Below are 72,089 nucleotides of genomic sequence, written 5' to 3'. Positions count from 1 at the left end.
TTAGAATGGTCTACAGAAAATCCCATTTGCAAGGGAGCTGCTCAGAGCTAATCAATAGAGGAATGAGCACAAGCAGTACCTGACTTCCTGTTTCTCCTTAGCAAAAGCATGAATTGGGTGGGTGTGCTCACTGGATGTTTTCACCCACTTGGTAGTATTTTGTAGCCTGATGGTTGCAGCATTCTTGTGGGGGATATGGCTTTGAAGCTCGCCAAATTAGAGAGGGAATTAAATGCTGGTCTTGCTTTCCTGGATGGTAGCGCTTGGCAGGATCCAACAGTACGAATCACTGCCACCTCTCCATTTGCTGTGAGCCTGAGAGATAACGGCTGTGCCTTTTGCATGAATTGGTGCTGTCAGTGATGAGGGTGTCTCCATGAGATTCAGGTCAGGTGCCAAAGGCAAGAGAACTTTCAGGGCCAAAAGAAAATGCCTGGTGAATTTTAGATTCAGTAGCAGCTCGCTTTGGATCATTTTTTCTTAAATCCTGGATTATGCCTTATGGTCATTTTAAATACTGTCCTGCAAGGGTGAGGTTTTTTGTACCTTATACTTAACCTCTGTGGTTTTGTTACTGCTTTGTCAGATTCTCTTGAATTAATATCTCAAAAATAAAATAGAATTTCAAATATTTTTGTCATATCCAGCCTTTAAGTGGAAACCAGGAGTGTCAGTGCATTTGGATTATATGCGATGCGCTCTGCTTTTCTTTTGATGCCAGTTTCAAACAGCTGGATTCTGCATCTGGGAAGAAACAGAATTATTATTTTTTAACACTACGTGTGGCTGTCACACTCTCTTTGAAATGCTAACGGCAATAGAACTGAGAACTCGTTTTCTATTCTGACAGGCAAATGATTAAATCAGCCTGTCTATCCTTCTTCGGCCTCTGAGCTGTCCAGTGGCTATGATGCTTTGGCAATGAGATCTGATTTTAGAGGAGACATCTGATCATGGGGGAGCTTTTCTTTATACACACACACATGCAAATCCTTATATGGAGAAAAGAATTGGCTCTGGAGTACTGAATGTAGCAAAGTAGGAGGCTGATTAAGTCTTCTGTGACAAGAGTTAAACTTCTGTTAATAAAGTGTTGTTGTTTTTTTTTTGGTCAGGCATGAAAATATCACTCAGTGTCTTTCTTTCTCAGGTCTGTGGACATGTATTTCCCAGCATACAGCAGATACTCAGTCCACTCTGACCCTGTGTTTTGGCTCAAAGGCCGTATTTCCTCAGGATAGTAAACCCTTTCTACTCTAAGGGGCTTTCCTTGCTTTTGTATGCCTGGAGTTCTGGCAAAGGTTCTTGAAAATGTTTCATCTTTTAATGGAGAACTTACGTAGCTGATGCAAAATTTCAAGCAGAATATTGCAAAGTAAACTATTTGCAGGAATATGGGTGAGTTTCACCTATACAATACCATATGAGACTTTAAATTCTGAACATAACTCTAGAACTAGACTTTTTGAATTGTGCTAGAGCAGGGAATTCCCCCTCCTGTGAAGATGCTGCAAAGTGAAAGAGGGAGCTTGTTTGAAAAACTAAATCTCTGGTCCCTATCGATGTTAGAGTAACTGCCCCTTGAAAAAGTAAATTAATTTAAGGCAGTTGCTATAAGTTTAGAAATGACCAGCAACAAGGTGTATGTGTGAGGGTATACGTGTAGGAGGCACCCAGAAAGGGGGCAACAAGATATAATTCATATTTAGAAACTGAGATCTTTAGGGGGGCAATTAAACTAATGAGTTGGAGTTCTGACTCTCACCCACCTTTCTTCTCTCATCTTACCCAGTTCAAGCCCACAAAAAATTCTCCAGCTCTATGGTAAATGTAAGACTTCTAGTATAAAAGACAAAAATTTTGAGTGTGCCAGGCAAGGAGTGCAGAGCAGCACAAATACATTTCCAGCGTCATGTTAACCCCTCATCAACTCAGTTTCCTTCATATATATCTGTTGGAAATATGAATAAGTATTTTTAAATACAAGGGTTTTTTTTCTGTTTAAAAGTATAAATCAGTAAGTATTTCTATGCATTTCTTACAGATTAACAGAATAAGGAGAGCCATGCTTTATTTAGAAGTTTATAGGATTAATCTTTCGGTAGCACAAAGCTCGATATCTCAGCCATGGCACTGATAACTTTCTACAGAAAATTTTTGCAGGAATCCTTTCAGGCTGGTGACTTATTTTGCATTAATTTTTAGCTGCCTGATATTTCACTTCAGTTGTGTCTCCTTATAGCTTGCAAATGTACCAAGTCTTACGTCTGGACTTTTTAGCGACTGATGCATCGTGCTTCCTCTGGCCCATCCATGCCTTCATTTTCTAGTGCATTGGCTAGCTTCATATAACTTTTCACACTAAAAAGAGAACCCACTGAAAATGTTTTTATTGTTTTTAGCAGTCTGTTATCTAATTTTGTCAGCCTTGATTCTTCTGTCTACCTTATTAACCCAATCAGGATGTGGCTAATTGTTTCTCCTGTTTCATGTGAATTCTGAACTGTAAATATCAGTCAGGAGAGTGTATTTACCTAGTTTGGTTTTTCTCTGAAATTCTAAACCTCCAAAAATATTTAAGTAATAAGAGCCTATGTTATAACTCTCTTCTTGATTTCAGATCTTGGCATTTAAAATCGATTTTTTGTTTAATGCTTTTAAAAAGAGCAGTATTGTGAAGCAAGGCAGTATCTTCAAAGCTATTGTGGTAGCATCTGTAATCCTGGGGCAATTTCAGTTTGCTTAGATTGGAAGAATTTCAGTACATTGGAAGTTCTAATAAAACTCTCGCATTTGTGATTAATCATATCTAGAGCTACATGAAGATCTAATGTTTTCTCCAGAGATGAGTAAGTAGTATACACATCTGTGTTTACCCACTGCTATGGGTAAAGCATATACGTGAGGGAGAGACATTTTGAACTATCACGACAATCTGAGAAAGACATCATCATCTTGGTGATATACACTCTCAAAATAAAACAAACAAGCTTGAGAAATAATCTGTTTTTACTTAGGTGCCCAAACCTTAGACTTCTTAGCCTAAACTAGATATCCTAGGTGCCTTAACCATCTACATGGGTAAATACACAAACAGAGCAATTCAGCTTATTCTAAGATACATCTCTAGTATAAGCCTGATAAACCATCAACAGGAAGTGCCTCTTTTTATCCCTCAATTGGAAATGAAGCACATCATCACCTGTGGCTTAGGCCTCTAACTTAGAGATGTCAAAAATAAATGAAATAAACTTTATGCCTACTGAATAGATTTATGAAAACTGTTTTTTACACCCGGGTCTCTGATACACAGTACATCCTCCAAATCTAGATCTTCTGAAGATCAGAGGGGGAATTCATCTTCAGTATCTTAGTCCATGGGTGGTTTAAATTGCCATCTACTAGAGTATAAGCTTTTAAATTTAGAACTGACAACAACATAAATTTTCAAGGTATTAGTGATCTGTCTGACATTCCTATTCTTAGTCTGTTTGTCCTTTGGCTTACTTTTGAGAAAAAATACTGCCAAACTTTTCTTTCAGCTTTTCCAGGAAGTAAGCTTTTCAGCCCAAGAATGTTTTTGTGATATCAGAAGAATTTCATTTCCAAGCTCAAGATAAATAGTTGACATCTTGAAAGTTTTTGGCACAATGATGATCATATTTGTGTTTGTTAGTTTGTTTGTGGCAATCAAAATATAGTGTTTCAATTGACTCTGAATGGTTTTTAGATATTGGTTAATTTTTTAAATCTCTCTTGTCAGCTTAAATTATGAAGCTAAATATAATTTCAAACTGGAAACTGAAATCTGTATTTTTATAAAAGAAATTGGATCAAAAAATGTCAATACTGCGCCTTATCAGTGTTTCAATTTCAATAAATTGTTATTTTTCTGAGAACAAAGCATATCATCCCCAAAATACCCAACCAGTTTTACTGAGTATCTTGTTTTCCAGTAAACAGGTGTGTGACATCCTATTCTGAGCTGGAGATAATAAGAAAGCTCTGTCCTACTCTCCTGTCCTTAATGGTCCAAACAAAGGCTGTGTGATAGTAACGGACATTGACTCTTCATGAGATGCCAGTGTACCCTGCGAGGATGTACTGCCTGCTAATGAAAGATGGAAAGAGCAAGTAGAGTGGAAAACAATAATAAAAAGATCTTACTAGATGCAGAAATGGAATCACACAGCAGAAATGCACAGACAGCAAGGATCTTATTATATGTCAGACACAAACTCATTACTTTTGTAAATGCAGGTTGTTACTTCTCCCATTCTTAAATAGGCAGACACACACAACAGACTTAGAGTGATAAGTAAAGGATAAATCTAAACTAATCTAGCTAGGCTTCATTAGATAGGCAAGGAGACAGATTGTCTTATAACTTCTCTGATTTCCTGAGACTTTTATGGGCAAAACCTACTTGGAAAGTAACACTGGGGTGGTGGTCAGTCACTGGAACAGGCTCCCCAGGGAAGTGGTCATGGTACCAAGCCTGTCAGAGTTCATGGAGAATCTGGATGATACTCTTAGGCATATGGTTTAGTTTTAGGTAGTCCCGTGAGGAGCAGGGAGCTGGACTTGATGATCCTTATGGCTCCCTTCCAATTTGAGATATTCTATGATTCTGTGCATTGGAGTCATTGATAGCTGTGAATTGAACTATGGTCTCATGGATATCCAAGAGAAATCTAAAATGTGTTTTTCATGGCCTGATGCTTGTACCTCACTCTACAACCTTAGGTTATCTAACAGCTTGACCCTGAGGGAGAAATGAATTTGATCCTTTATATACTATTATGTGGGAAGTAGTTCTGAGGAGAAGGATCTGGGCGTCCTGGTAGATAGTAAATTATCCATGACCCAGCAATGTGCCCTTGTCGCCAGAAAGGCCCATTGAATCCTGGGCTGCATAGGGAAGAGTGTGACCAGTAGGTTGAGGGAGGTGATTCTCCACCTCTACTTGGCACTGGTGAGGCCACAACTGGAATACTGTGTCCAGTTTTGGGCTCCCCAGTTCAAGAGGGACAGGGAACTGCTCGAGTGAATCCAGTGAAGGGCATCCAAGATGATTGAGGGATTGGAGCATCTCCCTTATGAGGAAAGGCTGAGAGAGCTGGGACTCTTTAGCCTGGAGAAGAGAAGGCTGAGGTGAGACCTTATTATTGCTTACAAATATCTAAAGGGTGGGTTGAAGGAGGATGGAGCCAGACTCTTTTCAGTGGTTCCCAGTGACAGGACGAGGGGCAATGGGTGCATGTTGGAACATAGGAAGTTCCATTCCAACACATGGAAAAACTTCTTTGCGGTTTGGGTGACAGAGCACTGGCACAGGCTGCCCAGGGAGGTTGTGGAGTCCCCTTCTCTGGAGATTTTCAAGACCCGCCTGGATGCAGTCCTGAGTAATGTGCTCTAGGCAGTCCTGCTTTGGCAGGGGAGTTGGACTAGGTGATCTCTAGAGGTCCCTTCCAACTCTGAAAATTCTGTGATTCTGTGATTCTGTGAAGTCTGCAGGAAAATTAGCAAAACAGTGATAAAGGTTTTATAAATCAAGTTGGAGATATGAAGATGAGATAGACCAGGTTTAACTTCAGCACATGCAATAAGACATTTTCAAGGGCAAAAGTAATAGCGTTTAAGCAATAACTGTGATTACATACACTGAGAGAAAAAGGATAAAGACCTGACAGGGAAAATATTCTGTGAAGAGTCTTATCATCAATTGACTCCTAACAGTCAAAGTGCAGTTATGCACAGTGTCTTTGCAGGGATGAGTAAGTGACATAAGCCTTGCAAATATCAACCCTTACCCTAGAGCTAGCTTGGTATATTAGGCTCAGATCTTATTTCAGGATGAGTATCATTCAGGGGAAAAAAAAAGATCTTCAGAACACAAATATCACTTGCTAATATTTCACAGGGGAACAACACCTTCTTTAGTTCAGTAATCTGGGTAATTTCCTCCCTCTTGTCTCCTTACAAATTTTGGAAGAGCAAGAACTGTAAGCAACCTGGAAAACTCCCAAAACAAAAGAACGTCTGCAAAACTCCTTTGCTATTTGTTTCCTGGCTTATGCAAATTTTGAGGTTTGTTAATCATTAGCAAAGGTTAAGTATGTTTTTGTTACTTAGCAACCATGATAGGTTTTTAAAAGTTTTCTTTCAAATTTTACCATGTGTTTATCCATGTTTTTCTCTGCTCCTTTTCTCCTCACTGGAATTCAAACTCAAGAAAGTTTGAATGCAGTGAGACATCTGAACTCACAATCTTTGCACATACCCGCTTGCAATAAACATGGAAAATAAGAAGTAAAATACAAATCGGAGCAAGAGAACCATTGCTATCTCATCTACATGAGGATCTATTCTTAGCTGGTTTTCAATTTGCACTGTGATGGCTTAGACAGAGAAAATAACCTAGAGCAAATCACAAAAGTATTTTTGGTCTTTGTTTTATTTATTTTCCTTTTCATTGCTTCGGTTGTGGTGGAGCTTTGTTCTTTATCAGTTTCAACTGAAAAATGGAAGCCTGAAATGAGTCTTATTTTCAAAATTAATTCTGAAAAGTGTGATTAATTTGGGGATTAGTTAAAATAATCATCCTGCTGTGTTCAGCTTGTGCTTATGTGTATTTTAACTTCAGACGAATATTTAATGTAGTGCAATATGAACTGTAAAACTTGTTCACCAAAAAGTTTACCTGTTTCTTCCAACTGTGTCAGTTACAGTAATAAAAGATGTTACTTGTCCCTAAAACCCTTGCTTTGCTTTCCCATTTTACAATATTAAGTTGACAACCTAGCTTAGCTGAAATCAATGGGAACTTTGCTAACGAGATTCCTGGGGTCAAGATTTTATTCTATGTGAAAAAAACAAAGGCAAAGGTAAAAATAAATCATACCCTGAAGATATGAAATGCTAAAGTAGTCAGCTCTCACAGCTGCTAAGCTCTTGTTTCTCCCTGAAAGCTGTGGAGCACAGCACGCACGTGAAACACAACATGCACGTGAACTGTCGAGGCCTCCGGCTGCCCCGGAGCTCCGCTTTTGGGAGCAGAAGTTACCTGGAAGTCGGCAGTTCTCATTGTTTGTCCTTTTTAACACCAATGGTTTTCAGCAATCACTGTGAAAGCCGTATAGTACAAACCGTTGCAAATGTATGCATGTAGTGAAATGGATGCTTATTGTGGAATTTTTGCTGTGCTTGTAACACCTATTTCTGCTCATAGCAATAAGGTGAGCCTGAACAAACACTGAAAGCCAAGAAATACAATTGCTTGGCTGCTTTGATATATGCCCTGAGAGTTGGTCCATGCTGGAACGTATTTGTTGTGGTTTGGGCCAGACCAGCCACTGAGGCAAATGACAGATGCTCTCCCCCACTTCTCTATTGAAGGGGAGGAAGAGAAGACAGAAAGAGACTTATGAGTTTAGAAGGAACTAAACTACTTTAATGAAATATTAATAATCAAATAATAAAAAGAAAATCATTAAATATATACAAAACCATATCAAGCTCCCAGGACGACAATCACTGGGGAAGTCCCAGAGTGGACTCAGTGATGGATGGGAACTGGAGGCAGATCTGGATTCTGGATCAGGATCAAAGGCAGATGAACAGACAGAGTCCTCCTCAGACACCGGCTATTGAAGAAAGAGAGCTGACCCTTCGATCCCTCAGCTTTTATACTGAGCATGAGGCGGATGGGATGAAATACACTGTTGGTCAGTTTTGGGTCACCTGTCCTGTCCGCTCCTCCCCGCAGATGGGACCCACTGCGCTTTTCTGCTTCTGACCCTCCAACGGGGCAAATAACCAAGTTATCTGGCCTTGGGTGTTATAGCAATAAGGATATGCAAGAGCCTCTCTGCATACCATGTCTGGGCATCAGCTATAAACATTGGTCTTACCACTGTGAGAGCGAACAGTGTCTGTACAATGTGCTGTTACTTTCAATAGTTAGAAGACGCTTAGTTAAAAGATAAAATTACTGAACAGAAAATTGGTTCTGTTTTACCTCAAACCAGGACAATATTGTCCTTATCAGAGCTAAGATGGAATTTCAGACTCTCAGACAGCATAGAGATGGAGTCCACTTACCATGGCAAAAAAACTCAGCCTGTTTCAAACCCTTGTAGATATCTGAAAAGCTTTGGAAGTGTGAGTTTATATTCACAGGATGAGGAATATAAAGAAAAGTAGAAGTGGAAGGACAGGAGGAACTTTTGCCAAACACCTTTTATTTCCCACTCTTTGGGAAAAGATTTCTGTTCCTCCTCAGTATCCTATAAGCAGCAAAGGCAGCTGCCCGAGCCTGACATCACAGGAATCAATGGTGAAAATCAACAAATGTTGGTGTAGGCAGAGAAGAGTGGATGTCTTGGACTCTATGTGAGGCATTCAAGAGCCTAATTCTGGCCCTAATGATTGTGTTTTCAAGCTTCCCACTCTAGAAATGGTTTCTAACTCTCCACCCCACCTTGGTTCAGAGCAAAGGCAGCGTGATTGTTTTCCAAAGGGAAAAGTCCTACATGAAGCTCAGCGCACAGGCACGGAGAATAAGAAGCAGCCGCCTCCAGAAGAGTGGTAGCATGGGGCAGCCAGCCTCCTGCTGCTTCCCATCCACGGCACTTTTGGCAATAGCCCAGAGAAGGACCGCTAGCGTGCAAGCCTGCTTGCTTTGCAGAGACGCGGACACCTCACCTGTGTGTTCTTGAAGACCAAATGCCGCCCTGCGTCTCCTCTCAAAGCCTGGGAAGCTTCAGGCAGGTGTCCACACTTCTCATTCTTCCCTGGGTAGGACTTTACCTCCAGGAAAACAGAGAACTATCTAGGGGGTGGGACATGAACATGGGAGGTTCTTGCTTAATTCTAGGAGTTTTCCACAGATACATCCCCAGATGGGTACCAACCTGCAGCATAAGCCACTCTGGTTTGTCCGTCAGTGTTTTTATCCCGGTGTTCATTTGCATGGTCTTCGGGTTAGTCAGACCCAGAAAACTGACTTTAGAATTTTGACATGCTCGTGTTTTTCTTCTGCACAAAAAATAGTGACATTTTCTAGACTTAATCACCAGATTAAGTGCATTTTCCAGAGTTTCCCAAATTTACTTTCAGAAACAGCGACTGACATTTCCCTAAAAAAAAAAATAATAATAAGGGGGGAGGAGAAAGAAAACCATCCCTGAGCTGACAGAATGCAACAGTAGGAGGCAAGCATTCAGCTGGCACTTACTTACTTCCTGGCATGCAATTTTAATTAAGGAGTCAGCATGTCTGCTACACAAGCCCACAGGAGGCAGTAACTAAAAATGACTGGGAAAATGTCCATGGATAAAAAGGTAGGAGAAAGAAACAATGACACTGTATTTCAGGACGCTAATTGACTATGTTCATCCCTACTTTTCTCTAGATAAGACCTATTACCAAAGGAAAAGCAAGCACAAATTGCTGTATCGCAGAATCCACAGGGATATCTATTTTGCAGTGTATAGCCAGAGATTCACTACTGATCCAAGATAATTCAAAGACAGCGTCATTTCTGTTTTTTTGTCTTTTTTTTTTTTTTCTAGGTAGGTCTGCATTTGCACCAGTTTTCAGATCTGTGCAATAAGGTTTTGTCATTCTTTTTATGGTAGGGACATTGCATTCACAGTAATTATGCCTTTCACTTAGCGGTTAAACGGCCCAGTGCATAAGAAGCAGAAATGACCTGATCAGGAGTCATGTTCTGAGATATCAATCCATATTTTTAAACTGAAGCCAGGCCAGAAATCTTTTTTTCCTTGGATCATAGCTGTAGTGATTACCTAGCTAAGTCAGTCAGCAAGTAGATTGCTTTAAATATTTTTCAGTAATTTTTCATAAATACTTTTTTTCCCCCTGATACAATGATTTTTTCTTCTTCTTACAGAGCCAATCATCAGGACATAGAGGCTGATTCATATCCTGTACTTTCAACAACCATTATTAATCATACAAATATCCTTCCAAACAGGTACTGTGAAATCCTGCATTGAAACCTCGTTGTTGGCTCTTACTTTCTCCGCTGGTAAATATTCAAATGTAATGCTGTGGAATAAAAAGGAGGAACTCAGGCACCTGCCTTGTTTCATATCTGTACACAACAATCTGAAAGGGCTGGGACTAAAAATAATTTGTGAAAGAAAAGCAAATTAATATGATATGACTTAAAATTAGAGCTATGGGTTCTGTGGAGAAAAGAACTGGTCAGCTAATCTCAGTCTTTCTGTCTTTCTGTCACTTTCACTTATTAAGAGCTCTGCGGCTAGCAGGTACATAATTTATGGTCATGGTTAAATAAATTGCTGGGTGAATGTTGGAGAGCTACAATGAAGTCAGATGACAGAATAAAAAAATCTTTCAAACTTTTTTTTTTTGTTTTTTATAAGTGCCATTTTATGGGCTCATTATGGGTCGAAAAATTATTTCTGAGAGAATGTAACTTGGGATGAAACGCTGAATAACGAGGAATGACTTTCTCCCTCCTTCTGTTGAACTGCCTTTATGAATGGGGATTGATGGGATAGTGTTTGGAGCAAGCTGGGACCACGGCGTGAGTTGTGTGAGGCTGTACACATCTCCGTCTGTTCTGTTTCTCCGCAGCCCTGGAGACCATATCAAAAAGATTCTAGTGTCATTACTTAAGATTTTGATGTCTTGTTCATATGAACAAAATTAATGAGAAAGCATCATGTTGGGTTTTTTTTTCCCTTTCTTTTTGTCTTAAGCTAACCTACAGTGAGAAATTTTCTTTTCCTTTTACTGAGCAGAGGAGAAAATATCCTTGATTTTTTTTTTCCTCATAACCCTGAGAAATCCAGACACTGATAGAATAGCCTGAAGATTTCTGTAATTTAAACCAACTGACAATGACCATTTCAGGAGCCATAGGCTCCCAGAAAATTGCCATAGTTTACTGACTGTCAGTTGCTTTTCCTACCTGTCTTAAACTACAAAATGCCCTAAAGGAATTACAGAAAGGGATGAATAAAGACCCAGTAATAAGCTCTGTATCACTGCAGCATTGCCGGGAGAGTATTTGTAGACAAAAAATGGGGAAGGCAATAAGCAGTAGCTCTAGGGCTACTAAGTTTTGCTCCCAGATGACAGCCATGCCTGTTAGTATTGACGGGTCAGGGTCTGTGCAGCCTGGCCATCCTTTGCAACCTGTCAGCATCCGTGGGGAACTTGGAGTAGATGACATTTGCCACCAGGCTTAACCAGCTGGTGTTTCTTGGCTCTTTGTGATAAATAGCTTGAGGCACTATTTCGAAGCAGGCTAAAGTTTTAGCCATTTTACTGTTAAACATCTTAGTTGAAGCATCCCCTCGCCAGTCTCTCCCTTGCCTCTGGATGGAACCATTTCTGAGGGCTGTGGCTGTGCTCTCCAGGGTAGCCACTAAATCAGATGAATTTTCTTCTGGGGGCATCTTTCTCTCCCTTGCAACTGGATAAAGACTCCAGGCAAGTGGATTAATTGAAACACCTATACTGTAGTTGGCTAAAACACAGTGAGAAGAATTTCATGCAGAGAAAAACATTGCTCCGTTTCAATACCAGACTTTTGAATATCTCAGCTCCTACTTCAGCCCATACTTTTCCTTAGTGAACCTCATATTTTTATTCCCTTTGAACAGCAACCATGGCTTTAAAGGTGAATTATTTAGCTTGTACATGTAAAGAAAGGGACAACGACCAAAAAAGGCTACAAAACTGCTTTTAATAAACTCAGTTCAAAGCAATAGCATGCCTATAGTCTCCCTCTATCATTTTATATGAGAACATGAATAAGTTTTTTAAAGGAAACAAAGCTGCCTTCGGGCAGTTTTAATTTGCAACGAATGAACTGATCCAAGTGATCACGATATTGCAGACAGCATGGTTCTTGGCTGCATGGCAGGGATAATATTTTTATATGGATGAGCTGTTCTTGATTAACTCATTTGTGATAGAATACTCAGGTAGGCCTCTGTAGGCGTCAGAGCATGGTTGCACTGCAATTGTCTAGACACATGCTCATGTACACGCTCATTTATTGCATTTAATTGACAGCAGCTCACACACAATTCTTCCTCCTGCCGAGGGCTGTGGGAAGAAACCCAGGCCTTCTCAGGCCACGATGGGGACAGAGAAGAGGTCCTGTCACCTCTCAGCTCCCCAGCGTTCCCCCCACACTCTGCACAGAGCGTGTGCATGGGGGAAAAAAGCTGGGAAAGGGAAAAGGGTACAGGTCTCATGATACCAGGAGTGGGAAGAGGTGGATGAGAAAGAGAAGAAAATTTCGGGAGTAGGAAGTGCAGGAAACAAAAGCCGAGCGCTCTCTCCGAGGTGATGTTAGGGGCCTGTGGGAGCCTGGAAGTTGGAAGAGCACATGATTAAATGCATCACTGGTGATGGACGCCCAGCAGGGCTTGGAGAAGAGTTCCCAATAGTCTGTATATATTGATTTTTTCTTTAAGGCATATCCACAGTATTCATGAAATTGTAAGGGAAATACTCCTTGGCAAGCACTAACATCCTTTTCGGCTTGTCTAATGGAAAAGCAATTTGGACTTTTAAATTTACAAGATTTAAAGTGAATGTGCAAGAGCTATTTGTTCCTCTTCCAAAACTAGTGTCACCCTTGTCTCTAATTTGACTCTTCTAAAATCTGTTTTCAAGGATATTCCATGATTTTACACGAACTCCCCTGCTTATTTCAAATTGCTTTCCCAAACTCCCTACCATGAAACATACTCTTTTTTTGGGTATATATGGAACGTGGTCATTAAATATTTAAATACTAATTCAGGTTATTTTTGCTTTAGTGTATTATTTGTACAAAGCGTGTAAACAACCCAGGGGCTGACCAAGAACAGAAACAAAATCAAAATAGACATGAGAGATAGGGAGTCAAAGAAATGGGAAAATGGGAGAATCATTGTCTCTGGCCATCATCTTACAGTTTTTAGATAAATTTTGAAAAATATGAACTCATTTCCCCCCTGTGACTGTGAGGAAAGCAGAAACAGCTGAGTGAGATGGTATTGGAGCTTAAAAACATCATCACTGCTACCGAAAGAGAATATCTCTTATTAAGGTACTTGGGCTTGTTTTTTTTAAAGCATTCATCCTGTCAGGCAGCTGGATCCCCTACAGAACAGGTGGAATTTAAAGAAGCAAATATGGTCTTCAGAGTAAATCTATTCATAACAAACAGAAAGGAAAACACTTGAGTGGGTTCCCAAATATGATGAACAGATTAAGATACTCGTGGGTATATCCAATTTATGTTATCTGTAAATTTTAACTGTACAACTGCAGCATTAAAAGCTCAATGGACTTTATCTTGCCTGGTATCATTGGCTGCTATCCAGTAAAGCACTTACACATTGCTTCATTTTAAGGACATGATGCCCTGGTTTGAAGCCAGTGTACCCAGCAGCATATTGGAACAAACCAGTGATAAGCAGTTTGACAAGCCCTGCAACAAATACTGTCCTGCTGCTTCTTAAAGACACCTATACGCAGTTGATGCAAAAATATTATTTTACCAAAATGTATTGAAGATACACCTAGATTATTCTTTTTTCCCCCCATTTTTTTCAGTGCTAAACACAGTTAGTGGAATCATTGCTCTCTCTGCAGTCTAACACCCAGATAAATAATAATTCACTGTTGAATCTGTATTTGATAAAGACAACAGAATAAAAAGGAGTGTTAATGTGCATTTCTGTGATGTCAATATTCTGTTGCTGCTGTTGCTGAAATATAGCCCTAGCTTGTCAGATTAGGATTCCTGGAGATTCTGCCTGTGAATATATGCTTTGTTCTTCCAGCTTGTTATGAACATGTTATTAGATTTTCACATCTGTCATTTGCTTACCATAAATGCCAGCAGTTGGTTTTTCTTCCCCCCACCTTTTTTTGAAGTAAAAAGATACTTTTCTCATCCAGCTTCAACCCAGATGACTAGAATAACAACAAAAATGAACCCTACCACAGCATTTTAATTTATTTCCAGCAAAACTCATGATTTAGAATGTCTTCCTTTAGGTGAGGACAGAACAATGAAAGAGCCATGCTCTTTCCAACCACCATCCAACCCACAGATGATAAGGGTTGTTAGTGTTACGTGTATTAAAGGATAAACTCCTATCTGCAGAATTTTTAAGGGCAGACAAGACAGATTGTTTGATCAGAAGTCACCTTTTGACTTTAAGTTGTATAAGTCACATTAACAGTATTTGCATTCTGTGGCTGTACACATAAGGCAATCTTAAATTCTTGGAGAGCAGTAATTCTTCCTATAGTACAAAAACACTGATTTGCCATAAAATGTGCATAACCTGTAAATATTCACAAAACTTTGTCTTAGTTGGCCACCTGTGACAGATGCCTTCAGATGGTTTTTTTACAATGGCCAAATTCTCTTGGTACTACATCTTCAAGGGATGTTTCAAGAAGCTGGTGTCTTAAATAAGTCATAACTCTTTGTTTTGATCTCCACATCCTAGCACTTCTGTGTGTGTGGAGGATTTGCCCTGATACCAGTCGGAGTGGTTGTGGGTCACATCAAAGAAAAAGCAATGACGACCGAACAAACAGTTATTAGGGCTGTTGAAAATCTGGGATTTACTGACTGTGTGGCATTTTTGTACAACAAAGCACTCCTACTGTTTTTTGGGCATTTGAACAAGATCAGCCAAACCCTAATCCAGTCGCCTGAGGGATCTCCAGACAATTGCCTCCTCTTTTATTCACGTGCTTGAGCATTTCTTATGGGATAAAAGGAGTGTGACAATACAGAGGAGAGGATTGTTTTTATAAAACGTAGCTGGAAACTGAACTGGCTAGGAAAGCCAGCCAGCCAGTAGGGAAGCTTACAACATCCTTTGGTTTAGGTGCTGAAAGGGATTTGTGGTTTTCTTTATCTTTTAGCTTCAAAACGTGAGGTCTAGGGATCATGCCTGGTCCTACTGGGCTCTACCATCCCAAGAGGAGGCTGTCTCACCTACAGGTAGTTCTCAGTCTGGGGAACAGTAAACCTTACTTGACTTTGCTGTTGCTGGACCTGGATAATATACAATACTACCACATCATCTTCAACATGAGTCTCATCTGAGTTGCTTTTAGACAACGCAACCACCACTTTCCTTCCTTTTTTTTTTTTTTTTTAGAGTAGAATGATAATCGATACAATACGCAGTTATCAGCAGGTGTATACTATATTTCTTTACAGCCACCTTCATATTAGAGTGTGCATATGGGTTGGATAAGCAACTTCATATAAATCAGTCTTATGATTAGCTCATTTAAAGACCATTTAAATGACTTCATCCTGAAGTTGGCTGCATTTCGCTAAAGCTGGAAAGTGGTATGATGTACTGAATTGTATTATCCTGACAGGGGAAAATTCTTATTTTATGTATAAATTTGGCAAAAGAATACAGTGAAAGTTTCAGCACACCATGTACCTTCATATGACCTTCATAAATCTCATTTTTTTCTGTTTTTTCTCCTTGTTCCAATGAAAATATTAATTCTAACTCTAATACTATTGAGAAATTTCTTTTGAATATCAGCAATCTCCTGGAAGAAAGTGAGAGAGGTTTTTTCCCCATCATCTTCAACAGTGTTGGTACAGCCAGGAAAAAATAAAAAGGCACAGGAAGGTTGAGCTACTGGTTAACATTACGCAATAGCAAAACAGTGAAGAAAACCCCATATCTCCTACTTCAGGGTCCTCTCTTAGCCACTACACTGAACTTCTGTACATGAACTCTTTTCCAGTGAGAGTTGAAAGGCGAATACCATGTTGTTACATTAATATAATTTATTATTTGGTCACAGATCCATTAAACAGCTTCTCATGCAAATATATTTATAGCTGAGTATGTAATGTTGCATATTCACTTCACTCAACTGTGATTAGCTGAGGCAATACCAATTAAAACTGAAACAAAAAAAAAGTGTGTGGATGATTATTTAGTTTCATCTTCCTTGTGTTTTTCTAACTGCTACCTGCAGTACAATTAGTGGCATGGGCCATTAATAAATTCAAGGTCAAATTATATTACCTGTCTTAAAGATAAGAGGTAAATGAGCTAGAGGAACTGGAAATATCAGGAAGGCAAAGCTCAAGGACCCTAATAGATTTATTGACCTTTATTCCTGAGATAGGTTAGTAGTCATTATAGTGCTGTGAATTTTTCCTTAAATAATTTAGATGTCATTGCTTGCTTCATGGAGGCACTTCATCAAGGTTCTGTGAAGGCAGAAAAGCATGGATAAATATGGACACTACTCAGGAATAAAATAGACAAAATTGCTGCTCCACTATGTCCTCGGTAGATACCTTTAAGTTTCTGCTCAGCTGTTTAAAGAACTTCCAACATACTCCTGATTAATTAGTTCACTAATGATGAGTATCCTGAAGCAGAAAAACAAAAGGCCCGTTTATGTGTCTCTTCACACTGAGAATGTTTATTCCGTGTTTATTTTAGCAAAATTCCTTTAGCATGGGTAACCTAATGAGAAAGAAATCAGGCTAAAAAAAAGCCCGAGTTTAAACCACAGGATTGCCATATGTGAAATAAAAACAAAACCATAGAACTTAAGGTAAAATATTGAACTTCTAATTAAACTTCAGAGAGTAATTTCTTTTTTCACAGATAAAATGAATGTAAGTACTTCTCATCTCCCTAAAAAAAAAAATAGTGATGAATGACATCCATTCTGCTTTTGTGTACCTTTGAGGAACAGACTCCTAAAGGGTACGTTTGAGTACAACACCTGGGTTCCCATGGCTTTTGCAATGACAGGGCCCTGAAGTCTATGTATCTGATAATGCCCACATTTCTGCTTGCCTGACATGCACAAAGACACCAAGCTGAGCAGCAGCCATGAGCTAGGACTGCTTACTGGTAGCTGCTTACAGGTTCCCGCCTTTTCCGAATCCTCCTCAGCCAATATTCAAAATGCATTCAAATGCAAGTAGTAGAGAACATAAAAGATAAGACAAAAAATTGTTTAAAAAATGAATTAGAAGGAATATAAAGTGTAAGCCATAACTTACAGGGAAGAGGAGCAATTAATGATGTCACTGAGAAGACAAAAACTTCAGTATTTTACTTTTGGTTTAATTTTCATACAAAAGGTCAATCGTGACCAGATGCTCAATACATGGAAACCAATAAGGGTATATAGGAAGCAAGCCAGAATAGCAAAAGAATAAGTGAAAGAGCATTTGGGTATGTATGATGTATGCAGACCAGGGTTAAATGATCAAAGAGCCCTCTTGAGTACTTAAAGGAATTTGCATGAAACAATTTCTGAATAATTAGCACTTGTTTGTAAGACCTCATGGCAGATGATGAGGTCTGCCAGGAGTAAAGAAAGATCAACTAAATGTGTCAAACTCACCCTGATGTCCAGAAAGCTACTGAAACAAGTAATTAAATAATCAATTTTAAATATTTAGAGGATAATAATTTGATGAGAAACAGCCAACACTAATTTAGCAAGAGCAAGTCATGTCAAAGAGACCAATTCCTTCTCTCACTACCCAGTACTTTGACTGGTCTAGTAGATGGAGAGGCAATAAAAGTAGTGTATCTTGGCTGTAGAAAGGCTTTTGATCCATTACATTCTCCTAAGTAAAATTACCTACAAGATTAGGGTGTTAATTACCTACAAGAAAAATACATACTATGGGTATATATGTGTTCAAAATCTGCACTCAAAAAACAGGGCCCACTTGCCAAGAAAGCAGAGGCATATATCCAATAGGTTACCTTGGAGAATATTGTGGTTCCAGGGTTCCAGTAGCGTTAGTTTAATCTGTGATTTAGATCACATGTAAGGGAATGGTGTAATAAAATCTGCAGTTAACAGAAATGTTTTATGGGTTGTGAGCTCTTTGGAGACAGGTTCAGAATCCAAAACTGTATTGGTAAATTGGGTAAATGATCTGAAATTTAAAAAAATATTAATTTAGTTAAGATGAGTGCGGAGAGCTGTATTTAGCAAGGCAACACCAACTGTACAAATAAAAAATGGGGACTTAGAATCACAGAATGGTTTGAGTTGGAAGGCACCTTAAAGATCATCTAGTCCAACCCCCCTGCTATTTGCAGGGACACCTCCCACTGGACCAGGTTGCTCATTGCCCCACCCAGCCTGGCCTTGAACACTTCCAGGGATGGGGCATCCACAACTTCTCTGGGCAACCTGTGCCAGTGTCTCACCACCCTCACCGTAAAGAATTTCTTCCTTAAATCCAATCTAAATCTCCCTTCTTTCAGTTTAAAATCATTACTTCTCATCCTATCAATACACTTCCTGATGAAGAGTCTCTCTCCATCTTTCCTGTAGGCTTCCTTTAAGTACTGGAAGGCTGCAATGAGGTCTCCCTGGAGCCTTCTCTTCTCCAGGCTGAACAACCCCGACTATCTCAGCCTGTCCTCATAAGAGAGCTGCTCCAGCACTCTTATATTTTTTGTGACCCTCCTCTGGAACCTCTCCAACAGGTCCTTGTCTGTCTTATACTGAGGACACCAGAGCTGGATGCAGTACTCCAGGCACTTCTCCAGAAGGGATTAAAAAAAAAAAAAATATCTTCATTTTGAGATGTATGAACAGAGGTGTGAGGTTTAAAATGATTATTGCGTTGCACTCAGAACTGATGGGGCCTTTTCTAGATTTATCAGGTATATCTTCCTATATTACTGGTTCCATAGGGATCCCCATGTCTGTGGGCACCCTTGTGTTCAGGAGTGATGTGACTATAGTGCAAAGTGTCCAGAAGAGGACAAAAAAAAGGATAAAATGTTTAGAAGATAATTATTATAAAGTGGAAAAGAACTGAGGTGATTTAGCAATGCAAAATGGTCAAATGTTGAGAAACCCACAAGTCAGACATCTTACTGAAAGATTTCCTCTATTAGTTAAATACTTACACTTTTCTTAAAACATACATGGCTTTTCCCACATTTCTGTGTCACTTTTTCTAGCTACAGAGGACCTTAGGTTACTGAATTTCAAAAAGGAGCTGCTGCTGCCATACACAGGTAATGACATGAGCAGTACAGCTAATCAGACTCACACACTGAGTAAGGTAGAACTTGTCTCTTTGCACATGCTTGATTTCTCTACCCGTGACTGGCCATTGGCATCATGCCCAGGAACCTACAGAAACATCTCAGTTGTTAAGTCTAGAAAGCAGAAGTCTGAGTAAGGGACAGAATGGCAGCTCTAAGCATTAAAAACACACAAAAAAAGAATCCTTCATGGAGAACAATGGTCACCACGTTGGTCACCACGTCCTCTGGTGCTTGCTAAAATGTGACTAATTTATGTGGAAAAAAAACTACATTACATATCAGGGATTAGAGTCTGTATTATACAACTTCCTGTAATGTACTTTGTTGAATGATTCAGTAGATGAGCTTGACATTTATCTGAATGTACATCTCTTTTCTCATTAGCTATTAATTTCTAGCTGGAGCAGTACCACCTGAAGTTAATAGCAGCATTATCACCTGCAAATGCTAATATGTTAACCAAATTTAAACCATTTCATTATTTTACCACACTTTTTGCATTTACATGTATTGTTAATACATTTTCATTACTGTCTTGGCTATAATCAAAATTACAAAAAAATATTTCCCCTTTGAATTTGTAGTAATAAGTAGCTACGAAAACATTTTGCTATTTCTATGCTTTGAGGTCTTAGTAGCCACAGGAAAAAAAACATTAAAAAAGCCCAAATCAATTCCTCATTCCAATCAATCTTTAGCTATTTTCACAATTAAGAAAGAAGCCAATATAATGCTCGCAATGAATTGCTTGGTCCTGCTGAGATGCATCATTTTATCCTAGGGGAGCATGTATCTTGGGAAACAGTTCTATTTAATTTGCAACCATAATCAAGTGATGTGATTTTATTTATGTAGGAAAAGTGTATGAATTTTATTTACAAATGGATGTCAGCAGGATGTAGCTCACAACCTTGGGTAATCACACTGAAAGGGTTTACAACGATTCTTATGAATAAAATGAGTGGGATTTTCTATAGCTCTGATCCACTGCTAAATAGCTCCAAAATTCCATTAATGTTGTCTGTCACCAGTTTCTCAAATGGTTTTATACTTCATTTGCTTTGCTAACCTAAAAGACACAATTTTGCTAAGGTCTTACACAGTACAGTAACTAGCAGTAATTAGGACTATTGTTTCTTTTACTGTTTTTTACTTTTCTGCTAACACTACCTACTAGTCAGGAAAACACCCCAGTGATTTCAAATCAGACATAGCTTGACATTTCTCAGATGTGGACAAGGAAGAAGACCCAGGATGTGCTTAGGGGACACTCATTCTGAAGGTTTTTGCAGAAGCTGAATCAGGTTGAGGACACGTCCCTGGACTGCAAGCTGCTTGTTGTGATATCCACTGTCAGAAGACCATCTCCAGAGCTCTCCCCAGGGCTGTGCTCCTAGGTGACAGAAGAAGGTAAAGTCCATGGGGAGGGGCTGGGCTAGGGTCCAGCTAACATTTAGCTAACTTGGGTTGTGACACAGTTTGAGGGAGCATTATAAACAAGACACATATTTGGCTGGACCAACATCAGCTGTCCACTCCTGTGGTCTGCTACCTTTGAAGGGAAATCTAAGCAGAGAGGAGTTTCCATCTCCCATTGGCTAGGAGGATGTTTAGATGTTGTGTGATTTTGTCCCATCATGGCTGTGTAGCAGAAGCAGAAAATTCCCATGCTCATGGCAACTTCATATAATTGTCTTCATTGATCTTGTCAGCATCATGCGTAACACAATCTACTTTTCCCATGTGGTCTGTAAAATCATCCTGGAAGTGCAATACAACTTGAGGGTGGGGGGGGTAAGTGGCTGCAGGAAGGCACTGGAAGTTTGACTCCAATTATAAGTCTTTAGTCATAATCCGCTATCATATGAAGAATGCTCTACACCTAAGAATTTCAACAGTGGTGTTCAAAAATACCACTTCTGAGATATTGCCTAAGCCATGAATTCTAGAATTGCTGCACTGAAAATATGCAGTGCAACCAGGAAAGGGTTAATGGCTTATTGGAATTGAAGAATTGTTCTTAATGGGTGCAAAACTCCATCTGCTTTCACAGTGTGAACAGGGAAAATTATGGTACTATCTATGCCATCCATTTCCTTCTCCTCTGATGCATTATAATAGCATCTAAAGAAAGAACTAGCCAGCACATGGTTTTCTATATTATGCAAACTGAACTTTTCAAATCCATGAAGGTTGTCAGCAAAAGTTGTCAGTCTTGTACATGGATCATTACCAGTTTTGAAAGGTGAGACTCAGAACTGCAGATTGGAGGTTAGCTTCTTTTTCTCTCTCTCCCCCTCCATCCCTTCCTTTCCTTCTTTCCTGCTCCCTTGCCCTTCTCATTGCTTTATTTCTTTTCTTCCTTTTTTTTTTCCTTTACAATAAGAAGCAGAGTTTTGCAAGAAAACATAAAAGTCTGATAAAGGACATTTGTTCAGAGAAATCATCTAGGAGAGCAGAAAATGTTTTTGCCATTTGTTATGCACTCAAGTGAGTGCTACAATAAACAAGAGTCTTTTATTCTGTTTACTTCGGCTGAGCCAAATAGTAAAAAATATCAAATGTTTGTGGCTTAGTTACACATGCCTGGAATGCTTATGTTGTGTAGCTTTAGTGCATACTCTTGCCACTTTATGTTTGCTTTGCTAGCTCCACTCACGACGTGCACAGATGAAGATGGACATCATATAGCATGAATTACAATGTTTGGGGTGAAAAACAGCTTATCTCAGTGATGCTCTGTGTACTGTAAAGGCTGAACCTCTTAGCCTGATAAATGTCCATGAATCCTGTGTTAAAACTCACTTATAATAAAAAGATTTTGGTTTATTTTTAGTTAAAGAAAATCACCTGTCCTGAAGGTCCAACTTTTGTACTTTAGCATAGATTTTGAACTTCTTTGTCCATGCTTACTTACCCAAAGACCTGTATTCAAAGGAAAATCCACGAATTTGACTGCCTGCTTAGTCCTGGAAACATTAAATTACTGTCTGAGACTGTTCGGATTGATTCCTACTTTAGGCATCTCTGAATGTCACTGTGCCTATGTGTCTCTGTGGGGTGTGGGACCACGATCCAGCTACAGCAGGACATTCTTACCCTCAGCTGCCCACGGTGAAGGTCTCTCCCCGTGCCTTGGAGGGGTACCAGTGGGAGAGAGCACAAGTGTGATTGTTGTCCCAGTTGCCAGACCCAGACCTTCCCCTCACAGCTGATTGCCCATGCCAGGGGCTTGTAGCTGTCCTTTTGGGGCTCATGAATTTGTCTGTTGGCAACACATCAGGAGAATCAGTCTTACAGCCTGGTAACATTGGGGTATCTTTTGGGATATAAAAGCTGTGGGTTCAAATCTGTCAGCATTTGAGGAGGAATCATGAAAGAAGTTTTCTTGCTTTCTATGTTGACAGAGGATGTTGGAGGATGGAAACAGAAATCTTGTAAGTGAAGGAAGCAGGTTGCACAAAAACGCCCTGTAGCACTCTTGGATCGATTCCGAGAACAGAGTTTGAGGCACATGCTTTTCATTAGCATTTTATTTTGGATGGTTTGGGTGTACCAGCTTGCTGGTTCTTCAGCCCTCGTGTGGCAACTAGTTTTTCCCCATACCTTGTATAGCAGTTTTGAGAACTTAGGGCAGCAATCTGAAGCCCACTCTGGAAGCCCGACACCCAAGTTTCCACATTTGCCACAACTGAATGCAGCGAAACCTGAGACCCTTCATCAAACGATGGCCAAATGAAATGCTTAGAAGTGACTCTTCCAGCCATCCTTGTGTGTCTGCTTTAGCACCCTGACCTAAAATGATTTTTCCTGTCTTCAAGGGGCACTGACTCAAGTACCAGTCACTCAGGAACTGTTTTGAACAGGTATATGCATTGCTTTCTGATTTTCTAATGAAGCACCAGGCAGTTAGAGAATGATGTTTATTTATTCTGTTTGTAGAGGAACTTAGCAGAGAGCGGAATTGTTACTTTGACTGTTTTATAAAACAGTTAAAGACCTTTCTCCTCTTTGAATTCTTTTAGAAGTGGACTTTTGATATCTAGTAAGTTTAAATTATTCTCAGCAGGTACTCTTGTCTGCCATGTATATCAGGTGTTGAGATCAGGGGTTGTTCAGCCTGGAGAAGAGAAAGCCCAGGGACACCTTATTGCAGCCTTCCAGTACCTAAAGGGGGACTACAGGAAAGATGGGGAAGGACTTTTTACAAGGGCATGTAGTAATAGGACGAGGGGGAATGACTTCAAAGTGGAAGATGGTCGATTTAGATTAGGTATTAGGAAGAAATTGTTCACTCTGAGGGTGGTAAGGCACTGGAACAGGTTGCCCAGTTATGGAAGCTCCATCCCTGGAGGTGTTCAAGGCCAGGCTGGATGGGGCTTTGAGTAACCTCGCCGAGTGGGAGGTTTCCCTGCCCATGGCAGGGGGGTTGGAACTTGATGATCTTTAAGGTCCTTTCCAACCCAAACCATTCTATGATTCTATGATGATTCTATATTATAAAAATAAAAAACTTTTAAGAAATCTAAGGCACTTTTATTGAAAGATAACGTTTCTTCACAGACCACAATTTTAGCTCTTATTAATTTATCACTACATACATGTTGGACTGTAGAATATTTTGGAAATATTTATTTTGAAAATAGTAGATCAGTATTGTAAAGGAAAGTTGTACAGAAATTGAACATTGTGCAGGTAAAGTAACATACAACAGCTTCCAAACACACAAGGCAAAAGTATTAAGGAGTAACACTGACAAAGAATTCAGTAATTGTTAAAAGCCGTAAACCGTTGAATCAGCTTTGCAGAGACAAAGAACTAACCTGGTAACTGAAGTTATCATTTTGCACAGGCAGCTGCAAAGCAAACTGAAATCTGTTCAGACCTGACCCCTGGGGAATATCCTTAGCCTTGGGAGCCCTGGAGAAGCAGGGTGTCACCATCAGGGCAGCTGGCATCCTACTGTGGGCTGCCAATGGCAGGGCAGGATAGAGGGGCAGCAACAGACATCTAATATGTATATATAAAATATGTATATAATAGTGCATCTAAGGGGTCACTAGAAGCCTTTTGGTCCTGCCAGCAACTGCACATAACATACAACAGTCTTTTGATTGTTGCAATTAATCTGCGTCCTGGCTTGGTGTCTACACCTAGACAAAAAGTTATAAGATCCAGGGTATAAGGCTTTTTTTTTTTTTCGCTACACCCTTCCTAAGCTGCTGTGCTGCGTTGCTCCTCAGTGAGCCCTCGGGCTACAGGCTGGTTGACTTTAAACAAGCCAGAGTCTTGCAGTAAACAAACACAGATATTTCATTTTAAAAGTACATAAGGGGATTTACACTGCAAGATTGATCCGACTATCTGGTTGTGGTAATACAACAGTCAAGAAGCTTTTTCCAGGGTTCACTTCTTTTGTGGTTTTTGGTAATCTAAAACCACATCTTCCAAAAGCAAAGTGAAAGTATATTAAATATAGCACGGCCATAGAAAAGGAGAACAATGACCTGGCTCATCTCCACTAATGAAGTACATGGCAAAGGCTCCATTTAATCCAGCAGGATTTTTTTTTTAAATAGTAAGTCATAAATATTACTTATGTACTAATACAGTAGACTAATTAGACTCAGATGAGACAAAGAAAAACACACAATTTTATACGAATATTATGCACAAAGCAATTTACAAACAGTTGATGTAGCCATCATATATTAATCAATTCTTACAATAATTATAGACGCATTTCCACCATTCGTCGCAATACTCACAAACTCTGGACGAAGCAATGAATATAACATCGACACATGAAGAGCACATTTTCTGCTGACAGTCAGCGTGGTGCTCTGTGCCTGCAGACAGAGCCGAGTCCACCCACTGGTTACCCAGAAGACCAACCATTTTAAAATTCTCTTTTTTCTCCATTTCAGCGCTCTCAGGTGAGGAAGTTCTAGCAATATCAATCTCTGCACTGCAGAGTTGTTCATTTTGACTTAAAAGGCTCCTAAAAGCTTTAAAAATAAGTAAGCAATAATAATAACTCAGCTCAAAGCTTTTGTCTGACCCGTTCCTTAAACTTTTAGCAAAACAAAAGAAAAAAAATTCTGGTGAAACCCAACATTCCCACTGCTACCAACTCGTTTATTCATGACTGGTTTACTTACAGGATACGGTCCCTCAAAAATCTCATGCTTGATTGTTTCATTTTTTGTCACTAATTTGTGATAGTTAAGATGCTGGTCACTGAAAGTCAGTTTATTTATAATTCGGCATTTCTTTCTGATGACTTATAAATACACGTGGCCCAAGAGAAGATTAACTAGCTTTCTTTACAAATCCCTCCCTTCTCTCTTCATATATTATTCACTACATACACAGATTGTAGTGAAAATAGTTTTTTAAAGTGCATCCTTAATTAAACAATTTGAATCTTCTTTCTTATTTACAAAGATACTTTATCAGGCTCTCTGTCCTGAAAAAGTAGTCTCGGGAAATTCTGCGGTCTGCATTATGTGGGGGTTCAGACACAATGGGCCCTTCTTATCATGTTATCTACAATCCTATGAATAAGCCAAAAAGTAGAGCAAATGAACCCCTGAAAATCATCCAGCACAAACTGATCTTCAGCTTACACTGAAAACAGTACCACTTACTACAGTTGGCAACTTCTGAAGAGTTCTCTTAAATGTTGCAAAATGATTATTTTCTTCCATGAAGGTATGCAACTTGAAGAGAGAATATAGGTGTCAAAGCATGATTTTGCAGAGCAATGCATTCACGGACCTCTGCAGACCTCAATGTCATGTTCAAGCCTGAGGTTACAACAGCTAATTCTGTATTGTGAACATTAATAAAACTGGGGTACAGCTCATAAACAGGTAACAAATTTCCTCAGGTTGAACAACAGTTACCACATGGTTATAATACCGGTGATTCTTTGCAGGGCAGACCACTGGAGACTGAAAATATCACGCCCACTGGGAGTCGTGAATGTAAGGCCGCAAAGAGGATTGGACCCCTTTTTCATGTTTCACTAAAAAAAAGAAACCCAACAGTTTTACACATAGGGAAAAATCTATCCCAAATTAAAGGAAGAATAATGAGTCTATTCCACTAAAATGAATATATGTTTGTTCATTTGTTTAAAGACTAAACAATACACCACAAGGGCAGTAAAGCACTGGAGAACATTACCCAGGGAAGATGTGCAGTCTATGTCTTGGAGATTTTCAAGATGTGACTAGGCAAATCCCTGAGCAACCTGGTCTGAACACAGTGCTAACCTTGCTTTGAGCAAGAGGTTAGATGAGATCCCTTCCACTTGAAATATCATATGATTCACTGTTTTCACTGCTCTTGAATAATCTGGAAATTACTGACAGAACTGGAATGGTGATATCTGGAACTTTAAACTAACAGCACTCTCAGCTGATTCTCCTCTCTATGCCTGCAGGACCAAAGGCCTCCATAAACCGTGAGCTACTTGTTTCTGTGTTGCACATCCTTCTGGGAAGACACCATATGATACAGTCCAAGACCCATGTCTTGGATTAGCTACTTGCATAAGCATTTCCCTCCAGTACCTGATGGGTTAGAGGCATCATTTAGCCAGGTGTTGCATTTCTGTAATCATAATCATTACTGCAGGGGATCAGTTAACATTATTTATATAGCGGCAGCTCCTGATTGCCCTATTCTGCCGAGCATTGTATAAAAAATACAGAAAAAGATAAAGAAAAGGGAGGTAACCAGCCTAAAGACATAGCAGCCTGAGTGAGGCTGAAAAGTGCGGTGGCACATACAGACAGCTATTACCTACACAAAAACATCATCATTGAGAAAAAGTGTTTCTTTAATAACTCATTGCAGCTGAATCTGCAAACAGTACCTAATGAAAGCAAACTGCATAGGCAACAATCCTATACACTGTGTTCTGGCATTATAGAGGTCATGACTGACATCTCTAAATACGCACTATTAAAAATAGATATAAACCATCTAATGAAAAGAAAAAAAGCACTTTTTTGTTGTTGTTAGGAAAAATGGATAATTTACAGTAAAAGACAGATTAAGGTTTACAACCATCACAGAGGTGCCCCAGGGGATGACAAAAGCTAAATACGTGCAGCTTTGATTCCAACTACTAACTAAACACTCTTTACAAATTGTCACTGGTCTTCCCAACAGATGAAAAGAACAACGCTGTAGTCCTTACAGTGAAAAACATGTAACAACCATATAAAACATCATTATTTGAAGATATCTTTGAACTCTGAACTTCCATTCTGACTACATTGCACTGTTTTCTGTTCCCAACATTAACAAAGTCTAGAAACATTAAACTGCCACCTTTCCTGTAGAGAACATGAGCCTCCTGCCGAAGATGCACTGTAGTCTTGATTGATGGATTGATCGTCACCTCTTCAGCATTCTATCTTGTGCTTTCATTCATCAAGGAGATACATCTCTACTTTTGGCAGAGAGGTATGATGATAATTTAGTCTCCATTCACTTAGATCAACTCAGATCTATCAATACATGTCTATCCAGAAAAATACTGAATGACAGCAACAGCATGTTTCAGTGAGGTCCCGGAAGGAGGTAGACTAAACATATGCTTAAGTATATTTTCTCCTTCCAAATTACAAGGTGCTTAACAGATAAAGTGCTGTGTAAGTGGTCATGCTGCTCTTCTCCATTTTCTGTGCATTTCTGACAGGTCTGTAAACTCTGTGTTCAAGACAATCCCCTGCCTGATCTTTTGTTTGTGATCAACACCAAACAGAGTTTGAATCTAGAAAGTGGAAAACCAGTATGTTCTTGGACAAACCCTGAATATCACCATAGTAATAGCAAGAAAAGGTGTTCGAAATAATACCATCTAAATGTCATTATTCCACTACCCTGAGAATGGGGGCAAACTGCCAGTGATAATGGCTATGCACATTTATTTTTTCCTTCATGAAGTGAAGAGATAAAAATTCAGACTGGCTGAACTAGATTAGAAACTTGATCTAACCTTATGATACCTGTAAAGTCTAGCACTCTTCCTGATTAGACTCTCAGAGTGGATCATCAGTCTCTGGGACTGTGAAATACGACATTTATAGCAATGTGGATCCCTGTTGTTGTGGCGACAAAAGAGCATTTTAAGTGACTCACCACATGCCAGTGGAAAAGAAAAGAAACTAAACCAATCCTAACCAATCCCCAGGATTATTATTTTTTTTTTTAGAGGCCAGTGCTATTTGTAGAAGGAATGATTGGTGCCCAACTTGGGTAAGTATAGAGGTCGAATATAGGCACTATCCATGTCATAATTGCAAGCATAACTACAGCAACTCCAATGATGTTAATGCCCAAACCAGCTTTCACCTAAAGGAGAGAAAAAAGAAAGCAGAAACTCACATCAAGACATTGAAGAAAGTTTTTGAAATGCTAAAAACTCCCCTTTAGGGAGTTTTGCTTAAAACTCACCATGTCCATAACAGTTAAATGACCATATGAAAATACAATGGCATTGGCTGGGTTTGCTACAGGAAGCAGGAAAGCAAAGGAAGTACACAAGGTAGCGGGTATCAAAATGAAAAGTGGGTTCACATGAATGGCTTCAGCCTGTCGTAAAATATCAGAGAGAGAACAGCCGTCAAGGGACACGTTTGCCAAATGAAATGCGTAAATACAAACTGATTATATTAATACAAGTGAACTGTGAACAGAACTGCCAGTTTAAAGAGTGAGAAATAACCTTTTCTGATAACTCATTTTTAAGATTATACCTGGGAATGCTTCAGAGGAGAAAAGGTGATTCTAATACAGAATAGCTACCAAACTTTAAATTCACGCCTGATATTTTCTAATTGTAGTTGAGTCCAAAAAGTAAGCCTATTGCAAAGAGTCTGGGCACAGCACAAGACCTAAAAGCAAAACACTGCAAGAAGGTAATAAAGTTGAATTTGTATGTAATACATAAGAGGGATTCAATGAAGTGAGGACTGAGGTTTCTTTGTAAGAGAGGGAAAGGGCACTGGTATGTGTCTAGGCTGGCCAAGAGGAAAACCTACGGACTGGAAGGTGATCAGTAAGTTTTGAAGAAGACAGAACTGGGTGTTTTGATAAAGGTGGTGAGAAGAAAGGACACCATTGTGCCAGGGAGAGAAGAAATGGGAATTACATATAAAGCACATCTATTAGCCTGCTCTTCTCTTTGGTGACAGCTTGAAAATTGCGGTGTTAATCATTTCACTAAGATCTGGTCCTGAAGAAACACTAAGAGACTTGTCCTTTTTAAGTGCTTCAACTACTCACAAATAGGAATAACAGCATCAATTTTTGTGTGTTGAACTTTTACCTAATTTTACTAAATTTTCAGCGTCTCTTGTAAGAAAGCCCCAAAACAACCAAGTATCCAATGCACAACACAGCACAGCAGGAATTATTTTATGGATATTTCTAAAAACTGCTTCTTTGAGCAGCTGTATTGTTACATGGATGATAAAGCAGATTCCGATTAAAAACTACCTGTGTTATACTCACCAAAGGAGCTAGTATGGGCAAAAATATCGTAAATACTCACCAAAGGAGCTAGTATGGGCAAAAATATCGTAATGGTAGCTGGATTGCTGGCCACTTCTGTTACTGAAGTGACAATAAGGCATGATATCAGGATAACCAGCCACAAGGGTAATGATCCTAGAGGGGTCAGTTTACTTGCTACCCACTCAGAAAGTTTTGAAACCTGCATAAGGAATATAACAACATGATTACATTTTACACATCACTGAAAAGAAAATTTAGTAAACAGTATAAAACAGTAACTTACTTATCTGCTATTTGTGAAGCATTTGTTCAAAAGAGAAAAAATCTGAAATATTTTTCATGTTACTGCCACATGTTTTTAAGCACATTTTTCTAATTCAGTGGTGTCCTATAGGAACCCATGCAAACTATATTCCATTTATTTATATTTGCACCTCTGAGATGTTTAGAGGAGTCATAATTAGAAAATCGAAATATGCATATGTCAGGCTTCACAACCAGAGTTTGGGCCCAAACCTGCTTGATTTACTGGAGTAGGCAGCAGGGCTCCACACAGGAGGTACTTCAGTGACATGGGACATTAACCCTAAGGCTTTGGAAACTGCATCTGCACAACTCTTACCACCATGAGGTTTAAATTAAATAACAAACAGTAGTCATCGTGCATAGTCTTTGAAGACAACGTACAGTCCTTTTTCTTTAATGCTGCTTTCTGAACATCTTGAATATTTGTCACATTTATCGTTTTCAATATTGCTACAGAATAACTTGCTAAAACAAGAGATTAACTGAATTCACTGCTTGTCTAATTGCTCCTGGTGTGGGTCATGCTAATTGTTCAGTATCTTCTATAAATTGTATTACCTCGCAGCCGTCTGCCAGTGCAAACCCGCCACCAACAAGAATAGCTATTTCCCAGGGCATGCATGACTGAAATTCCTTCCAAGTAATCAGTGGAGTGTAACCAAAAACAGCTAGAGAAAAAAAAATTAAAAAAAAAAAACAAACCAAACCAAAACCCCCGCCAACATTTAAAAACATATTGAAAACCACCTCGAAACAATCTCCCTGTGGAAGTACTTGGGAAATATTGGAAATATTCAAAAGCAAAATCTCATAACATAAAGGAAGTCTTTGATGTGAACAACTCGCTCTTCCTGGGACAGATCCTTAGCTGGTGAAAACTGTCACAACCTGAAGACACCAGAGCTACAACAGTTTCCACCAGCAGAGCACTGGCCCCTCTCCCCTCCTTCCCTATGTGGAAGATAGCTATGGGACATCAATGCGTTTCATTTACTCAATAAAACCGCGGTATTCAGACAGATCGCTGAGCAAACGCTGTTTCACTTTGACTCATTTACATTCTGATCTTGTGTTCTCTGTGAACCCCCAGATATCATTGATTTCAGCAGCAGAATCGAATGCATAAAGAGGACAAGCCGGAGGTATACTTTAATCAGGGTAAACGCCATTTTGAAGCAGAAAAATGAAATGTGAATAAACTCATTTACCATGACAAATTTTATAGAGTACCTTGAATAAGCAGTAACATTTTCAAATAATAAACCCCACCCTACCCCATGCAGTCCCATTCAAAACCCACTGCAGTTAATGGAAAGGTGGTTTCCATCGGCAGCAGTGGGTTGCAGGTAGCAGGTTCCTGCACAGCTCTAGCTACTGCTGCTCACACTGCTTAAGTGTTGGCACTGACTTCTAGGCCAGGGATGCTTTATATCCCAGTAAGATATTACCCTGGATTAAGATTGTAACATTAGTATTTAACCATATTGTTCTAACAAGTGCAATAAGTTATATTTATGGTTGCATCTTAGATATCTTATTGTAGTAAAATCCACACCCAAATATACTCAACTGTTTTCTCCATTGGAAGTCCTAGACAATGTTTTTGCTGGAATAATAAAGAACAGGACGCCTATCACTAAGGCAGTTGTTGAATCCGTAGCATAACCTTTGTACCTAAGGAGAAGTTAACAAGAAAAAAACACATAAATATATATGTTCAGGAGGAGCAGGGGAAAAGAGTGAGGAGGAAGAGGATGGAGTGGCAGAAAGGAGTTGTTATGGAGTGACCACAAACCCCCATTCCCCACCGTATGTGCTGCTTGGGGCAGTGGAAAGAGGTAGAGGAGTCAGGAACGAAGAAGTTGAGCCTAGAATGAAAGGAGGTGGAGGAAAAGCGTTTTATTTTTTGTGTCTGTTTCTCACCTTCCAACTCTAGTTTTAATTGGCAATTAAATGAAATTAATTTTCCCCAAATCAAGTCTGTTTTGCCCATGATGGTAACTGGTAAGGGATCTCCCTGCCTTCATTTCGACCCACAAGCTTTTTGACCTAATTTTCTCCCCTGTCCTGTTGAGGAGTGGGAGTGAGAAAGCAACTGGGTGGGCATCTCACAGCCAGCCAAGGCCAGTTCACCACATCTGTAGAAACAGTAGATGTAAGCCCTCTAAATTCAGCAATAAGCATCTTGAGTAAGCATGTGTTATTTTGTCACCCAGAAATAAGCAGGGGGAGGGGAATGTTTGGGAATAGCTGATGCTTAAACAACTAATTTTCACAGTTCAGTGATAAATTTAATCACTTTAATATGCTCTATAATAGATTCAGACCAAAAGGCCTTAAAAGCACTGTGCACGCCCACAAAGGATGATGCTTTTGTAGCTAAGAAAAGGCAGCAGAGCTTTATTACCATCCTCCTGTGGCTGTCACTACTAGGCTGTCACTACAAGGGCTGTGTTTATTTTGGTCATTTCCAGTGCCTGATAACTGCTTGCACTAGTGTTTCTTAATCTGACCCAATACCCTCCTAACTTGTACAGAGTAGCCCCAAGATCAGGTAAACTGCAAAGCTGAGCTCTAAGGCCACTTTAACACCTCTGTCTGATTCTGCTACACACTTAAGTGGTGACATATCCCAGTCTGTCTTATTTCAGTCAAGATAGTCATTCAAATGAATAAGAATTTTGCTGAAGAAAGCTAAACCCAACTTTTTCTTAAGCTTTGTTATTTTTTTTTCTATTTTCTGTAAGTTCTTCTTTAAGTTTTCCTGAACCAATATACCAATATATTTCTCTCAACCTCATACCACATGCTTTTCTGCGTATGCAGCTACAGTAGGTCCAAGCATAACTTCCCAGCTGGTCTTCCCAGCAGCTTAAAGTTTTATATTAAACCAGGGCTTTTCACTGAAAGGGAAAAATCTTCTCCCAGTTATATATTACAAATGTGCAATCTGGTAGATCCCTTTGCTTTAACAGCAGTGTTAGGTGAGATTCAAAAAACCTTAATAAGCATAGCACACTGACACCACAACCAGCTTAGTTTTAGCTAACACTGTCACAAAATGAAGCGGTCATAGAAGTTGGAGTGGTGCCCTACTATATTCTGTCCCCTGCTTCCTATTGTCTGCTAGCACAGGACATGCTTTTAAAAATCAAGTTGTTATTTTGTTATGGTTTCTTAAGGCAGAGGTTTCTGCCGATATGTCACCTTTAGCCTAGGACCAGATGCACTGGGTCTAAAGAGCAGAAAATCTCTTCCTCTAGGACCTTGTCCAGCATTTTCTTAAGATTTGCTAGGAGTTTTGAAGGAAGCAAGATTTAGATACAGAAACAATTCATGCTGCCACTTTATTCTATGCAGCTGCTTCTTCACAGAATGGTTGAGGTTAGAGGGACCTCTGGAGGTCACCTGGTCCAACCCCCCTGCTCAAGCAGAGTCACCCAGAGCCAGTTGCCCAGGTCCATGTCCCCACGGCCTTTGAATATCTCCAAGGATAAAGACTCCACAACCTCTCTGGCAACCTGTGCCAGTGCTTGGTCACTGTCATAAGTAAAAAGTGTTTCCTGATGTTCAGGAGGACCCCCCTATGTTTCAGTTTCTGCCCATTGCCTCTTTTACTGTCACTGGGCACCACTGAGAAGAGCTTGGCTCTGTCCTCTTTGCACCCTCCCACATATTTTTAAACATTGACCAGATGCCTCTGCAGCCTTCTCTTCTCCAGGCTGAACAGTCCCAGCTCTCTCAGCCCTTCCTCATAAGGAGATGCTGCGGTCCCTTAATCATCTTTGTGGCCCCTTGTGGGACACTCTCTAGTATATCCTTGTACTTGGGAGCCCAGAACTGGATGCAGCACTCCAGGTGTGGCCTTACCCCATGAGCAGAGGGGAAGGATCACCTCCCTCCACCTGCTGGCAACACTCCTCCTAACACAGCCCAGAGTACCATTTGCCCTCTTTGCAGCAAGGGCCCATTGCCAGCTCATGTTCAACCTGGTGTCCACCAGGACTTCCAGGTCCTTTCCCACCAAGCTGCGTTCCAGCTGGGTGGCCCCCAGTGTGTACTGGTGCCTGAGGCTTTTCCTCTCCAGATGCAGGACTTTGCACTTCCCCTCGTTGAACTAGGGAGGTGCAATTTTTTTTTCTCACAAAAACTTAGTATTCCTGATGCAAAACATAATTCTTAGAAAACCTGCTCAGGACACACACAACATCCTGCTATTATGAAGACACACATGGCACCATTCCAAACAGAAGCTTTTCAATCGTCATCAAATTTTGAGATAAACATTTTTCAAAGTCCATTTATCCAAGCTGTAATACAATTGCATGTACAACATCTACCTGCTCATAACACTGCACATCTGATTGTCCTATGAGGAAGCAAAAAAGCTGTTAAGGAGATCTCATGATGACTCCAACTGAGATCATTGTAGAGAAAAGGGCTGTGGGCAGAAGTACGTAGTGGCCTCGTGTTGGAGGTAAAGAAAGGAATAAACAATGCAGAAAAAAAGAAAGAATACACTCAGGCAATAATCTGAGGAAGTGTTAGGGAAGCCCACCTTGCATACATCAGCAGTAATCAGCTGCAGCCCAGTGCTGAACTTTCTGTATTTTATGAGGTTCATAAAGTCCTGGCCAAAGGCCAAGCTGAAACTCGTCTAATTGAAGTTAACACCCTACAGCCTGGAATCAGGCCAGGACATGGAAGGAAACTGCTGTAACAGAAATGATGTGTGATCCTGTGCTGTCAACAGATGGGGAGGAAACAGGCGGTTTTACCCTGTGCCGCTCTCTGTAGTGTTATACAACATTATTAAAATATCCTGCTGTCTTCCTCCAGAGGGATGTAACAGGGGCTCAGGGCAGGACAGTAAAGGATTAGTCTTTAATAGATTAAAAACTTTTTCTTCAGAAAAATTTACTGGTAAAGGTTTTGTATGTTTGAAACACATCTGATAATGCTGCTTAAAAATGAACTCTATTCAAAACCGATACAGCACAAATGTGGATTGAAAATTGGCTAACATTTCAAAAAGTAACCCTTAAAAAGTGGGGAGGTATCATCATTAAACACCAATATTTCTGCTGGGATCTAAAAAAAAATAAAAAATCAGTGTCTGGATTTTAAGGTGATATTCAGTAACTTGTGAGAATGCACACAAGGGGCTGAGAACATGAACATGGGTGGTGAGAATTTCTTTCTGGAAGGAAAACTTTGAGCGTTCCATGCTGTTTGTCAAAACAAAGCTTATAATGTGATATAATTAAACCAGATAAGTATATCCTTAAAGCATCTATCACAGAAAAGTTTTAATCCAGCGGGAAAGACAAAAACAGATGGCTGGAAGGTATATTCGGACAGAAAACAAGGTGCAAGTTTGTGTTTAGTTTGGCAACAGAGATGATAATTCACCAGGACAGATTATCAAGGAAAGGGGTAAATTCCAACCTGTGCTTTGTCACCCTGAAATCAAGCCTGGTTGCTTTCTAGGTATTCATGTTCTTCAGCATGTTAGAATAAATGAAGTGACGGTCCTGTCTGGTTTTAGACCCTGGGAGTGGTGTGAACCATACCTACTAGGACCCACTCACCGGCCATGGAAGGTCTCAACTTTATTTATAGCTTTGACATTGCAGCTTTTCCTAAGGACAAAGCTCATCTGTGCAGGTGACAGAACTTGCCTCAGGTTGGCTTGAGAATATGGGATAAGGTCCTGTGCAAAATAAGTGCTATCAGGTTTCTGATAAGAAGTCAGATTTCTAAAGACAGAGATTTTTTCCTTTCAGTTGTTTCCTGTAGCATAAACATAAGGAAGTTGTGCACATGCCTGTTAGTATACGTAAGTCTGAAACACTGAACAATGTTGTACACAGAGGCATAAGGGAACACGTGCATAAAAGATGCAGTTCATGCACTGCTAGAAGCTGCTTGGACATCACGGAGATGAGGGAATGTAACCATTGACAGAACCACAGTTCTTGGATTTTGAGTTCTTTTTCCTGTTTGCGTCTCTGTTTTCTTTAAAGAAGATGGCTCACTACCAGCTGTACCTGCGCTGGCTCCTTGCCCCACTCATGTATCTTGTCAGAGAAGTTTTCTGTTGTTCAGAAAAGTAAAAACCCAGTTGCCTGGTCTTATGCCAATTAATGCAATTGACTGACAAATTAAAGCTGTCTAGAAACAGGCAAGGCCTGAATAATAAGAAATGTTTTCTTTCCCCTTAAAGGTTTTGTTAGGCAGTAACATAAGCTTTGTTTCTCTTCAGGTTACCTCACCCAAATTATAACATGATTCAGCCTAATGTGACATGACACGTGCTTGCGTTCCCGTTAGAGGGCATCCACAAAGTCACATCCCTGTGCAGAACCTGTAACCACCCTTATTATGAGAATATTCTGCTTTTCCCTGACAGTGAACAAAATCCTCAGACAACAGCAAACAGACAACAACAAATAAAAAAATGGGGATCTCTGGACTGAAATAATCCATTTGAGCCATAAGTTCCAGATTTGAAAGGTTGTTTACAATGTCTGTTTTTCAGTATCACATGTATCTCGTTAAACGGTGCTCGATGAGCACTGAACATTAATATGAAGCAGAAAGAGAAACAAAGCCAGCCTGATTGCTTAGCTGGATGATCGCTTGATTAGGTCAACACTCCAAAACCCCTTCAAGAACACAGTGTTTCGTATGAGACAATGATCATCATTTCTGCTGTTATAAGGAGAAAAAAATGTTCTTTGGCAATTTTTTGGATAATGAAAAAAATAAATATGACAACAACCTTAGTTTTTATTGCACTTTTTAATGCTAGTTTTTACACAAAATAATTTTGCTTTGCACTTTAAATCTTTGAAGGGCTACAATTATTTCTTGTTGTATACCCTACCAGACTTTCTGGAGAGCACTGGGGGGTGACAGACACAAAGGAAAAAAAAAAAGGAAAATTACCATCAAATTACCATCAGCACTGGCCTTTGACCCATCCAGTAATAAATGTTAAATCCAGAAGGGCCTAAACAGCACAAAGTCCTGCTCCTCCCAATCCTGCAACTACTTCCCAGTACTTGAGAGCAAAACTCAGACCTTTATCACAGAACAGAACTGAGATTACAGTAATTACAGCAAAAGAACAGGAAACATCACAGTATTATAAGTTCTTGAAGAGCAACCGATTTCTTAGGGAAAAAAAGTGTAGGTGATCCTGGGGAAGGGACTGAAAGCCAAGCTGCAGCAGAAGGCAAAAAAATGTAATAGTTCCTGAATAGATCCTGTTTTTTTTCATGGTTAGTTGAACTGTGGCACTGAGAGAGTTATGTATGAACAGATAGTAATTTAGATCATTAATTAGAGCTGTCAAAGCAGGGGATGTATGCATACGAGTGTGGCTGTCACTGAGAGCAGTAGATCAAAAAGTTCTAACCAAATTCTTGAAACTGTAGATTTGATGTGGAAGTAGGATACTGTAACATCAATCATTATGCATCCTCCCTCATTGGATCAAGTCCAAAAACTATGCATAATCCCTCTTAGGAGGCACTTTGTTTTATCCTGTAATGGGTTTAGCACATTTCAGATATTGCACACATACATCTATGACGTTGCTGGAGTTTACCTATTCTGTATACACTACAAAGGTTTTCAGCCTGGAATATTTTGGAAGTATTGAAAATATTTTGGGTGGGTGTTGTTGCTTTTTTGGTGGTTTTTTTTTTGGTTTTTTTTTTAAATTGAGAAGAAAAGAAGGTATGTAGTTAAGACACAGTACAGTTCTTGGTGTATCAAAAAGATTACTTACTTTGGGAAAAGTGAAGACCATCCTGGGATGAAGCCAGGCTCTCTGGTGAACCACAGCAGGGTCATTAGAATGAATAGGACAAGTGTGACAATTTCTGGGTAGCTATAGCAGAAACAGAATGGGTTATACATTTTCCTGCATTTGCACTTGGATGCACTCACTCTTGTTCGCAGATTTATGGTTTGATGTACCTTATTGGTCCAAGCTTCTTGTACTCATCCTGAATCACCTGTGCTGAGGCCTCTTCTCTAGCTGTTTTCTTCTTGCCACATTTGAACATGTTTTTAAAACTGGAATGTAAATCAGCAATATTGAACAATGAATTAACAGTCTATGCAGGGAAAAAAAAAAAAAAAGTCCAACCTTTCCAGATACCAATAACACTTTACAGAAGTAAAATTTTCACTTTACAATGCAGTATCTCCCATTTAATTATCACACACCAAACTGAGCATATTGGAATTAAGTGAAAAAGCTCAATAGGAGATTGACAGAGGGAGCAACAAAATGTGTGCTCTTATTGTCTAGCTCATTTGCCCAGGAAGGCTGGAACTTTAATCATGGGAACTAATTGAAACAATCAAATACATAACCTGGCTATTTAATGAAAGTCATCTATGACTTTGCTTTACTTTGTTTTGTAATGAAAAAGTTTGTGTCTCATGAGTAGGCTGCATCCTGATCAGCAGGATATTTGGTACGAGTTAGGTTTTTGTTTTGGGAGTAAGACCCTTACATGGTGTTAAAAAGAACATTATTGAAACAATCAAGAAAAATGAAACAGTAAATGTTCACGTATGGAGTGGTAAGTGTGGGATGATTTAAAGTCTGCTTAAGAGTAGGCAGTCTCACTCTTCATCTCTTGCGCCATACATAGCCAGGTAATTGTGGAAGACAAGTGTCTGCAGATGTTACTGAACTCATGGAGAACAAGGTTTTGAAGAATCAGCCCAAAATAAGTATTATCCTCTCCAAAACCTTAAAAGCACAAGCTGTAAGGGGAAAAAAAAAAACCCTACCATACCACCACAAATGAATTTTGTAAAAGTGGAATTTTTTTACTTCACATTTACAAATATAGTCTTCCAGTTTATAAAACAGATATTGCTCAAGTATTCAAGCCAATCCTTGACTCCAGTGAAGGGCAACATCCTGATTATAAATCTTCCAGTGTTAGATGAAAATGTATAAAATGTCAGTAGTATTCTGTCTTGCACACATGCACTGTTTAATGATTATGTCTGTGTATGGGTATCAACATTTGTAATATGGACTCTTCATTTTGTGCTGAGTAGTCAAGGCTCCTTACTTTAGAAAATTCTTGTCCCATCCAGAAACTCATCCATATTAATCAAGGGCACGAAATCACTGTTGCTGCATTATCTTCCTATTGAGCCTGTTAAACTTAGATGGGATATTTATTCCTGTTGCAAAATCTCTCTTACATCATCAACCTTTAGTTTTATTGATTACAACATTTACTTACTCAAACCCAAGGAAAAGCCACTGGAGCCAGACCCAGGAGAGCACCAGAATAATAACTGTGATGGGGATGGAAAGGATAAACCAGGATCCAAAATTGATGCACTGGCAAGCTGGGTAACGTCTGGATGAAAGTAAAAAACTGTTCAGTTGAGCTTTGCAAAGGAATGAAGACTTGTAAGAAGTGCCAGAAAGCCCTGCGGCAAGAGAGTGCTTCTGGCTGGCAGCTGACTTGAGCATGAGGTGGCTGCTGGTGTCCTCTTCCCTCACCCTCCCACCCTGTTCCTGATCATCATGACCACTACAGGAACTAGCTTTGCCAGTTATTTGGGCACTGGATCAGCAACAGGTCTGTGGAATCTGGCACTGATCTTGGTGTGTCTAACCTGAGTTCAGGAGGTAAGTTAGGGCTACTCACGGCCTGAAGGACCATTAGGATTACAAAGAAACAGAACCTGAAGAAAAGCAGTTCTTTGAGAGGACACTTGAGCACAAGAAAATATACTCAAATGAACAAGTTCCAATGAACTTAGAAGACAACAGTGGAGACAACATTCAGGCTTGTACTGTTTAAGGTTCCATAAGGCATTCAGAACTGACTTGAAACAAAATTATTACTAATTTCCAGGAAAGGCAGGACTGTTCATTTGTTAGGTGGATTGTCTCTCTGGTCAACTTGTCTCTTTGAGGCTGTCTTAATCTACTGTTTAGAGATGTGGTTCATTCAACCAGAATGCTCCCTGCCATGTACATTTAAGAAAAGGAGCAATGGGCTTGTTTTTTCTGAAATAAATTAATTTAATGTTGAATGAGATAGATGCCAGACAGGCAAAAAGGCCAGGTAAATGAATCCTGTTTTTCAATTTGCTTTATGAACAGAAGTTATTCTTCCTTTGAGCTCCTCCAGCTCTACTAAGAGAGCTTTTAATGCTAAAAGTGAGAAAATTCTAGTCTCCTTGAACAGCCTTCCTCCTTGATGCAAAAATCAGATGGAAGGGAAATGGTAATGTCCAGAGAGAGGCTGTAATGACCATTTCCAATTATTAGCCAATCTTTTGTATCTCAGGCCTTGCTAGAAGAAAAGGAATTCAGATAGTCACACAAGTCTTTGAGGCAGTAAATGCTTGTTATAAATCTTTTCTCAAGCATTGTGCATATTTTAGGATTGATCTATATTTATTACGATGCTTATATATATTGCAATTAAAGTGTCAGCTAGGACTGAACCAAAATTCCTACCCACTTCCTGAGGTGATGCTCTAAATTGCAACTGTACATAGTGACGAGACAGTGAAACTGGAACAAGAACAGGCATTGTGCTATTATATATAATTTACTAATTACATGGCTATTTAGCTTTTACCCCATGATCAACTACATCACTTTTTGAATGTATGAATTCCAAGATAGGAAAAAACCCAACATCAGCATAGCAATGACTTAGCATTTCATCACTTGCTAAAGTGTTTATAATCTGCTTTCCTGAATTATGTGCAATAATTCCTTATTGAGCAACAAAACAAGGTCTTTAAAACAACTTCATACTAAAGAGTCAATTCCATTATAAAATGTTAATTTATTGTAGTCAGATTTCACAGTAATTTTGTGCAGGGCTGAATATATATGTAAGTATTTCTAGTAATCTTAATATTGAATTCAGCTATTCTTCATCTCCAAAGCAAACATTCCTCACGTAGACTGAATGGTAAATTCAAATGATTTTAAAAATGATCTATTAAATAGTGCTGGTTGGATTATCTGCTGTTGTTGGATTATCTCTTACAGATCTTGTCTGAGACAAGGATGGACAGGACACACTGAACTGCTTATTTTCTAGACCTATTTCCTTCAGGAAATGAAAAAGTGTGATTGATTTCAATAATCCTTATTTTACAGTGATTCGGCACCAAGAACAATGAACTCTTTCCAGGCAAACACTCCAAATGCCAACAAATTTGGTTCATAGAACAAATCCAGATAAGATTATTCCTTTTATGACTTTTATAAAATTGCTTAGGTTGGAAATAATGTTATGTTGGCAATGTTTTATTCTGGAAGGTCAAAGTAGGCAACCAGAACAGGGTTCCGGGAATTGAGTAACCTGTCAGTGAGCCTGACTGGAGAACCAAAGGTTTCATTGCAGGATTTAGTCTTCCTCAAGCATAGGAGAACTCCGTTTTCTGCCTGACCCAGTGTTGTCTCGCAAACCTTTCTCTCTCTAACCTCCCCACAGCCTTCCCCTCACCCTGGGGTGCAGCTGCCTGTGCTCCCAGGATCCATGGCCCTGCTGTGAACCTTGTCTTGCAGTGCTGAAGAAACTGCTTCATGTGGGAAAGAGCTGTGAGAAAGTCTCCACAGCTATGTGAGATTAGGTAGGTAAAACTACAGATGTGAGATAACTGACATGGGGATCTGCAGCAGCCTGAAGGATTCAAGATGAAAAACACCACTATGAAAATGGATAAAATACAAAAGGAAAATAAATATGGAGTGAGATGAAAGGGACTCAGCATCACCAAGGATCTGTTCCAGGGAGCAGTGGGGACCAACCCAACTCATCCTCGTTGATGCCTCTGTGGCCAGTAAAGGCTTCTGGGTATCTTATGGGCAGTGTGAGCAGAGTAGCTTTTAGCCTACCAGCTGGCTACGCGTCTCCTTAATGTCTTGGTCAAAACTTTTTTTTTTTTTACTTTTTTTTTCTTTCTTTTTTTTTCCCAGTTATCTATATTCTAGACACTATATTGTAATGTCCCTTTGCAGACAATTACAGAATGAATAGAAAGTCCCTGTGCAAGTCAGTAACAAATCCATCTTGAAAAGGAGCCCTTGTGGAAGTTGGTCTCACTGGTAGGGATGCTTCTGCCCTGTGGATCACAGCATAACTGCTTGTCCTAAATCAACAGCAGGCTGAGGATTCCCAGCAACACACAGGCTCCAATGCTAACATGGATATCCTGCCTTCCTCTTCATGCAACAAATGAAAAGGAGGGAAGGACAGAATAGTAAACACTAATTCCAGCTTATTTAATATTTAAATATTTCTTTAATACTAAAATCAGTAATATATAAGGAATATGGAATATGTACAGCTCTTTTGCTGAATTACTCTCCCTTCAACGCTTATGATAAATGAAGGCAGACTGCAAATGGGTGCAAGTGATGCTAACAGGTCAGTTCCCACTTCAGACAGAGCATAAATACAAACGAAGCCTCTAAGGAGAAGGGGACCAAGACAGTTAAAGATAAAAATATTTGCACAGTTAGGAGTTAGATTCAGCTTAAGTTAAGGATTAGGCTCAGTGGTTGTGTAAAGATTAAACAAAATCCTGGTGGGGTATAAAACTAGATTACATGCAGCACTCCATGCACAGCCCATGCTCCTAGCAGAGGCTGAAGGCCCAGGGAGAGAACAACAATCTGCCTATGCATTCTTGAAGAGATTGTTAACAGCTAAGACAAACTGAAAAACCAGCTGCAAGCCAGTTTTTTTCAAGTTTCCGACAACTGCAGGGAAATGAACAACAACAGTTCTTACCCCTGGTAATCAATCTTGGATTATTCCAGGTTCCTGAGCATGAAGCCTGCCTGAACCAGAAATGCTTACATGACTGAAGGTTTAAGTCTGAAGGACTTATGCCATTTTCTGCCCTGCGTAGTTCTTTGGCCCCAGTAACAGGCACTCTGTTATAATTTCCATTGTTACTACTCTCTTAACACAGGCTGATTTACAGACTGTATCACTTCAGTTCCTTTCAGCAGCATGCTGAAGCCAAATTTCATCCATTCATGGAACACAGGATGGAAGAAAATCTATCAATAACTGGTCTTTCACCATTTTGCTATCAGCAATACAGAATAGTGGGCAGAGGGTAATAAAAGGATTGTACTTTACTTTATTCCATTTTAAAATTAGAGTAGGAATATTTCTGGCAATGAGTAGTTTGGGGAAGAAAAAAAAGTTCAGCAAGAACTATTGGGTTTCCAAAAGCTTTGGAATGAAATCTGCCAATTTTCTTTTCAAAGGAGTTCTACTTAGAAAAGAAAAGGAATATTAAAGAATGTTTTTAATAACCTCAAACCAAAATGTTCCATTGAATGCAAAGTTTCAGACTGGTTGGAAATTATTTGCTTTTTCTTTGACTAACGGACCTAAATTTGTCATTTCAATAACGCACCAGCCTCCTGAAAGTCCCTGATGCACTTTGCTAAGCAGACCTGAACTTAGCTCCTGCTGTACTCAGAAATGAATAACCATCCTTTAAGGCCAGATACTGTCTGTCATACTTATACTAAGTAATGTCTTACTCCTCAGATAAGCCCATCTTTTTCCATGCAGCAACGTAAACAGTAAAGTATTATTTAGCCAAAGAATGGTCCTTTTTGCATGTGTTGGGTGATCACTTATAGCCTTTCTCAGTGTAAGACAAATACAAGCATGCAATTTCATTTTATCTCTTTAACAGAAAATAACAAAAAGAAAGTAATAGAAACAAACAGTATCAAATCAAAGTGTAAGGTTTCTAAAGCATTTTAGAGGAGCTATGTGAGAGCTCAAGAAAGAACGGTTAAAATTCTGGATTAAGAAGAATACAAATAATTTAATATAGTCTCTTACGTATTGAAGTGCTCAGCAAAAATCAGATTAGTTGATGTTCCTGTGATTGTGGTCAGCCCTCCAATGGTAGCAGAATAAGCAACACATAAGCACATCACTTTAAAAATCCCACTGTATTTGTCCTCTTTGCTTTTTGTCCCTGTTTCAGCAGGTGGTAGGTTCTCCTTAGAAAGAATATACACCAATTAATATATAAGAAGGGCTCATCATCAAGCACAAAAATAGGATTCAAGGAGGTCCCAGAACAGCCAGACAATTTGCCGGCAATATAGCCCGAAGCTGCATAGTTTGGTTTGCTGTTGCAGTGGTACTACAATTATTCATGCAAAGGAAAAGAAGGGAGAGTCAGATCCTGAAGTCCTTTGCCTGAGCTGTCTCAGTGTCCACACAGGAAATTCCTTCATACGTGCTGAGATACATATACTCCTGATACATAGAGTTTGCTCTCTGGTGAGGTTGGTTTAACTTGCATAAAATACATGAGGGGCTCAAAACCACTAATGAAATAACTAAATAAGTGTATGTGTATTTGTATCTACACATATATATCTTATTCACATGAAACTAGATTACTTGTTAGCTGTGCCATGTTAGGTGTTATATAGGAGTGAGACTTAGGTTAAGTTATACACATTAGCTGCATTAAAGAAAAGAAAGTCACCTTAAGTACCTGTTCCTTTTCTTTTTCATTTTCCTTTTCAATTGTGCACACAGTACTACCCACATTGTTGTCATATCTGGAAAAACAAAGGTATGTATTTTAATAAACGCATTCTATTTAGATGAATTCTTAGAACAGAATTTAGTAAATGAATAACTATTACCCATTAACTTGTTTTTCTTTCTCTTTCCAGTCACTGCTTTGACATTCTCCTACATTTTCTGTAAGACATTGATGGAAAGACAGATAAGCATTTAAGGGAGCAAAGCTGGAAAGGCTCCATCAACATGTCCTGTTCCATGCAACCGCTTCGCCTCATCCCATGAATACATTTACAAGTGCCAGTCTTAAAACCAGCTAAGTTGTGCCCTACTCCTTCACGACTGCGATTCCCCAAAGTCTTAATCTTCTAATGATGAGAAATCTTTTCCTAATTTACAATCCAGCTGTGTACGTAACCAGTTTAGATTCATTTATACTCCCAACATAACCCTAGAGCTTAAAGAACGCTTTTCTCTTGATAACTTTTAACTCCCAGTGTATTTGTAGCTTGTAGCCATATTTCTTTTCAGGCTTCATTTTACCAGGCTTAACAAGCCAGGCTCTTCTCTTCTCCTCTCCTCTCATATAACTGCCACACTCTGCACCCGTTTGGTTTTAATTAGTCTTTGTGAATGTGAGAGGCCTCATACACAGTAATCCAAGAGAGGTCTCACCATGAAGCACGTAATGATGCCAGCACTTCCCTAGCTGTTCCACTTTATTTCACGTGGTGTTTACCCTGCTGTAGGGTGGGGGTGGGCAAAGACAAAAACTGTACTCCACACCTACCGTCCAGCTCCAGTGCCGGGTTGGTGGAGCCGTTCGAGCAAGACATCTCCAGCGCATCAGCTTCTGCTTCAGCTCTGATGATCTGCTGAGCTACAGCCTCTACAATTGGCATCACCATGGCAGCAGCAGAGGTGTTGCTGAGCCACATCGACAAGAAAGCGCAGCTAACCATGAAACCCAACGTAAGCCTGGAACAGGAGAGAAGAGTCTGTGGCTGTTACAGCAACACCTCCTATCATCACTCTGTTTAATATAAATGGAAAGCTTTTTCAAGAGAAAGCTTGAATGGAGGAAACACTGAAAATTTAAAGGTTGCGCTAAAAATTTAAAGCTTGTGATTGACCTCTGAGGAAGTTTATGAATTAAAATTACCTTGATCAAAGACACTGATATTATGATATTTTAGAGTTAAAGGAACAAATATGTTAGAGATCGAAAAAGAAGCAATTATAATGTCTTTCAGTTTGTGGCCTGCCCAGCCAAAACCTCGACAGATAATTTACAGATTGATACTGTAGTTGAATCATCTTTGAAGAAAGAACACAGTGCACGTCAGAAGTTCAAATGAAAATTAAAGTCTATACTGCTAATGCTACTAATCTCATACTGTACAAGCTAGGTCAAAACCCCGGACTTATCACTTAGACTGTAAGTCCTCTAGGTACCAGTGCAGGCATTATAGGAAGAAATATTAGCAACTCAGTAGGTGGTGCTTAACTTAGTTCTTACTCAGTGCCCCAAACAGGCATAGGGATTATTTGTGCTTCAATAAACATCATATTTGATATTAAATTGGAAAGTGAAGGTCATTACAAAGTCTTAGTCTGGTCTTGACACATCTTATGCTAAGTTTCCTGCCAAATAGGAACTACATCTGTGCAATTCCTGGTTGCACTGATACAATGCAATGATTGCATCAGTGACTGGAGACACTCTAGTTTTACACTAAAAACCTCAAATATTCCATGTCACATTTGGTGAAGTTGGACAGTAATTTTAGAATACAGACCACATTGTCATTTTTAATGCATCTCTTGGAGCTGTAAATGAGAGTAGTTCTCTTGAGTTCCTGTCCCAAGGTGTTGGCAGTGTCATTAAGCACCTGCCATGCACCACCACAGCGAGAGCACACCTGTGACTGGGGGGACTGTAGTGTTACAGCATTTTTGAGAAGTCATTTGTGCAATGTGTAAAGGTCTTTGCCCAGCCTTGATCAAAAGCTTCACAAAAACTGTAAGGATTACTCAGCACATGAAAAGAAGATTTTATACAAAAATAATGTAAGCAATATTTTATGAGATAAAAATACCATTCAAAATGCCTCTCATAAACTTTCATTTCAGCTAATAATAACACTTCAAACTTCATTTTTTCTAAATTGGGGCACCTTGTATTTTCTCTGTGTACTTTTAATTGCACAATGGTGAAATGATCTGCAGACCTGCGTATGGTGAACCTGATTCAACACGAATTGCCATCAATAGTATAAAACCCATTAACTTTACATAGTTTTTGATCAGGTCCTCAGATGGAAGTTGGGGAAGAATTGTGTTTTCAGGAGAAATTTTTATGCAGAAGATATTGGTCAGACTAAGCACACTGAATATGAATGTTCACATTATAGAGAAATATAATTTTAGCACAACTTGCAAGGGGATTTAAAACCAAAGCAAATTAAGACATTCATTAATATGTTTCTAAACTGTTCTTCATAAATTTCCAGCATGTGATAGACTGACTGCCAGGTGACCATTTAGTACAATGTAGTATACTCTAATGAGTGATTCTAAAATTGATTTAAAAAATAATAAAATATATCCTAAGCTGTTCAGCCCCATTTTTTCTCCGTTATTCTCCCTGTTAAAAAATATTCTGCATGAAACCTTGGATGGTAACTTCTTTTACATTCAACTATAAAGTCACTCTTTGCTACGTAATGCAAAATCAATGTTTTATTACTCATTCTAGTCCTTGCACATCTCATAGATGTATTCACCTTTCCATGCTAGTCTGCAGACCAGACCACATAGCTCAAATGACAGGACACCTTTAGGGACTCATAGAATCATACAATCATTGAGGCTGGAAAAGACCCTTAAGACCATCGAGTCCAACTGTTAACACTACCAAGTCCACCACTAAACCATGTCCCTAAGCAGCACATCTACATGTCTTTTAAATACCTCCAGGGATGGTGACTCAACCACTTCCCTGGGCAGTCTGTTCCAATGCTTGATAAGCCTTTCAGTGAAGAGATTTTTCCTAATATCCAGTCTAACTCGAGGCCGTTTCCTCTTGTCCTATCACTTTTTACTTGGGAGAAGAGACTGACCCCCACCTCTCTACAACCTCCTTTCAGGTAGTTGTAGAGAGTGATAAGGTGTCCCCTGAGCCTCCTTTTCTCCAGGTTGAACAACCCCAGTTCCCTGAGCTGCTCCTCATAAGACTTGTGCTCGAGACCTTTCACCAGCTTCATTGTACCTCTCTGGACATGGTCCAGCACCACAATGTCTTTCTTGTAGTGAGGAGCCCAAAACTGAGCACAGTATTTGAGGTGCAGCTTCACCAGTGCAAAGTACACGGCGATGATCACTTCCCCAGTCCTGCTATACAAGTCAGTTTCCCCAGAAGAATGCAGAATCCAGAAGACTCCTGCTCTTCTATTTCCACTGCTGCATCCCCCATGTCCTCTAATGCGGAAACCTCCTACAATGGGCTGGATGAGTCCCCAATGTGCACAAGCTGTCTGGGGACTCCTGCTAGCGGAGGAGGAGGGCTGTGCACAGAGAACAGCATGCATCACTTTGCAGTGGGCACAACTAAAAAGCAGCAGATGCTGAGAGGTGGGAGGATCCTCTCCCTCACAGAACATCTTATCATAAACTTATCAGCCTTTTGTCATGATCAGGAAACGTGGCAGAGCTGAAAATTATGAGGGATACTGCTTCCTCATGGTTACAAAGCTGTCTGTGGAGTTGCCCTAGATATCCTCAGCAGCTGGCTGTGGGTTTCTGTGTCCGCAGCAAGTTCCCCAGCAGTGTTCAGCTTAGCACACAATCCACATTTTCTCCCTTTCAAGGTTTCAGCCAAAAGTTGAGGATTTAGGAGCGATCAAAAAGAGAGAAGTTGAAATAACTAAAACCGTGTAGCTCAAGAATATAGCTAAAGATAACGGGAGGCAGTTGAACAAGCATGTAAGGAACATTTTGTCAAAAAAGAAAGCTACCTGCTTTCAAAAAATGCTATTTAAAATTAGGACAGACAAATCACTGAGGAATAAAAATAATCCAGCATATCCATGAGGTGTTATTAATTAGATCACTTAAGAGGCATCTCATTTTTAGACCTGGGGTTTCTATTTTTCTGACTTTTTACTTCCCGTCACTGTCTGCTTCCTGACAAGGAGTCATAAGCATCATGTATACTGAGAAACTAAACTCACTCTACAGATCTTATCTGCAGCCTTACTGGTCTGCTGACAGATGAATCTGTGGGCCTAAAGCTTTTCTGCAAGTTTGTGAAGCAAGCAAAGAACAGAGTTTTCACTTCATAAGATATATGCTGATAGTGAGCCGACAGTGTGTGATTTGATTTCCCTCATCACCTCATCCAACTGGCGAAGTTCCTATTCCTTTGGTATTTTCTTCATAGGTAGACAAAGAAAAAACATAAATAAAGACATAGGCTTAATGTGTTTTTTCTTCCCCATCACATCTTGAATTTTATAACTTTTTTCCTCACTGTGTATTTGAACTCTTTTTGTGTTTTTGGGAAGTGTCCAGAATTTCGCAAACAGTATTGAAACACAAATTAATAATAAGCATAGCACAGATTTTCGGTTGTAGGCATCAGGTATGTAATATACTACAACCATTAAGAAACAAGATCCTTACATTATTCACAAATTCATCCAATTTTTTTGTTCAGAAGGATCCTTATTATGAACAGAATCACTACAGGGAAATTTCAATCAGGATTTCAGCAAAATAATAAAGTGTCACCAACAGATCAATCGTATCATTTCAAATATCTACTTTGTTTCAGTAGAAGAGAAAGGCTGGATTTCTCCTACAGAAAAAGCAGGAGGCAATTATTTCTGGAATACAGAGCTTTCTACAAGTACTATTGTCCTTCAAGACATTGTTTAGCACATACCATGCAGGGTTGACACCCACCAGCATCACCATTCTTAAAGCCACTCTTTTGTGGAAATTCCATTTTTCTATTGATGTTGCCAAACAAATTACTCCAATCAGCAGCAGATGAAAATCTTTAAAATAAGCAGATGCCACCTGAATTAAAAACAGAAAATATTTTGTTAACTTAATGGTGACGTTCTGTTAGTATTTAATATTATTACTCTAATGAAAAAAAAAAAAACAGTGAAAATATATATTGAAATAAATATCAAGAAATGTTTGGGGCTTAAATTTAGACTGTTAATTTCATTGAAACTGTTAATTTCATTTAACCCAATGATACAAGACTAACCGCACTAAAGCCTATAGTGTTAAAACGAAATGAAAAATAGGGCTTACGATATGAACAACCTAAGATCATTGGTCACATCTCACATGGAAACTAAATCACTGATGAAATTCTGCTTTCATTGATTCATGCATCTATCCACAGACAAAAGAAGGACTTTAAACATAGACTTAGAGTATGATCATCTGTGGTGTTCTCTCTTTGACATGAAGATGTATATGCAGCATTTTGCATATGGGGTCTTTAGTGTGTCATCTGGCTTTTGTAACATTAAGGATATTTTATATCTATCTAGCATTTTCCTGTTGACTGGAATCTAAGCACCGAATCACAATCTAGAAAAAAAATATTAAAGAAATATGAACAAGTCCTGAGGACAAAGCATATAAGCAAGTCTTGAGGCAGACCTACTGTGATTGCCACTCAGCAAATCCATGGATTAGCCCATCACGTTTCAACATTATGTGGTTCTTTCTTTGGAGATTTTATCAATGAAATCCATAATATGATAGAGAGGAAAAAAAAAGGGTTACCTCCTTGGATTCCATTATACCAAACAATGGGAACATAAAGGCAGGAAGCAAAGCTGAAACAGCCAGCGGCAAAGCTTCTGTGAGCCAAAAGATGGCAACTACAAACAACGTGTATGCACATTCTGCTTCCTAGAACACAAAAGGCACCAACAAAAATATGAGTCGATCATCCAGGAAAAGAATCACAATTACAAAAAGTCCAGCTATGTCGGTAAAGAGATTCCCCCCACGTGGAACAAGTATGAGTCAAGGGACATGAACTGAGGGTGCTTATTGTCTGCTATTGGTAATCCTGGTAAGATATGAAACATAGTATGTAAAATACTTTAAAAGATTTTTTTTCTAAGAGGTAGTAGAATTACTTACATTCTAGCACTTATGAAAGGTGGAAAAAAAGTCAGCTGCCTTTTCCTTCAAACACAATTAATCATATAGGTAATTCTGGAACATTCTCAGACCATAAATTAACATAACTCACAAACATTCTGCAGCTGCAAGCAAACCTTTAAACCTCTAGGAGTAGTGGCAGTCAATAATAGATAAAATTGTGTCTCTCCTGTAATCAATGAAGTTTTGTCATCAACATCAATAAGGCAAGGATATAATCTACTATAAAAAGCATTGTGCAAGACTGACAAGAAACACAGTTGTTTTTAAAACTTGTAGTTTGAGTGAGTGCCTTTTATTTAAACTCCTGGAAAACAGGATTTTTTTCAAGAGAGTTTATTTCAATGCTTCCTGTAAAATGCAGCCACAGCCAAATGAGATGAAGTGAACCTAGCTTCTACTAGAATCCTAGAAACCTCTTTTGTGTAGTCTTCATTTATGTTTATGCTCTCGAGGAAAATGGCTTAGATCTTTTAATGCCATTGGTTGGGGCATGAAAATGCTCAACAGCAGCAGAGATGGTTTGTATTGGGAAAGAAGTAGCTCAATGAAATGGCTCTGGGAACCTCTGACTGGAAAGCAACAATGTTACATCCAAGTCAGTCAGCTATAGGTAGGATTTATTTTTTGGAGAAAGCTTGTGTTATGTATGAAACAATTTGATAGTGTCAATTCATTTGTCACCCACCAAATGTTCATCTCACTTAAGTCCTACCGCATCAAGAATTTCTCAAGAATTTCCTCTCAGAGAAGAAACTGAAATATTGAAACTGTGATGTGAGACAGTGTGAAGCATATTGCTCTGTAACCACTATCCGTCTGTGACACAAGGACTTCTGAACTGGACTTTCATGTACTGTTATGCATGGTACATATGATGAATGTGTGATAATACTTCACAGGAGAATTCCATTTCATTCTGCTGATATCAGAGCTGCACCAGATACAATCACTAATAAAATTTTTAGATAGCTGTTTCATCAGCCTGGAGTTGTCACAAGAGTTATTGAATGCCAGAAGAATTTATTTAAAGTACAATGTGTCCTGCAACAACCTTTGCTCCATTTAGGAACCAGAAGGAATTTCTCAGATCATTGATACCAGTCATTTGCTATCAGACAACACTGTATATGATGAACTTAACAAAATCCTTCATCAAATATAAAATTAATTTCAGCTGTCTTCCCGTCAATTCATCTCCATTGTCAATCACACAAAGCTGTTCAAAAATGGCCAAAATGTAATAGTAAGGACGGGATTTTCAAGGTAGTCTAGATGATGTTAAATGATAAAAAAATTCCCTGAACAAGAAAACAAATATATAATTCTGAACTTCATGCATCCAGTACAGAATATTACATTAAAGCTGTTGTCTTCTCTACATTTCCATGCAAATACTCTGAGCTGATGAACAAAACAAAAAAAAATAAAAAGAAAAAACACAAAGCAAACATCGTGAAGTCATTCAAGGTCTCTTCTAACTCAAACCATTATACGATTTTATAATTCTGAAAAGATCTGGGAATCTCAGGCTTGACATACGGGTGCAAAATAATTACCTCTCAAAGCAGGTCACTTACTTTGGTTTTGATGATAAGTGGAAGTGGGAGTAAAAGCAGTGGGGTGAGGACAATGAGCAGGAACCTTCGGTAAACCAGGAGGTAGCTAAGAATCTTCATGGTTGATGTCTGGTAGATGTACTTTTCTGCAGAACCTGCCAAAAAATAGATCTGACTTTAAATAGCTGACTCTGATTAATATTTTTCCAAGTTATCACCTTTAGCCATTGCTAAAGCAGGCCAGTAAACCAAGTTAAAATTAAATCTTGCTCTTTATTGTTTTAGTGAGTTTATTAACAGTAGGTTGATAAGATAAGTGTTCATCATAAACCAAGGCTAGATGTCAGCCTCCTCATGACTTTCTCTTCCTGCCCTTCCTCATAACAAGTTTATATAATTGGACAAGGTTTTAGACAACTAGGTAACAAAAAATTTTTTTTTTCATTTTTAAAGTACATCAAATATATGTTCAAAACCAGTGATGGCATTATGTGAAAACAAATGCAAGATCATTTTACCAAACAGAATTAAAAATTCTTCGTCTTCATCTCCATCTGTGGAGATGTTCAAAACTTGATAGGTCAAGGTCCTGAGCAACCTGACCTAGCTCTGAACTTTGCTCTGCTTTGGGCAAAAGGTTGGACTAGATGACCTGCAGAAGTGTCTTCCAGCCTTAATCTTTCTATTGATCCTGTCTGTCTAGAATTTTAAATACAAGAGAAAAACAGGGATTTTTCTGTCTTGCCTGGCAGGGAGAATATGATAGTTCATTTTCTCGTCTCATGTAGAAACAGGATAACATGTTCCATGTACATCATATGAAGCTTTGAGGAAGGCTAGGGGTAGGAGAGTTTTTGAGACAAAAGTAAAAAATAAATAAATCCTTTTGCCTGAATTTTCCTGTTTTCAATAGAAGAAAACTGGGTACAGACTTTGTAATACAACCAAATAGCATCAAATAAAGAAGAGGAAAAGGTAGGAAAGAGGCTGTACACTATCTGTGGGTGAAGATCAAAAGGGAAAAGAACACACTGTTTCATGCTCAGGATCTTACATGAAGCAGAAAATTGGAAGAGGAGACAGATAAAGGAGTCTTTGAGCGACCATCAGAACCATCCAAAGGCCAGGTAATAAGGTAGTTTTTTACCATCCATATAACTTTTTGATTATAAGGATCTCATGTGTCAAGGTATAAAGAAACCAAGTGATCAGACTGCCAGTGTTGCAGACAAACTTTTGGCATCAGGAAGGTAGGACTTCGGTTTTACTAGGAAAGCAGTATTTCAAATCTAACTGTCAGGAAGGAATTGAGAGACATTCCAAAGGTGGGAAATAATTTGGGGATGAAAGTAATAACGAAACAACAGCCTTTACTGCTGCACGGACAGAATTGGGAAAACAGCTTTGAGACAACCTAGGGAGTGGAGACTGAAGCCTCTGGAGAAGATAATGTAAGGGTAAAGAAGTTCAAGTTAACTAGTAGCTTTCAAAGGGGCTATTCTAAATATATAATGACAAACCTGGATTAAAGACTTCAGAGACAGTGAACAGAGAGGGGCACTATGGTGCATGCATCAGGAAAGCTTCAAATATGCAAAAATGAAAAAGGAATCTTATGACATCTGGAAAAATTGGCATGTGCTTGAGGGCTGCTATAAAGGAATAACAGAAATATAGACGAATAAATTCCAGAAGATTGTGTTGCAAAATATATTTCAGTTGCAGATGTCAAAGAAAATTTCTGCAAAATCTCCAAAGTAAGAAGAAAACAGAGGAGAGTAGAGGGATTTAGTAAACAGAAAGGAAGACAAACTGCAGACAGTGCTGAAGCATTCAACACTTTCTTTGCTTGAGTCATCACAAAGGTAAATGGCAGTCAATTCTCTAATTCAATTGATTTTAACATGGAAAAGGGAATGCACTGTGGGCACGGTGCTGGTGGGAGTGCTGAATACTTAGATTTTATAGATGTATTAAAGGCAACAATTCCAGATGAAATTCACCCATCATTTGTGGGTGAGAATTGATGTAGTAATCTGAGAACTATTTTAGAATATATTTGAATATATTCTGATGTGCCATATATTTGAAAAACTGTGGAGGATTACAAGTTCCTACAGAACTGGTCAGGCATACATGGAAATGAAATATGGCTAATATGTCACGTGAATTCAATCCAATTTTCTTATTTTATGGGGCAACTAGCTTAGTAATCAAAGATACAAAATATATGCTTTTTATTTGATTTTAATACACTTTTTAGATGAACTAAGAGCAATTCAGAAGTAAGCACAGAAGAAATGTTCTAGGTGAAATTATGTTTGGAAGCACAACTGGTAAAAAAACATTGTTCTTGAAGAGCAGTTACAAATGTTTCACATTCATACTTAGATGACATTTCAAATGAGGTCCTTAAAGGGTCTATTCTGATTAATTTTCTAGCCCATGTTTTCATCAGTGGTTTGAATCAGAAACTAGCAATGGTCAGGACATAGGTAATACCTTCTAGTTGACATTACACCATAAAGGCTATTTTTTCAGCATTCTCAGACCATCATGGCTATAGCAAAATGCTGTGTGGAGATAGGCATACACATTTCAGAACAAAAGAGAAAAGAGAAAAGAGACTTCCAGTACTAATCCAAGGGAATTGTTGCTGATGTGGCAGTAGAAACTGACCCGCAGAATTAGCACTGGAATTCTCAAGCCTGTCAGCAGGGCCCTGGTCTGAGACCTGCAGTCAGCCACTGGAGATGGCCAGGGCAAAAGCAGGAGTTAAAAGGAAGAAGTTTTCCTCCAAACCTATGCTGGGATGTTTCTGGAGCAGTCAAATTTTTCAAGTAACCGGAGAAGGAATCAACAGATAGATGCATAACTGTATTGGGTCTGACTGAGATGGAGTTAATGTTCCTCATAGCAGCTCTCATAGTGCTCTGCTTTATGTTGGTAGCTAGAAAAGTGTTGATAACACACCAGTGTTTTGGCTACTGCTGAGCAGTGCTTGCACAGCATCAAGGCTGTCTCTCCAACATTCCCCCCTCACCAGTAGGCTGGGTCAAGATCTTGGGAGGGGACATAACCAGGACAGCTGACCCAAACTGACCAAAGGGATGTTTCATAACATATGACGTCTACGCAGCAATAAAAGCTAAGAGAAAGCAGAAGGAGGCGGAGCATTCGTTATTACAATGTTTGTCTTCTGGAGCAACCACTACGCATACTGAAACCCTACTTACTGGAAAGTGGCTGGACATCCCCTGCTGATGGGAAGTAGAGAATAAAACTTTTTTGTTCCTTTGCTTCTGCACACGGCCTTTGCTCTTGCCTTGTTAAACTGCCTTTATCTTGACTCACGAGTTTTTTCCATCTTATTTCCCCCCCCCACTATTCTGCTGAGGAGGGGAGTGATAGACTGGCTTGGTGGGCACCTGGCGTCCAGCCAAAGTCAACCGAGCATAGCCCTTTTTGGCACCCAATGTGGGGCACGAGACAACGGCAGTTTTGTTATTATGCATGCTATAGCTGTAGTAGTTATTAAGTGGCAAGCTTCTGTGCGGGTCACAGAGTTTGTTGGCTGCACTGCTTGTGTCTTTATTTTGCTGAGCTCAGGAAGATGCTAGTACCAACAATGGCTACGTGCTTTGCTCTGGCATTGATAGCCTTGCTGTGCTGGGGGAGCTATCTTGTGGAGAGGATGAGGGAATACATCTCCCTCTTCCTACCCAGGACTGATGTGGACGGTTTTATTATGCAGGTTCCCAAGGTCCTTGTTCACCCTTATGTGAGCTGTTTAATACTACTAATTAACACTGATAGCATATTATGGGCTTTGTGGAATCTGGTGTCATCCTGGGGTAAGAGAAGACAACTTTTGGGTGAGGCAATACTGAAAGGTGTCCTGGGTGCCAGTGTGTGTGGAAGGATTTGGGCAGGTTCCTAGGGTGGTTATCACCTCCCAAAACCTGGGACTTTACACCTGAACAGGCAAGAAACCCTGGCAAACTGAAGAGCCACCTGATAGAAGGGTGTCTTGCCTATCCCAATGAAAACCAGCAGCTTCTAGAATCATACTGGGCCCTGACCTGTGCCTATCAAGCTGCAGTTCAGTACTGTTTGAGGACTGTGGTTGAGGCAGGGACCCAAACAACAGCAGCTACAGTAATTGCGCCAGTAATGAAAAAGAAACAGCAGACAAAGAAAACTGTAGGTCCAAATCATTGATTAGTAAGGGAGGAGGAACAAGAGGAAAGGTCTTATCAAGAAGCTGGTCCTTTGAAAAAGAAATTGGAGGAAGGAGTGAAAGAATTCAGACAGCAAGTGGAAACCGAGGCATGGAAAGATTACAGCCGCCGTCTAGGTGCGCAGGTTGCTGCCTGGCTGTTCTGACACTGGGATAATGGGGCTGACATTCAGCAACTGGAAGATAAGGAAACCAAACAGGTGGGACCCTTGCTAGAAACCGGGGAATTGAGAGAGGAATTGGAAAAGAGGCAGCAATCTGCAGTCTCTGAAGATAGCTCCTTAGGTGTGAGGGCAAGATATCCATTCAAGGAAGGTCTTGTAAACTCCCCAGGAAACTGGACTACTGCAGATGAAGGCATCCAGTACCTGAGAGAATTAGCGGTGCTGGAAGTCATCTACAGTGATCTAGACAATAATGAGGTCTCCAAAGATCCAGAGGATGTCCTGTGCGCACAAGCCATGTGGAGGAAAGTGACTTAAAACCCCCGACATTGTATTCTAACAGCTTGGCACCAATGTATTGCCTGGGTATGGATACACCAACTGTGGAGACAGTGACTTCTTGGCTCCAAAACTTTGAAGAAAATCTCTGTGCCTTCTCATCCCTATGGGCCAGTGCCTTGGTTGTCAGGGGTGCCCCAAGAAATCATCCCTCTCCTGCCAGAGTCAGAGGGGTTCACTCTGGTTCTTCCTGTATGACCAGGGGGAGGACATGAGGAAGTGCGATGGTGAAACCACCTTTAAGCTGGAAGCCTGTGCACAAAAACTGAGAGGGAAGACAGCTGTTAAGAAGGGGTCACCCAAGAAGGCTGTCGGCTTAGTTGCTGTAGAAACACAAGAAGGCAATCAGTGATCTCCCAGACATCAAAGAACTGAGATCACCTCTCTTGATCCTGGTGAGGGGACTTCTGGTCTAGCACTGCAAGGGCCAGACAGTGAATACTCTGAGCAGGAGCAGGAATAGACTGTCCCTGCCTTCAGCCAGGAGGAGGAAAGGGATGACCAGGTATACTGGATTATGTGGATTCGATGACTTGGCACATCAGACCCACATATCAGAAGTATAATGCTTCAGTAGACACTGGTGCAGAGTGTATGCAAGTGCCATCAGGGTATAGGGGCACAGAACCCACCTTGATCTCTGGAGTGACAGAGGGATGCCAAGAATTGTCTGTATTGGAGCCTGAGGTGAGCTTAACAGGGGACAGCTGTTAAGAAGGGGTCACCCAAGAAGGCTGTCGGCTTAGTTGCTGTAGAAACACAAGAAGGCAATCAGTGATCTCCCAGACATCAAAGAACTGAGATCACCTCTCTTGATCCTGGTGAGGGGACTTCTGGTCTAGCACTGCAAGGGCCAGACAGTGAATACTCTGAGCAGGAGCAGGAATAGACTGTCCCTGCCTTCAGCCAGGAGGAGGAAAGGGATGACCAGGTATACTGGATTATGTGGATTCGATGACTTGGCACATCAGACCCACATATCAGAAGTATAATGCTTCAGTAGACACTGGTGCAGAGTGTATGCAAGTGCCATCAGGGTATAGGGGCACAGAACCCACCTTGATCTCTGGAGTGACAGAGGGATGCCAAGAATTGTCTGTATTGGAGCCTGAGGTGAGCTTAACAGGGGACAAGTGGGAAAAGCACTCCATTGTGACCAGCCCAGGAGCTCCTTGTATCCTTGACATAGACTACCTCAGGAAAGGGTACTTCAAGGACCCAGAGGGATACCAATGCACTTTCAGTTTAGCCACTGTGAACATAGAGAAGATCAAACAGCTGTCTACCCTGCCTGGCCTCTCAGAAGATCCCTTCATTGTGGAATTGTTGTGAGTTGAAGGAGGGGAATGATGAAGCAGCTTGGTGGGCACCTGGCATCCAACTAAGGTCAACCCACCACAATAATTAATTTCTCGTGGAGTCAGTTTAGTGGAGGAAGGCTGAAGGCTTTCTGGGAGACCATGGAATTTGGCACAAAATTTTCTTTATAGGCAGGAATGAGGAACAAGCAAGGGTATGGAAGGCTGCTTACAGGGACCTTAAACATACATGTGCATGTGACAAGGAAAGGGCATCTAATGAGATTTGAGGTATTAATGAATCATTAGGGGAAAAATTATAAATTCAGTTTGAAAAACAAGAATATGTTTGCAACAACAAACAAAATAGAAAAGAGACGAAGTTTGTAGGGAGAAAGAATATTTCTCATTATAGCAGCCACTGTTAGCTGCTCTGGGTTGGTATTGATCCCTCACTCCCTGGCCTTCTTGGAATGCCTTATTTATTTTTGTTATGTCTTGAGTTAACTGTGGACAACTCCTGTGTGTTTTCTCAGTAACCGAATAGAGCTTTGTGGTTCATCTTCCCAGACCTCAGCAAAGCCTGTGAAGAAGATCCTTTTATGCTGAAGCTTTGTCCAGATAGTTGTATTTGCAGCTTGGCTGAGAACTACTATTTCTCTCTGATACCTGAAGAAGGGCTTGTGTGCTCAGAAACTTATCATTGTGTGGGGCAACACAGCAGAAGAAGTGTTTGAGAAAGAGGGAAGAAAATTCAGATTCTTCCAAAAGCTGATTTTGCCATAAACCAAAGCAAGATCAAGGTACTTGCCTGAGAGACACAGTTATGGGGAATAAAATAGCAATCTGGGCATTGTCACATCCCAATAGATATGATCAATAAAATAAGAGTCATGTCCCCACTTGTTAGCAAAAAAGAAACCCAAACTTTCCTAGGCATTATGGGATTCTGGGGAATGCATATTCTAGGTTACAGTTAGCCTGTGAGTCCTTCTGTTGAGCGACCCAAAAGAACTCTTTAGACTGAGGCCCTGAGCAACAACAAGCTGTTGAACAGATCAAACAGCAGATGGTTCATGCAGTAGCCCATGAGCCAATCCAGACAGGACCAGACGTGAGAAATATTCTCTATGCTGCTGCCAGGGAGCATGACCTCAACTGGGGCCTCTGGCAGAAAGAACCTGGAGAGACCCGAGGTCAGGCTCTAGGGTTTTTTCACTCAAAGACCTGGGTACAGTTGGTGGGTAATGCAGAAGAATAGGGAAATCTAGTGTGTACCCCAAGGAGATTAAACCTTGGGGGAAAATAACATGTGATTTGAGTTGCATGTAATAGGAAACATGACATCAAGAATCACCTGAACCAACAGAGAGCGAAACTCCCAAGAAGACAGGCAAGTACAGCAGTGACTCAACCTGAGCCAGTAATTTAACACAATATGCCATCTCTCCTATCCTGAGCAACCACCATAACACATGAAGCCCAAGTCATCAATTAAATGAACTCAATGGATATTTATGAACATTTTATAGGGGTGTCCCACAGACTAAGGGAATGATATCTGTTTATATATATATCACATGACAGGAAGGAGGGTGTGCTTAATGGGGATGTACTGGGTAATGTAAGACCTGAGCATGGCATAAACAGTATGGAATAAGGTGTGGAGATTGCACTGGGTCTGGCTGGATTGGATTTTGTTCACAGCAGTCCATATGGTGCTGTTTTGGATCTGGTGATGTTTTAGATTTGTGACTGAAATGTAGATAACACACCAGTGGTTTGGTTACTGAGCAGTCCTTCCACAGCATCAAGACATTCCCACTCTGCCCTCGCAGTGAGTAGGTTGGGGGTGTGCAAACAGTTGTGAGGGGACACAAAAAAGGCAGCTGACCTGAACTGACCAAAGGGGCATTTCATGCCATATAAAATCATGCTTAGAAATAAAAAATGAAGGGGAGAGGTGTTTTGGGAAGGGAGGCATTGCTCGGAGGCTGGCTGGGCATTGGTCTGCTTGTGGAAGGTGGTCAGTGATTGCTTTTGCGTCAATTGTTTTTTGGTTTTTTTTTGTCTCTGCTTATTAAACTGTCGCAACCCACAGGTTTTCTCACTTTTGCTCTTCCTGTTCTCTCCCCTGTCCCATTGGGGATAGGGCAGGTAGGTAGCTGGGTGGTGCTTAGCTGCTGAACTGGGTCAACCCACCACACCTTGTCAATGGCCTTATGAGTTATATCACCGCTCTCCACCTTACCGTGCATTTACCTTTTGACCATCACAGATACAATGGTAATACTACTGTACTAAACTAAGAGGAACACTTCAGTTAAATGATACTTCCTGGGAATTTCAAAAGCACGCAAAATTTTAATACACTGTTAAGCAGGGTAGGATCCTTCGAAATGTGGAGACAAAAAATAAATCTGTATTTCCTTGTCAAAGGTTGATGATATGGGATTAGCAGGATACCTTTATAGAATGAGATAAGCAACACTTTAGAGCAGCGCATCTAATCTAGCAGCAAAGTATTTGTTATACTGATATATGACTAAATACTGTAACAAAAAGGCTATATCATAGAATCATAGAATAGTTTGTGTTGGAAGGGACCTTTAAAGGTCATGTAGTCCAACCCCCCTGCAATAAGCAGGGACATCTTCAACTAGATCAGGTTGCTCAGAGCCCCCTCCAACCTGACCTTGAATGTTTCCAGGCGTGGAGCATCTACCACCTCTCTGGGCAACCTGTGCCAGTGTTTCACCACCCTCATTGTAAAAAAGTTCTTCCTTATATCTAGTCAAAAAGTTTAAAGCCAGTATCTCTTGTCCTGTTGTAACAGGCCCTGCTAAAAGTTGTCCCCGTCTTTTCTGTAGGCCCCTTTTAGGTACTGAAAGGCTGCAATAAGGTCTCCCCGTAGCCTTCTCTTCTCCGGGCTGAACAGCCCCAACTCTCTCAGCCTGTCCTCAGAGAAGAGATGCTCCAGCCCTCTGATCATCTTCGTAGCTCTCCTCTGGACCCGCTCCAACAGGTCCATTTCCTGTGCCGAGGGCTCCGGAGCTGGACACAGTACTCCAGGTGGGGACTCACCAAAGCAGAGAAGAGGGACAGAATCACTTCCTTCAACCTGCTGGCCATGCTGCTTTTGATGCAGCTCAGGATATGGTTCACCTTCCGGGCTGTGAGTGCACCTTGTTGGCTTATGTCCAGTTTTCACCCACAGTGCCCCCAAATCCTTCTCCCCAGAGCTACTCTCAATCCCTTCATCCCCCGGCCTGTATTGATACCAGGGGTTGTCCCAAGCCAGGTACAAGACCCTGCATTTGGCCTTGTTGAACCTCATGAGGTTCACAAGGGCCCATTTCTCAAGCCTGTCCAGGTCTCTCTGGATGGTATCCCATCCCTCAGGTGTGTCAACTGCACCACTCAGCTTGGTGTCATCTGCAAACTTGCTGAGGGTGTACTCAATCCCACTGTCTATGTCATTGATGAAGATATTGAACAGTAGTCACCCCAGTATGGACCCCTGAAGAACATAACTTATCACCGATCTCCGTCTGGACATTGACCCATTGACCACCATCCTCTGGATGTGATTATCCAACCAGTTCCTCATCCACCAAACAGTCCACCCATCAAATCCATACCTCTCCAATTTAGACAGAAGGATGTTGTGGGGGACATATATATCACTACAAGAGCTGTAAGATGGGTAAGGTACTGCCCAAAAGGAAGACATCAGGGGAAGAATAGTCAGAGCGAAAGAACGTTATAAAAGCAGCTTCTCAAAGATATTTGCAGGATTTATACTTTTACAAAATTTTATTAATGATTCTCAACATGATACTTGTTGATAATAAAATTGAGGCATTATCAACAAAGTTAAGTTTTTTATATAACAACTTGAGAGCTTGATTTCTGAAGTTACCATGTACTAAAACAGGTAGTGGACAGAGAAGAAAGCTCCAGAAACGGCCTGAGTAGGCACTGTGGTGGAATTCATTTTTAATTTTACACATCCGTATCTAAACTGGTCACCATAGTCTTTTTTCACAGTTTACAGAGAGATGTAAGTACTTCCACCCTGCTTAACTGAGGTGCTTACACCAGGCTGAGGTGAGTAACACTCTAAAGATAAGTGTTTCTCTTCACTGACTACAGAAAGCCTTAGCCAAATGGGCTGGAGCAAGATGTCTAACTTTTAGGTGTCTGTGCTAGGACAGATGTGTTCTATCCTCTGCCTGTTTGGGAAAAAATCTTAAGAACCTATCTGAAGTCAAGAACAGCTGCAAGAGACCTGGAGGAATGAGCACAGGAACAACTCTCATTTCTTTGGGTCTTGGGGATTAAGCAAACAGGATATAGCATGTACCCATCAATAAACGTGATTGCATTGGAATTATAAACTTCATTATTATTTTTATTGAATAATTACCTTTCACTCACTCCTCATCATTCCAAAAAGTGGAAAACACCTCTAATTTTATTTGTGTACTAATTTACCAGTGGCTGGGATCACGGGGTTTTTTTATTACCAGAGAAAAATTAAATATCTTTACTATGAACACAACATCGATTGCCGCCTTTTGAAAGATGCCATTAAGAATAAATGTTTACTGAACAGAAAGCATGGAAACTAAATCACAAGCACTAACCAAGATCTTGCATATTCTGCAAGGCTTTTAACCAGTTCAGGAAATTTTGCCTGGCTCCTTCCCATTGTTACTGCTTATTATTATTCCTCAAAAGCGTAACAGCTTTTGGGACTGAAAAGTCTATTTACATCCCCAGAAAACACATTTGAAGAGAATAAAATTCTCCTTCTCCCTCCCTTTTTCCCTGTTACAGATGTGAAAACGGGGAGGTGAAAACAGTCAGAATTACACTGAGGACCAGCGAAGAATTTGGTGTGCAGCCACAGGTGTCTCCCACCAGAGACACAGTGTCTCCCATCAAATCAGTGGTGAAGAGAAATGATGATATGAAAGTGCTGGGCCTTGATCAAGATTTTCTTCTCTAAAAACCACAGAGAATCAAAGCAACAGATGTTGGGAAAAAGTAATAGCATATCTAAGATTTAGCACTTAGTGTCGGATGAAATCCCATCCTGAAATGCTCCCACATGATGGCAGACAACTGCTCCAACAACGCTAAATGCTCTAAAAACTAAGTTAGTAAATCTTCATGGAAATGTGATTTGATGCATTTTAAACTATGTTTTTTAATTTTTCCATTGGCCTTCTTTTCTTAAAATGTCTCCTAAGGAACAGTCACTACTAAGCTTAGCAGAGTGCTATCAGGGACAATGAGATTTGTATGGAAAAGGAGGTAAACTGACATGCAGAGCCATCAGATGAAAAGTACCTTTCTGGAATTTTCATAGCATGAGATTCAAGACTCTGAACAATAGGTGAGCTTTATCTCCAGACTGAAGATGGAAGCTTCTGAAATAATTCGGATATTGTATTCCTATGATCTTGGCCTGATCTGCTAAAGAGTGGTAGTTAAAAAAACCCTATAAACCACTTTTCTTTCCGATTTTCCTTGCCTTTCTGTTTCTAAACTACAGAACTGCTGGGAAAGTGCTGTTTGGAAGAGATTATTGACAACTTTTGGAGAAGCATTTCACAGAAACCAGATGAAATTTATTTTCATCATGTCATGAGAGAAGAAGAAATATATTTCATACCTACATTCAGGCTGTATTTCTGAATGGACAGAATATGACATGTTGAATACATTTCCAGACTCCTTACTGCATAAAAGCAAACAAACTAAAAGAAAAAAAAAACCAACGACTCGACTATGAAAATTTTAAGGACTAAAAAGTTCACTATTCATTGTAAGCACATTGTATGATTCCTTTTAGTTTTTAATAGAAACTCACTATGCCTGAAGGACATTAGTGCTGTGATTTTTCAAGATGGCCTGTACTTACAGCCTTTTTCTTGGAACCAGTTCAAGTGCTTCAGCAATTACTATATAATCTTCCACCTTTCTGAAGCAGAATCCTCTCTTCTAATGACACTAGACAGCACAGAGCTCCTCCAATATATTCATTATTCCTGCCAGGTACTCAATTCCTATGAATCTTCCCACCAGAATCACTGGCCAGTGACACAGAGTAGTATTTCCAAGGTGTAAACTACATATAAACTTCCTGTAGAAATGCAAATACAAATGAATAATGGGCTTTTAAAACAATAAAGACCCTGGATACTGGTCTCTTACACCTAAAGCACACCCTGAAAGCTTAAAAAGGCGCAGTTACTTGAGAGTTATCATACTGTCTGTCTCTACATCAACCTGCTTCTCCCAAAAAACTTAATGATAATGCTTCTCTTCACCTCTGAACTAGCTCTAAGCAGGTTAACTTCAGAACTGGAAACAATTTATCTTCATCAATGCAATATTGTGCCTACAGTAAATAAATTCTGATGAGAGTGTTACCTGGATGGAGCATGACATTAACCAGGTGAGACCAATTCCACATACTGGAACCCATCCTGGACACCTGCCTGGGGAATATGCCACTCAGCTTCCACAGCATAAGTTATTTACTTGGGCAAGACCTCTCTGTTGAGCTCAGTACAGTCCTCTCGATAAAGGAACCGCCATGCTTCCACTTTGTCCGATGCCTTGGCCTCCTGTATGTGGTTGTCCAATGTGCTCCTTTTAAGGACAACAGTCATTCTGGCTTTGGGCAACTGATACCTGTTCTCCTAAATTCTGATGAACTTCCCTTACCAATTATCAGTATGTGATGAAAAAACCCTTCAAAAAGCCTTCAAAAGCTTTCCATCTACCTGCATATCCTACTCACTGACTGAAAAGGCAATAATATCACTCTTTAAGAGACACGTCCTCCAGGCTGCTGTCACGCAACTGGCACAAAACCAGAAGGCCAACCTTGAATCATTTATAGGCCTAATTCACTGTTTAACAACTTTTTGCCTCCCTAAAATATGGCCTCCACGTTTATTCTTGTTGAATGGTGTCCGTGTAGTTGATGCTGTGTGACTCCAAGACTGCTGTGTGCACCTAAACCTTTAACCTGTAATGGATCTGCATGGAGAAGTCTTCTTACCAGAAGAGCCTGGGTGAGTCTGTGTGCACACCAGAGTGGCTGTACAGGCAGATCTGTTTGCCACGCACCATGAGCTAATGGTCTCATGGATTTTTTAGGACAGACTTCAGACGTCATCTCACTGGAATGTGTACATTCCTCATATAACAAGGTGACAGAGACTGTGCTAGAGTAAACATAGATTTGTAAGCCTCTTCATTTCATAAAGTGCTAATAATATTCCTCAGACTTACAAAACACAAGCTTGGCAGCGAGTTTCAAAATGTATTTCTGAAAATAGTGCACAATTTTCAGCAAACAATCTGAGCTACAAAAAAAAAAGCAGATGCCACCTGATTAAACATCATACTATGCTTTTGATTTTTGTCATTTTGGAGGAGGAATTTTGCTTTAAAATTAATGCCACAATATGACTCCCAGATCATAGTTTTCATTTTTGGAAGACTACATGTTCAAGGTCAGGTTGGACAGAGCTTTGAGCAACCTAATCTAGTGGAAGATGTCCCTGCCTACAGCAGGGGGGTGGACTAGATGATCTTTAAAAGTCCCTTCCAACCCAAACCTTCTGTGTTTAGTCTCATGCAGAATGCAAAAGCAGAAGGAAAAAAGTCTGCCTAGAATGGCACTATAAAAAGTGGCTTTGTGGGGAGCTTTCCTTCATGACAGCAAAATCTATTTTCCATGGTCTTCTATCAACTAAAATTTGAGTCAATAGTACCATAATGATGTCTGTTGAGAAGCAACCTGAGAAGGGAAAATATTTAAATCATTTCATCAGTTGTTTGCTAGCTTAAGAGCTTTTTGTTGTTTAATTATTTCAGGTGATGACAGCTAATTAGAAGTGGTATAATTACACTCTTTGCAATTGATTTTGCCTGTGTGTTGATGACATGTTAATGTCATCAACCATGCTGGCTTTTGTCTAAGATGTTTGATCAGTTTGTGTTATTGTTGAGGGAGATGTTAATCAGCCAAAACCATTAACTATTATCTTTGATTTACACTCAGAACTAAGTTCAGCTTCCACTTCCTTGGAAGCCAAAGAGGACAAATCATTGCAAAGAGTTCTAAATTTATTCTAGTGAAACACAAAATTGAATAGTTTGTCAAAAATGCATAGGAAGTTTTAACTGATCAACATCACTATGTGAAATTTCTCAGTGGAGTAATTATTCTAAACTGGTCATTCCTAAACTTAATCTTGGGGGTTTTCTTCATTTCATAGTCACAGATAACTTTAACAGTTTGCTTCCTTTCAGTAAAAGACATTCTTATTTCCATTTTATTAACACATTTTAAAAGCCCTTACTTTTATTTAATATTCCTCCATCATGTTTAACTGTGGGAAAAGAAATGTGGGGGTTTTTTGTTTGTTTGGTTGGGTTTTTTTTACCCCAAGAAGTATTTTATTGATCAAGCTTCTGTTATGTTAACTATATGTTCTCCCCATTCAAGCCGTAGGAGTATAATTCCCTTTTCATTACAGATTTTTTGAATTCTTTATTAGGTCTTCTCCTTCTTCTCCTGCCTTGGACCAAAACTTCACATAAATACTTTATTCTGCAAAATGGTACCTGTTTTTCATAAACATCCACATGCTAAAACACAGGAAAAAATATATCTTATAATAGTTAGTTATGTTTTGGAATTCATAATAATTTTGAGTTTGGAAATGTATCTTCTCTGCCAAAATTATTATGTACTTGTTGTCTTTATAAAGTTTACCAAACTGTTAGATGAACTCATCCAACATCTTCTCATTGACAGGCATATATTTCAGCTAATCTTCAGTCCCGCTTCCCTTGTTCCTTTCTTTAGTTTTCAGCCATTCTTTACCTTTCTTACAGTAAACAGTTATCATCAACAATAAAATTGTGGCAGTCATTTATGTTTATAAAGTCCTGAGAAAATTTCGTAGCCAGATCAAAGCCAGGTTTATCTTAATCAAGATTTTGCTTCCTAATCTTTCACTCATTTTGGATAATAAGCACACAGATACATTTACTCAGGGATTCTTTGCAATCTAGAGTCTCTCAGAAAAAAAACATGACATCTATCAGCAAAACAAACCACATGAGTACTCCCATCTCCCCATGCTGCAGTGAAGTTGACGTAAAATAACATCGGCTTGTGAAGTCTTGGAGCTAGCTGAACATATTCGTCTTTTTACACATTCAATGGGAACTCTGGCAACACGTAGCAAGCATTGTACCAGCTTGGCTTGACAGAATGTCTCTTGTGCCGCCTGGAGGCTGTGCTCTTTGCTGGTCATAAATGTGGGTTTGTAATGTACTCCAGGCCAGGCAGTCCCAGTGAAATGGGCCAGGCTCATGGAGCAAGCCACTGCTTGAGGGAGAGAGTAAGGTACTAGCACACATGTCACATCACTAGCCCCGTTTAGCATGGTCAAGGAATTTTCCTGTTAACGAAGTTAAAATTTCAGGCTGAAACTGCAGCGATGAGAGGAAGCTGCAGCCACACAGCTCCCACCAGGGTTGGTGTCGTGGTTTCAGCTGGGATAGAGTTGACTTTCTCACTAGCGGCTGTTGTAGTGCAGTGTTTTGGATTTGGGATGAGAATGGTGTTGGTAGCAACTGGTGGCTTTGGTTGTGGCTAAGCAGTCAAGGCCTTTTCTGCTCCTCACACCACCCCACCAGTGAGTAGGATGGGAGTGAACAAAAAGTTGGGAGGAGACACAGCCGGGACAGCTGACCCCAATTCACCAAAGGGATATTCCATACCGTATGACATCAAGCTCAGTATATAAAGCTGGGGGAAGAAGCGGGAAAGGGGATAAGTTCAGAGTGATGGCATTTGTCTTCCCAAATAACTGTTACGCATGATGGAGCCCTGCTTTCCTGGAGATGGCTGAACACCTGCCTGCTGATGGGAAGTGTTGAATGGATTCCTTGTTTTGCTTTGCTTGCATGCGTGGCTTTTGCTCTACCTATTAAACTGTCTTTGACTCAAGCCACAGGTTTTCTCACTTTTACCCTAATGATTCTCTCCCCCATCCCACTGGGGCAGAGCAAGCAGCTGTGTGGTGCTTAGTTGCCAGCCGGGGTTAAACCGAGACAGTGGGGTAGAAGTGGGTGGAGGCAGCCTCTGCTCCCATCTTCATGCCCAGGTCCACATGTATTTATTTTAATACCAATTAAAGCTAATCGTAGGAAATTAAGGTAGCTCTGTTGTTAATAACATGTCTTAAGAACAGTCCAAAATTCCGATGTAGTGCTGGGATGTCTGCATCTGCCTCAACATTGCCCCAGTGTTCACACTGTCCATGCCAGGAGTGCTTTGACTTGCAGCCACAGCAAGATCTGCTGCTGTCACATTAAAGAAAAGCAGCTCAACTTAGAAGAGTAAATTCTGCTTGATAAGAATATATTTTCATAGATTATTTTTTCAGCATTTTCACAGAATTCTCCAAAGCACTAATGGAGTGGCAGGAAAATATCACTGGAGAAGTAATTTTTGAAAAGGTTAACGCTTCTGAGGTGAAAAGTGACCAAATGAAAATGTGGTCTTATACCCACGGAATTGATCTGCACGAATTAGCATGTGTCTACCTTAACTTAGATAAACAAAGTGTATGCAACTTATATCTTACAGGAAGTTTCTGTCACTGATTGGGGGAAGAATCCCCTTAATGTCTCATGAGACAGGCAACAGCAGACTTCATGTGCAGTGCTGCAAATGCTTTTTTCTTTCTTGTGGGATACAAGTGCAGTCCTACAATAAGAGTGTATTTGTATCAATGTTATTTAATCAACAGTGTAGGAAAACATATATTTCAATGAAAACATATTTCAACGAAAATATATTTCAATGATTAAAGACTAAAATTCAGATGTGAAATCACACTATATATCTCCCTTTGAATCCTGTAATGTGTTTATTAAAGTAATACAGAAAAAATATGAAGAGAAAAAATTTAATCAGTAATTTCTTAACCCTTAATATTTGCTTTTAAAGTAGACTAAGTTCAGAAACCAGGTCCAGAGTTGCACCGAGCCAGATTTTAAGGCTCTTCCAATTTGCCTCGTTTGAATTTGAATCAGTATTGAACTCCAACAGCCTGAAAGATTGGGGGGACGAATCATGAGTTTTGGCTAGCACCCACCACCTTCTCCTTTGTTCTGGAGTAATTACTTATTTCATGTTCAAAGCAAGCTGTAAATTAATATTGTAAGACCATGCTATTTTTGTGGAAAGACTCAGAATTCTTCTTAATTGTACCTAAGAGGCTATGTAAAAACTACAGAAAGATGCCATTACTTTGTTATTAGAAGTAATTCTGAGCCTGTACTTAGGATCTTAAGATATTTTAAGAGCTTTTTTGCCCTGTGTGTGCTTTCCAGGTCTTCAGCAATTACTCATTTAAAGCCTACCTATGTCATCCTTTGAAGCCAACAAGACTTCTCAGTACACTGTGGGCACCTAATAAATAACAAATCTGTTCGGTTATACTGCAGTCTTGGAGGATATTCACATTTCCTCAAGAGCTGACTATGATGGAAGAAAGGATAGAAACCATGATGATTTCCTACAGAAATGGCGAAGGGTAAGAAAGCGATAGGAGTAGGGCTACGACTTCTGAGACATGCTGTTTTATTGGACATCCCCGATCCAACACCTGGAAACATTCTGCAGAAGCCTCTCAGACCTGGCAATGAATTTTCATTGAGCCTCCAGCAGAATTCTGCAGAAATTGGTCCCCCAACAGAGCCCTGGAGCTCCCAGCTCCCTGCCAGCTCAGTCAGGCGAGGCTCAGCCTCCAGCCTCCGGGGTCGATGGGCTCGCACAAGTGTACATCAGGGCAAGGCTTCTCCAGCAAATGATTTCAACAAAATTTAGGAGGTGGATTTACAGCATGTCAGCTATTACCTTTGTGCAGCAGATACGAAGCAGGAATGAACAACTGTATGCTTTAGGTCTTGCCACATCAGTAACAGTGATGCACAGAAACTTGTTCAGGCAGCCAGACTACATTCCCAGCAGCAGCTACTGATGCCAGCTGGACAACTAAATTTTGGAAACACCTCATGCCTCAGAAAGATGAGTTCCCCCCTCTTAAATTACTAACCCACAAGATTATTTTTTGCTTTTAATCTAGTTTCAATCTGATTCAAAACAAAGGTAAGTTTTTATACTAAGAGCTCCTGTGAACTGGAGACAGCCTGCCTCGGCGAGCTCTACTGACCCACTCCAGTGATCCACTCAAGGATCTGCTTAGGTCAGGGAAGTTAAATCACCAGGTCCAGTGGATGTAAATCAGGAAGAAAGTGACAAAAAACAGGTCAGAAAACAAAAATGTCTTTTATGTCTTACAAATAAACAGTATTTCTTTACATTTATATGAAAGGCTTCATTAGCTACATATTTCAAATTCCCAAGAAAATAGGGAGAAGGAGGAGAGATATACAACTCCAAAAATATGTAAAGTATGGCAGTCTGGAATTCCCTACTGAAATTAGTTATGGAGACATGTTAATCACTGTACCTTCTAACTTGGCTTCAGGTCACTACCTTTACTCTTAATCTTTGCAAAGATTAACTATCAGCCAATTTACATATATAGGTCTGTAAAACATTTACAGGTTCAGATTGCAGGAATGAGCTCCAGATATCCCTGCAAGCTTCCTGTGTTTCTGGTTCTTCCAAATTAAAACTTGGATTATTTTCTCGTCCCAGTCCAACCCCCCTGTGCCACCACCCTACCCCCCCCAATTAAAAAAGAATCATCCAGCCATAGTGGAATAATAATAAAAAAAATAGTAACTTTTTCAGGACAGACTCATTTTTTCTAAAATTTATCCTGAGGGATTATGACTTTACCCATGAAGAAGGCAGAAACAAACAGTTCAGGAAAAAAGATTGCATTTGTGTGTGCTGCTGGGCAGCGAGGCACAGCAGCTCTGGGCTCTCAAGGGCTGGATTCTTACAAAGCAAACTGAACAGCAGTAGCTTAAAAGAACTTTTTGGCCTAGTGTTGGATACACTTTAAACAAATTGTCAGCATTTCAATGAAATTAACCTTTTCTTTCCTTCCCTGTTGTGTGACGCAGGAACTTTCATGGGAAAAAAAACACCGTTACCATCCCTGGTTGACTTCCCTTATGTTCTGAAAAATGTTGTTTCCTACAAAATCTCACTATAACATACCTACTTGTTCAATACAAAGCAAACGCTTCTTGAAAACAAGAATTACATTCCCAGCTCTGGCACTGTATCAACCATTGGGGTTCTCTAATTTTACACACAGACTCTCCCCCCCACCCCTGCCCAGACGGGGCAATACACCTCCCTTTTTTCTGTCTCTTGTATTCAGATTGGCACAGCTCAACGCTGCCTCATCCTGCACCTTGGTTTTTCCTACGGGACACCTCCACTGAGCTCGCTGCTTTTCCATGAGGAGTGGCAACTGCTAGTTCACAGCAATCATTGCCCGAACAGCCAAATTCCTCTCGCCTGCCCACAGCTGCAAGCAGGCAGTGGCAGCCAACTCTGCGGCCCTGGTCCCGAGGAGGGACGGTAGCCTGACCTGTGGGTTCCGAAACCAGATCTGTCTCTTCTCACTGCTGAGGCCGAGACACTTTGCAATAGAGTTTTCTGCTCTGTGTGTGTTAACGGCATCCACCAAATGGGGTCCCGTTTCGTTT

General features: G+C 40.0%; 1 protein-coding gene across 1 annotated transcript; it reads right to left on the bottom strand.

The window, feature by feature from the left end:
- Positions 1-28,337: 28,337 nt before the first annotated feature.
- Positions 28,338-52,431, bottom strand: SLC13A1 (solute carrier family 13 (sodium/sulfate symporter), member 1). Its single transcript, XM_009883668.1, has 15 exons — positions 52,327-52,431; positions 50,360-50,488; positions 49,494-49,630; positions 45,339-45,526; positions 44,671-44,728; positions 44,517-44,583; positions 43,847-44,007; positions 39,236-39,355; positions 37,941-38,039; positions 37,750-37,851; positions 31,522-31,625; positions 30,510-30,619; positions 29,683-29,844; positions 28,584-28,721; positions 28,338-28,481 (listed from the first exon to the last, which is right to left on the bottom strand). The coding sequence occupies exons 1-15, from the start codon at positions 52,423-52,425 to the stop codon at positions 28,338-28,340; spliced, it is 1,818 nt and encodes a 605-aa protein (XP_009881970.1). The 5' UTR covers positions 52,426-52,431.
- Positions 52,432-72,089: the final 19,658 nt, after the last annotated feature.

This window comes from Charadrius vociferus, unplaced genomic scaffold (assembly GCF_000708025.1).
Source record: "Charadrius vociferus isolate BGI_N301 unplaced genomic scaffold, ASM70802v2 scaffold43, whole genome shotgun sequence".
Lineage (NCBI taxonomy): Eukaryota > Metazoa > Chordata > Aves > Charadriiformes > Charadriidae > Charadrius > Charadrius vociferus.
The sequence above is the reverse complement of the archived record's forward strand: the minus strand, read 5'-3'. Positions and strand labels throughout refer to the sequence as shown.

Coding starts and splice junctions, on each gene's coding strand:
- SLC13A1 (XM_009883668.1), bottom strand. CDS start 52,425: ATGAAGATTCTTAGCTACCTCCTGGTTTACCGAAGGTTCCTGCTCATT. Junction 39,356..43,846: donor TTTGCTGAGCACTTCAATAC/GTAAGAGACTAT, acceptor ACTTTCATCCAG/ACGTTACCCAGCTTGCCAGT. Junction 31,626..37,749: donor TGGTCTTCACTTTTCCCAAA/GTAAGTAATCTT, acceptor ACTTCTCCTTAG/GTACAAAGGTTATGCTACGG.